The 72089-nt window shown below is 35.1% G+C and overlaps 1 protein-coding gene and 2 pseudogenes across 3 annotated transcripts; all 3 read left to right on the top strand.

Annotated features, from left to right (window-relative positions):
• The first annotated feature begins 860 nt into the window (after window positions 1–860).
• LOC149552021 (3-oxo-Delta(4,5)-steroid 5-beta-reductase-like) lies at window positions 861–4590 on the top strand. Of its 2 annotated transcripts, XM_089787503.1 has the most exons (3): window positions 1017–1129; window positions 1335–1414; window positions 3172–4590. In XM_089787503.1, exons 2-3 carry the CDS (start codon window positions 1370–1372, stop codon window positions 4318–4320), a joined length of 1194 nt encoding a protein of 397 aa, XP_089643629.1. In that variant the 5' UTR covers window positions 1017–1129; window positions 1335–1369; the 3' UTR covers window positions 4321–4590. The 2 variants fall into 2 exon arrangements, with proteins under 2 accessions (XP_089643628.1, XP_089643629.1); XM_089787502.1 differs by lacking the exon at window positions 1335–1414 and having other exon boundaries at window positions 861–1129.
• Window positions 4591–28036: 23446 nt separating this feature from the next.
• On the top strand, window positions 28037–32219 carry LOC149552022 ((S)-8-oxocitronellyl enol synthase CYC2 pseudogene; annotated as a pseudogene). Its single transcript, XR_016352850.1, has 2 exons — window positions 28037–28159; window positions 30800–32219. The product of XR_016352850.1 is annotated as a (S)-8-oxocitronellyl enol synthase CYC2 pseudogene (transcript).
• Window positions 32220–60340: 28121 nt separating this feature from the next.
• On the top strand, window positions 60341–61535 carry LOC149552023 ((S)-8-oxocitronellyl enol synthase CYC2 pseudogene; annotated as a pseudogene).
• Window positions 61536–72089: the final 10554 nt, after the last annotated feature.

Raw genomic sequence — 72089 nt, forward strand, 5'->3', positions numbered from 1 at the left:
CATTTTACAATTGTCAAAAATAAACATCAACGTAAAACTAACAATAAATATATATAAAATAAGAAATAAAAAACATTTAACTTTATATTTGACGTGGTAAGATAGCTATTAAAATATAGTGTAAACTTAAAGAAATAACATTTTACAAATTACAAAAATAAGCATCAATGTAAAACTAATAATAAATATATTTAAAATAAGAAATATAAAACATTTAACTCTATATTTGATTAAAATATCTAAATTATACAACTTAAAAAATATTTAACTCTATAAATTCATATGACTTCTTCTTCATAAACTATCTTAGATTAGACATTCATTTGTGAGGTGGAAGATAAAAATGATTGTTTTAAAAAAAAAGTTAATCCACTTGTCACAAATGTGAAAAAGATAAAATTGTAATTAATGCATTCATTAATAGAGTTAGAAAAACATGCAAATTAATATAGTTTTAGATTTATGTAACTAATATGGACTCTAATGATTCCATTAGTTTCCTACCAAAGGCATGATACCTAAATATAGTTAAAAAATTCATCATAATTATTAGAGATTGTATTATCTGCGTGCATGGACATTTAAGGCATTCTCTATATGATTGCCTATTGCCTTCAATCTCTAGAAATTTTAATCAAAGAAGATCCATTCATTTTTCACACCCCCAAAATTTATAATATGAACTTATTTATATAAAAAAATTTAAATCATTCTTTAAAAAAAAAATGAAATCTTCTTTAAAAAAATCCTCCATCCCTTATATTGTATTCAACGTGATAATTTCCCATCGTACAATTCCTTTTTTTTTCGCATAACTTCACAACATAACAATTTCCCATCCGACAGTTCCTACCCTTCTAAAAGTCTTGCACATATCTTTCTTTTGCAGAGTTCTAAATCGCATTTTCTTCCTCAATTTCTAACCTTCTAGGATTTTTATCAACATTGACCAACTTGTATGCCATTGGAGTAGAAGTTAGAAGTTATGATATTGAATCTTACTTCTTCAATACACCAATGTTTGAATTCCCCTCAAAGAAGAAGACATCAAGCCGACTACAAATCAATCATCCCATTGTTTACCAGCTTGACATTCTTGATTGTTCAAGCTTTATGCTTTTTAGTTGAGGTAAGAATCCAGGATATCCTCGAAGAATTACATCGAGTCGATTTGTATTTTTCGGTCGTCTTTATTCATTGTTTTGCAAATTTCTTCCTACTCCTGCTGCTTGCAATCCCCTTTTTCTTTTGTTGGATGGAATACCGAATTAAAATATAGATTTTATGCCTGCTATGCATCTCCATCCTGTGTTTTGGTTTTTGTGTTACGACAGGTTAGCATTCGGTTTTTTTTTTTGGATCCCTCACAATGAGTTGGTACTCATGGTGGACAGGCGCTCTTGGTTCTGGAGCTGTAAGTATTTTAATTGTCCGTATGTTTCATTCATAATCTTGCGTTATGTTAGAAAGACTGAAGGTTTTAACTGTGAGATAATCGAAGACAACGAAGTAATTAACAACCCTACTGGTTACGTTGCTCTGCAATCGAACAAACTCGTTAATCGAAGTCCTTCGTAGGAAATAAATGTTAATTTTATCAGTAGTCTCGAAGAGAAAAATAAATGTTAAATTAGGGTTTTAATTTCTAGGAAAGATAAAACTCTAGCTGTAATAAATGTTAATTAGGGTTTTAATTTCTAGGAAAGATTAAACTTTAGCTGTAATAGGCTCCAGGTACTTCAAATATTTAACACGAAAAATCACTCTTGAAGATAATCAATTTTAAAAGCATAAAGTGCAGGGTCGATTTGTAAAATACCAATTTCCATAAATCATTCAGTTGGAACCATTTGTGGGAGGGGAAATAGATCTGTGTGATTTGAAAGGTTTGCAATCTTTTAGCTTCGTATAAATGGTTGTGAAAACAAAAGGATTTATTCTAGCTCTTGAAAAATGAGTCATCTCTGAATCAAAGATAGTGCTAAAGAGGGAAAGTGATTGACAGACCTCCTAACAGAAAACAGCCCTAGGTGCTGTTAAGGTGTTCTGCTATTGAGCCATTCATTCCTTTTCCGACTCATTCCTTTTCCGACCCTTTTATCTTTGATTTAGTGATGAAGTTCTAGATTTGACTCCTGACTCCTAAGCGATCCATGAAAAATTTAACACCAAAATTGATGTTTGATTTTTGTCACTCTTTGCTCATTCCATCCATAATCTGAAGCAAACAATAGAAACTTAGAACCATTCATCCATAATATAGAGAAGAGAAGCCTGGAAAATCTGTTTAAAAGTAGAATTAAGAATACTTAATGTGGAATTAACAGAAAGCCAAATCCATTGTGCCATATTTTATCTGGTAAATTTCATGTATTAAAAATTCAGGACAGTGAATTTTTTTAATAAATATATAGATGAATCCTATTCAACTGTTCAAGTGTGTTAATAATCGTAGTCACATCGAAAGCAAATTTTCCATATGCCTGAATGATACAAAGATAAACATAGATTCGAAATTGGAAAAAAAATCTCAAAATTACAACCAATTTTTTTTTTTTGGGAAATATCATATTAAAAAATTGTTATCTCTGCCAATTGTGTCTTCCTAACCATTGAGATGAAATCTATAAGACAACATTCAAGTTCCAAACATCAAATTCCTTAGTTAGAATCCATTCTGAATTTGTTATTATGACTTCACATGCTATGTCCGTAATGCTCTTGAATGCCTTAATTCTGTTCGAACGATCCCTGCTGAACTTAAAGAACTGGGATTATGGAGGATGAATGAGGCCCCAAGATGAATTATCCCAGATGAACAATAGAAGCCCATTATGCTCATTTTTGCTTCCTCACAGCTGTGTGCTGCATCCATTATTTGCCACCAACAGATTATATTATATAAAAGGTCTTGTATCAAAATTTGGACATTAATCTATTTGCATGTCCAGCTTGCAGTAAAGTTTAGGGAAATGTTGGTTATATGGAGATGAGATAAGAAGCTGATATTTCCTCCTGTACTAAAACTCAATTGTCCATTTCTTATCAATAGAAGTGAATACTCCATCATCACTCAAATAGGAAACAACGAGTGTTGCAATATTTGGGCTAGCTTATTCTTGTCTTTTATTATCTAGCAAAGTTTTGTATGTGACTTTTATCTACACGCAGGGGAGAATCCAGCAAAACGTTGAAAGCTCAGAAATAAAATCTGACAAGCAAAAGGTCGCCCTGATCATTGGAGTCACTGGAATTGTGGGCAACAGCTTGGCTGAAATCTTGCCTTTGTCAGACACTCCTGGTGGACCCTGGAAAGTTTACGGTGTTGCAAGGAGGCCCAAGCCTGACTGGTCTCCAGATAATCCAGTTGAATACATTCAATGTGATGTGCTGAACAGGGGAGAAACTCTCGAAAGGATTTCTACTTTGAAGGATGTGACTCATCTTTTTTGGGTTTGTTGGGTTAGTAGAGAGACAGAGGACCAGAACTGTGAAGCCAATGGAAGAATGTTTAATAATGTCTTAGATGCACTACTGCCTAATGCTGAAAATCTTGAACATATCTGCCTGCAGACTGGCGCAAAACACTATGTGGGTTCATTTGATAGTTTGACCAGTGGAGATATTCAGCAACATGAGCCACCCTTTCATGAAGGGCTTCCTAGGTTACCTGGGCCTAATTTCTACTACACACTTGAAGATATACTATTTGAGGCTGCCAAGAAGAAAAGGGGATTAACTTGGTCAATTCACCGCCCTACAAACATTTTTGGCTTCTCTCCATGGAGCTTAATGAACATCATTGGCACTCTCTGTGTCTATGCTTCCATTTGCAAATATGAGGGGCTTCCTTTCAAATACCCGGGCAATAAAATCACCTGGGAACAATTTATGGATGCATCTGATGCTGGATTGATTGCAGAACAAGAAATATGGGCTGCTGTGGAGCCCAATGCTAATAACCAGGACTTCAATTGTTCTAATGGAGATGTGTTCAAATGGAAAAAACTATGGAAACACATTGCAGAGAAATTTGAGCTGGAAATGTTACTATATGAAGGGGAAGGATTTAGTCTGGCTGAAGCAATGAAAGACAAAGGACCTGTGTGGGAGGCAATTGTGAAAGAGCATAAGTTATGCCCCACTAAAATTGAGGAAGTTGGAACTTGGTGGTTTGCAGACCTTGTACTAAATATTCCATTTGAGGGTGTCATTAGCATGAACAAAAGTAAGGAGTATGGTTTCTTTGGGTTTCGTAACACAGAATCTTCATTGCTATCATGGATTGACAAAATGAAGTTATCTAAGATTATTCCATAACTAACATCAGCATGAATGAAACCTGTTATCAGAAACATTTTACCAGTCAGTGGGAAGATTGAGTAGCCTGGAGTGAGCTACTAGCTATGTCTTATAGCCAGCTGTAGAAAAGTAGATAAGAGTTTTCTGTTTTTTAATCTAAAATGTAAAGTAAATAAGAGCTCTCATCAGCTATGACCACTTGAATTTATCTTCACTGCAACAAAGCCCGATATACATATACATATATATATATATATAATGATGATGAATTTTAGTGCGTTGGATTCATACTCTCTTAAAAGAAAGTGTTAAACTGTATTTTTTTTAATGACTAGCATTCAGGCCTCTACCTGTGATATGATTTTTTTATTCATTTTAATGTCTTTTATTTTATGTTTTTAGAAAAATATTAATTATCAATTTTTTTTACTAATTATTTTGAAATTAAATATTTTATTAGTATAATTACTAATACATATATTAAACATAATAAATATAGATTTTTAAAAATGCTATAATTAGAAAATAAATATAAATTAGTAATATTTGTAAAACTCTCGTTAAATTTTTTGTTTGTGTTAAAAAGAATATAAAATTAAAAAATAATTATAAAGTAGTAATTGCACCTCAACAAGGTGCAATTCTTACATCCATAGGAATAGAACAAAGAAAGATGGGGAGAAATTTTTAAGTAAATCTACATCATTTAGTCTTATTTCATACAAACTAGTTATATGTGTCTTATTTTGAGTTCATACTATTTATTACTTCCAAAATTGGTGTCTATTCATTGTGTTACATAGTCAAAGTATACTTACATATTCAAAGCATACCATGAATAGATGGAAGCCAATAAAAAATAAATTGGTGTCTATTCATTGTGTTACATAGTCAAAGTATACTTACATATTCAAAGCATACCATGAATAGATGGAAGTCAATAAAAAATAAATTGTGATTTAACTTCTACATATTGTCAAATGACAATTTTTGTTAATTATCTAGATATGTTATGTGTTGGAGTCAACTATCTTGTTGGAATTGATATAGTTCACCAACTAGAAAAAAATCCCACAAAGCCATCATCAATGCAACAAACAAATATTAACCATATCCAACCGATCCCACATTGAATTGAATTTTTATGTTTAATTATTACCGGTGGAGTCTAAGCCTATCCCTCATCAATGCAACAAATAAATATTAACCATATCCAACCAACCCTACATCGAATTGAATTTTATTTTATTTTTAATTATTAGTAGTGGAGTCTAAGCCTATCTGTAAGCCTATCCATAATGTCAATGGAAAGTTATAGGGGTGGAATGAAAAAGTAATTGACAACATTTAAATTCAATTTGCAATTGGATGGTAGTCAAGGGCTAGAATTAATAGAAATGCCAACAAGTTCGTTTGGAGTTTAGATTAAATTAATAAGAATAGTTTTATTAATGTCCATCAAATTGGAATGTCTATTGAACAATGAATAAGCAACATAATGTAATGCATTTTTCCAAGGGTGTAGTAGGTACAAAGATATTTTTAATAACAATCAAATTTTTTAATTTTGGGGGCTTAAACATTACTTGGATATTTCATGGTCATGTGAAAATATGAGCTCTTTTGGATTTGGTTATGTTGCCCTATATTTAAAAATTACACACTAGTTTTTATTCATTTTAGACCTAATTAACTAAATATTTTTTTTTAAATTTTAAATATACATATATTTTCATAGCTTTGTTCTTCCAAATGTGTTGCAATGTCACTTGTAATGATCTGCTTGCACTTCTTCAGTAGAATCAAGGATCCCATCTCATCCATAAATTACATACTCATATCATTATGTAATACAACTTACAATTTTCTACTAAGGCTATGTATTTGGGAATACAACTGATGTAGGTACGCTCTGATACCACTATCAAAGGGCCTCACCACCCTACCAACTCATAACCAAGAATGCAACAATATGAAGACAAAGAGAGATAAAATGCTTCCTAAGAAATCTTATTAAACTTGAAAATCCTTAGCAATTACAATAACCTTTCTGCAAGATCTCTCAAGATCCAATCCCAGCCCAAGCTAGTCCAGATCCACACTCTGGTAGAAACCTCCAAGATCTCAACTTGTGCTCGCAAGCCACCAAGCAATCTCCTTGTTTCTAAACCGCAGCCACTAGCTCTTCTCCAAACTTATCCAAGATCCAAGCGTAAACTGCCTCACATTCGACGCTCTGTCTACACTCACAACTCCACCATAATCCTACAGTAAACTACCTCACATTCGCGCTCTGTGCACAGACTCAGGAAAACTCACTCTTCACTTCCTCCTTCTCTTTCACACTTTCCAACTTTCTCAAGCTTCTCCTTGAGCTTCCACTTCTCAAGCTTCTACTCCTCGAGCTTCTCCTTGCGCTTGATTAGAAATACTCATATGCCTTGCTTAAATAGGCACTTACCACCCCATGCATGACTTATCCACAACCTTCTAGAATTCCTCCACAACCTTCTACAACTTCCATAACCTTCTACAATATTCATAACTTTCTAGAATTCTACCCACACCTCGATAAATGGAATGACAACCATTTATTTTTTTATTTTTTTCTATTATGCCACCTATGCACCTCGAAAATAGAAATCCCCCTTTTTCCTTTCTTTTTTCTTTTTTTCCCCTTTTTATTTTTTTTATTATTTCTCCTCTAATTTTCGTCACTTTCTCTCTCGTCCACAAATTTTATTTTTTTTTCAAAAATTTTCCCATGCAAGATGCTCCTGCATCAACAACCTATCATTGGGAAAATCATATCTCAAGAACAATGTGGATTTTTCCTCGGTCGAGAGACAATGGATGGTGCACTCATAGCTCATGAAGTCTTTCATTTCATCAATTCTAGCGAGTCTATTGCATTTGTAGCTAAGTTAGACATGATGAAGGCATATGATATACTTAGTTGGTTTGTTCTACTTAAGGTTCTTCAAACATTTGGATTTACAGATAAATGGTGCAAATTGATTCAAGCATGTATCTTTGATGCCTTTTTTCAATCAATAGAAAAGGTTCTCTAATATTTTTTTCCATCTACACAAGGAATTAGGCAAGGTGATACTTTGCATCTCGTTGTTTCTAGAATCAATCGAGTAAAAGTTTTTGTATCGACATTTTAGATCTCACTTTGTGATCCATCATCAGGATGGACATGAAATAGAGCATGAGTAGTGATCTTTCATGGTCATCTTGATAACAGATCACATAGTTTGATCCAAAACGTTGATGCTAAAACTTTTACATAATCGAATCTAAAAACAACAAGCTGCAAATCTCATGGATTGTGGAAATCTACTTGTTCTTAAGGAGATCCTTTGTCTCGATATTTATTTCTAATTATGGCTGAAGCCTTTAGTAGGATCATCACTTACAAGCATAATTGTGATCGTTGGTCTGGAGTCCACATTCAAGGTACTTCTATTTCTATCGCACACTCTTTATTTGTAGTTGAGACTCTCTTGTTTGGCCTATCAAACATAAAAGAGGCTAAAGAAAGTAAGTGTAGATTAGACCTAGATACATTGGTATCAAGCCAAAGGTTAATTCTCAGAAATCAAAGTTCTTCATCTTCAATACCAATGCTGTCATATAAAAGAAGATAGTTTCTATTATGAGATTCTTTCAAGAAGAACTACCGTCCACTTATCTTGGTATTCTATTTTGTGTGGGATCTAATAAGATGACCTACTAGAAGAACATTAAGCAAATAATCATGGGTAGAATCTCTGCATGTAAAGCTCATTGGTTGTCTCTTTCAGGGAGAATCCTACTTGTTAAATCTATTTTATTTGACATCCCAATCTATTACATGTCAGTCCTCAAAGTTCCAAATAGGACAATTCATGCAATTGAAAGATCGATTTGAGATTTTATACGAGAATGCAATTTATCAGAGGATAAAAAGATACCATTAGTTTTCTTAAATGATATGGAAATATCTAAAGAGGTTGGGGTAGTTGGGCTACATGATTTGACAAAAAGAAATAGAGCTTTTGGTGGAAAGTTGATATGGAAAATGTATTGTAAACCAAAATAATAAATGGTGTCAAATAATGCAAGAAAAATACTTGAATTGCTTTGATCCTATACAGAGTATTTCCACTTCTAATACTCCAAAAGGTTCAGTTGTTTGGGATTTCGTGATTTCTTCATGAGAGGTAATCACAAACTATGTGTCTTGGGAGGTTAATAATGGTTAGAAGATCAGGATGATTCTTGGAATGGTATGCCTTCTCTCATAACTTGTGATACATTGAGGGACATTGCCTTCATTTATAAAGATTTTTGGGGTACTTTCCTAGTTGACTATATTGTTGCAATTGAACTTTTCTCTAATAGGGCCATTTGGAAGGATCCTTCAGATGTTCCCATTATTAATGCACAACGTGCTTACTTCACTATGGTGATGAAAAACATAAATATATTTATTTCCAACAAACCAGATAGGCTATTTTGGGCTTCTTCAAAAAGTGGTGAATACACAATGAAAGAGGGACACTTGGCTATTAAATAGTCCAACTTGCAACTAACCAAAAAATGAGCATATAACTTATGTTGGAACAATGTCATCTTACCCAAAGAAGGATGCTTCGCATGGCTCACTCTTAGAAATAGAGAGGATCCTTACTAGTGACACAAAAATTCAAATTTTCTCTTCCCTTTAAATGTGTTACTTGTGATGAGGACTATTGAGTTAGTGGATCATTTGTTTCTTTTTTGTTCCTTTGCTCATGAATGTTGGTTGTATGTTGTCAACAAACTAGGTATCTCCTTCCTATTTCCAAATTCTTTATGGGATATGTTTCAATCTTGGCCCCTGCTCTTTTACAACTCTTTTTTTGCATGTATATGGAAGTGTATCTTGACAACTATTATATGAGCCATTTGGTGGGAATGGAATAAGAGTATCTCTTGACAAATTGTTTCATCATTGAACCAAGTGACTAAGGGAATGGAGAAGTCCATATTAGAAATGGTGAATAATTTCGTCAAAAACACATGTGTTAAAGTCAAATATTTCTACTTCAAATTATGTAACCTCTTAAACAATTCTAGTTCATAATCCTTTTATATTCACTTAGCCTTATGTCTAGAAGTTATAACCCTCCATCTAGTGATCTTAGGTTCACCATTATCTTCCTTATGTTTCTACAATTCTTTCCACTGCAAGGCAACATGACCCTTTAACTTAATTTGTGCTAGCCTAACTCTCTATTGATCTTTGAAATCTTCAAGCTCAAAGTAATTCTCTAGTTCATTAATCCAATCTATCAATTCTCCTATATGTAAAGACCTATAAAATATAATGTAACATCAATTCTACGGATCTTACCTATTTATGTCATAGCTCTCAACAATATTTCCTCTTCAACAAGAATATCAACTTCATCAGTATCAAGACCTTCAAAAGCTTCTTGAAATTCATCTTTAGTCTTAGGGTTTCTCCTATCCCTAGTAAAAGCATTTTGGATCTCAGTTCTTATCTCATTTATAAAATTCTCCATTATTTTCTGTAGCCTTCTATGATTCATTCTTATAGTCATCATGCTTACTGAGATACCAATTTCTCTGGTTCAATAATTTGGTCACAAGTATTGATTGCTTTGATTTGATCTGACACTCTACCAACAGCAATAATCTTTCTCAAGAAACTAAGTTTGTTCAATAACTAGAAAACTTAGCAACTAATCAATCCTCCTTGTGCAACTTCCACGACATCAAGATAGATTCGATCTTTTGCCACCTCACAACCATGTTCACAAGTGTGATTTTAATCTTTCAATAACCAATCGTTCTTGCCATCTTGAACTAGTCTTCAGTTGATATAGATCATAAATTTAGCTTTTGTCACTCCACAATTACAAGATATGCAATTTAAGGCATCAGACTCCAAGTGCTTCTTATGCTCTAATGTACAACCAACAACCAACTTTGAAACCACTTGACATATTCAAGGACAAAGAATTCCTAAAAGACATGTCTAATCTTGCAAAAAGAATATGCAATAGCATGAATTCCACATAAAACTAATAATCATTGAACAAACTTGGAAGAAATACCACTAGATTATCATCAAGTTGGCTTGCAAATGCATATATTATATAGACATTGTTAATATACAATTACTATAGGTTTATAACTGATCATTCCCCAAAACTACGGAACTACAAACATACTAGAGTTATCTCAATTGCTTCTCTGAATCTATTCTATTTCCTAACCATGGAGCATACTTTCCACACTTCTCCCTTCCTAAAGTAGAAACACTACCCTACTTATATACAAGATCAACAACCATAGGTTGGCTTATCTAATCATTAATTTCAAAGACAAAGGAAACGTATTACAAATAGATAGGTCAAGACCCAAATCATAATCTGAACAACCCCACATGAATGCATTGTGTTTTGAGAACATACAAGATGGTTGATTAAATGTGTTAAAACATAGAATAATGTGCCAGTTGTCTTTTCATGTTGTGAATCTTCATCACAAGTTACAACTTGCCACGTTGACTGTTAGAATAGGAAAGTCAATATAGGGTTGGACCAATCTTAAGATAACTTCATCTAGAAACATTTAAATAATATGCAAAGATAGCTATAAGACCTTCATAATGCCTAGACCATGTCATCAGAATCACAAAGGAAAAATAACGCACTGGTTCCATTGCAAGCCAAAAAAATAGGGAAACTATCTAAATAAACAATAAACAAATAAATTGAAAGAAGACAAATATGAGTGATGCAAGATTTTCAATGACCCAAGGACGCTCTTACATAAAATTATCCCTTCATGTATTTAAGATATGGTTCACACTTTCAAATTGCGAAAAAAGAAGTAACAACTATCCCAAGATTTGCACCTATCCTTACAACTACAAGACCTGTCATTGTGGTATTTTCCCTTGGTTATGGAAAGTCACACATGACACTCAAAAGGTTGGGCAACAAGAGAATGAATTTATGGAAAGGAAATGATTTTTATATTATAAACTATAAAATTCCATTAGTCATCATGTATTTCCTTAGATTCTTGAGGATTGACCAAAGAAGAATCAACATTAGCATAACAAACTCTCCAAATATATTCCTAAACGACACTATTTAGCTAAAGTAAATAATTAGAATTCATGATCTAGAAGGAAAAAATATAAACATTCAGTATAGAACATATTCATATATCAAAAGTTAGAGTAAAAAACTTAGACTAGATTTGTTGTTGCATATTAGATTCATTTTTACAATTAAAAAATGGACCACTATAATAAATTAAACTATGATATTTAAACTCCAAACAATCATTTGATAATTACTAATTTTTTGATAGATTCATGAATCATATGCAAACCTATATCTTAATATATCTACATCAAAATTTTTACTAAATTTTACTTTATTTTATTTCAACATTCATTTTTATAAGGTCTAATATATTATCTTCTTAATACTGCATTAATGTATCCTTAAAATAACTAAAAATAAATATTGAGTATAGTGCTAAATTAGTTTAGATGAAAAAAGTATAAGCAAAGCACAATTTATATATTTAACATTATGAAAATAAAAAATGACTTGTTTTATTGTTTCTGTATGGCCTAATAGAATACCAAAAAAAAATATGTAGAAGGTTTTTTTTTGGTTGGAGTGGGTGAACAAAGATCATTTGGTGGTGAATGCGGGGGGCTTGGGAGCAAAGACATTTTGGTAGATGCATGGCCGTCAAGTTTGGTGGTGATCGATGAGCTTGCTTAAAACTCAAAGCAAGGAAGCTTAAATAGATTTTGATAGATACAAATGTTAGAATCCATCTCGAGACATTTGTATGCCTTGAGCAATAACACCAACATGGTTTGAAGTTGATTTCCAAATTTCTTTGTAAAGTGGAAGAAAATAATAATACCATTATAATCATAATAGATGTCTCTTGTAACAATATTTTTGAGGTTGTCTTCAAAAATTGTCAATATTCATTTTAGTCAAGCCTATAAAGGGACTTTAAGAGAAAGTAATATTGTATTTTTGAAGATTAATTAGAATACGAGGGACATCCTATTTATTGAGTACTACAAGTTTAGTAAAACTTGCCTAAGTATGATGAATCCAAATGAGTGTTTTTTTTATGTTGGTCATAGTTTAACTTTGTTGATTTAAATAAGATCCTTTGATATTCTTGTAGTTTTCAGGCTTGACTAGTATGCATGTCTCATTGAAGATTCTTTAATTTATTTTCTAGTAGATGTTTTACCATATCAAACTACATTAAATAACACTTAATATAATTGATAAAATTAAGCTTGGAAGGGGTCATCACCTATTAACACATGGAAATGGATGGTTATCATGAACAATGCAATATTAGAATTTAATTGCAACATCCAAGTTTGGTAGCATGATTTTTCATAACTCTAATTTGGACCAATTCTTAATCATAATGCTAAATTTAATCTTAATGAAACTTCAATCCTAATTTGAGCTTTAACCACAACATGACACTAATCCAAACCCTAATTTTTGAATAAGTCTTACATTTATAAAGAAGATAAATCAACAATCAAGATCAAATGTATTCATTCTACTAGCTTGTACATGACTTATAGGATCTCACTTGTTATTTATGTTTATTATGACATATTGAGTTATTATGACTATTTTGTAATGTCCCAAAATTTTAATAAAATATCTTAATCAGGTTAATTAATTAAATGGTCCTAAAATTAAATAATAATATCACAAGGACTTATTTAATTAATTGATTTAATTAATAAAGAGGCCCAATTTTTTTAATTATCCTAAGTGTTTGTTGTGTAGGGATTCTCTTGTAAACCCTTAGGATTTATCTGTGAAGGGGTATTTAAGTGTGACATGTAGGTAGTTGTTAGTATGTGATTTGGGTTATTTTCTTCGTTCAATGTATTTTAGTTGGAGTTCTCTGGTGTTTTCCATTACTAGGGTGAGATATCTTCCCTACTTGGCTCTCATTGTTTTGGTGGGATTCAACCCTCACCTTATTCTGACCTTTGTACTACCTTGCTTGGATTTGGAAAATCAAGGTGTCATTGTTGTTTAGGGATATAATATTGTGCTACCGTGATAATTTGTAAGTCTTTGTATTTAGTAAACTTTTGGAATTCAATCATCTATTTTAGTTTTCACATTCTTGAATTTTACATCAACATTTCTCCTAGACTATCCAACCTTCCACTCGTACAACTTCACACTACTTTCCCCTCAGCACAACTTCTCCCTTCGTACTGACCATCACCACTGTAAGAATTTGCCTTAGGGAAAAATAACACCAAGATCAAGAAGCTTAAACACTGGCACAATATGGACCAATAATTGATGATCAGAATAACAATAATAAGGATATCATATGTACATACACGTTAGAAGTTCCTGTATATAAAGGCATCTAGAATGACTAAGAGTTAGCAAAGTGATAAGCCTCACAACTAAGCACATGTCCACCAAGAGTGGATTATCCTCCATTGAGCATATGAGTTTGTGTGATGATGAGAGGATAATCTTACATAGGTGTATCTCGTAAAGAGATGTTGTAGACACCATGTGCTTAATTAGAGTGTGAACAATTGTGTTGTCTACATGGCAACTCAAATGTATATGCAAACTCTTTTGTTGTCACCAAGACAACTTATATGACTATGCATACTCCTAGGTGTCTATATGATAAATAATAAAATAATGCATTTAACCTAAGTAAACTTAAGTAAAGTGTAATAATAATTAATTATTTACACTAACACCCCCCTTGAGTGCAACTTAGGGGAATGCACTTAAGCTCACAAAACTTATGATGAAAATGCATGATGGGTCCCAACTACTAGGCCATGTTAGGTACCCATGTACAAATGAAATGCTCTACATACAATGCTATGCAATCTCTCTGAAAATAGAGAAAGAGGTAAAACCACATGGGAAAAATCCTCCCCCAAAAAGAGAGATAAGTACAATAAAAAAGATGAGAGAGAAGACCTTATAAAAGGAAAAAATCCCTCCCATAAAAAAGAAGAGAGAAGTCAAGGAACTCCCCTTTCTAAAATATCTCGCACCCCCAAGAGATCTCGTAAATGGATATACTTGTACTCAGTGAAGGGTTTGGTGAAGATATTTGCAACCTGCTCTGTTGTAGGATAATACTGCAATGCAATGACCTGCTCATGTATAAGCTCTCTGATGTAGTGCATATGAACCTCAATATGTTTGGTTTGTTGATGTTGAACTTGTTTTTTTGAGATCTCAATAGCACTCTGATTGTCACAATGAATGACTGCGGGTTTAGGTATGTGAAATCCAAACTCCTTCAGAATATGCTATAACCAAACAACTTCTGTAGCCGCAGTGACAGCTCCTCGATACTCAATCTCAGTTGAAGAAAGAGTAATAGTGTTTTGCTTCTTACTCTGCCAACAAATGGGCTACAACCAAGATGAAACATGTAACCTAAAGTAGACTTATGAGAATCAAGATCCCCTGCATAGTCTGAGTCTGTATAACTAACCAACTGAAGTCTAGTATCTACAGCATAGTGTATCCCATGTGTATGGTTACCCTGTATGTACTGCAAGATGCGTTTGGCAATCTTTCAATGAAGCTCATGTGGCTCTTGCATGAAGCAAGAAACCATGCCAACTACAAAAGCTATGTCAAGGCATGTATGTGTCAAGTAGATGAGACTCCCAACCAATTGTCTGTACAATGTAGCATCTACAAGTGGAGTGGAACACTTGGCCTCTAACTTAACACTTGAAAGAAAGGGAATAGGTGCAGGTTTACAGTCGCTCATATAAAAGCGAGAAAGTAAATTGAGAGCATACTTGGGTCGAGAAAGTATGATCCCAACTAAAGACTGTGTGATCTCAATACCAAGGAAATAATGAAGTAAACCCAAATTTGTCATAGCAAATGCATCCTACAAAGAAGTCTTGACACTGGCAATGATGGATGAAGTACTTCTTATAATGATCAAGTCATCTACATAAAGCAAGAGTATCAAGTGTGAGTCATCCCTTTGAAGAATGTAGACATTTGAATCTGAATGACACTTGGTGAATCTTGTTGAGAGAAGAAAGGAATCCATCTTGGCATACCAAGCCCGAGGAGCTTGCTTGAGGCCATAGATAAACTTTTTCAACCTGCAAACCAAAGTAGTATCTTGAATGAAACCTTGTGGCTGCTCCATATAAATCTCTTCAAGAAGATCACCATTCAAGAATGCACTCTGACATCCATTTGATGAACAACCCAACCATGAGTTGCAACAATAGCTAGTGTCAAACAAATGGAGTTCATCTTAGCTACAGGTGCAAATGGAGTATAGTCAATACCAAGAACCTGTGAGAAGCCTTTGGCAACAAGTCTAGCCTTATGCTTATCCAAACTTCCATCCACTGCAAACTTGGTATGATAGATCCACTTACACCGAACCAACTTTCTTCCCTTAGGAAGAGGAACTAAGTCCCAAGTGTTGTTTTTCATTAAAGAGTTGTATTCTTCCTCCATGGCCTTGTCCCATTTAGGAACCCCTGATGCTTCCTTAAATGACTAAGGATTAGAAGCAATGGCAATATAAGCATGTGGAAATTATTTGTGTTGTGACCTTGTCCTCCTGGTATCTGAAGGATTCCCCACCAATGAAACTGTTGAATCAAATTTTTGTTGTGCCCAATGAGGTCTAGTAGTAGAAGAAGAAGGAATATCCTCAACTATTTGTGGACCCTGTGAAGGTGGTGTCCTACGAGTCAAAGTTGAAGAAATATCATCTTCCAAGTCACTATCATCACTTTCATCATTTTACATGACAGAGGAAGGAGGAGTTGAAGGAGCCAAACTTGGACAAGTTTCTTTAAAATGAACACTTCCCTCAAAGAAGATTTCAAATGTCTTTGGATCCATGAGTTTGTATGCCTTAATGTGGTCAAGATATCCAACAAATATACAAGGTTTTCTTTGAGGTTCCAATGCCTTTCATTTTTGTGGAGGTATCCTTGCCCATGCTGATCAACCAAAATCTTGTGTTTTACACTTGGTTTTCTTCCACACCAAGCCTCAAAAGGTGTAATTCCATCTAAGTCCTTATAGGGACTTTTGTTTTGGATTTAATTGGCACAACACATGGCTTCTGCCCAAAAAATTTGATCTAGAGACTTATGTTGTAGCATATAAGTGGTCATCTCCTTAAGGGTTATATTCTTCCATTCAGTAAAACCATTTTGTTGTGGAGTGTATGCAATTGAATGTTGAAGATTGATACCCTCATGAGTACAAAAGTCTATAAGCCTTGAGTTCACATATTCCCTTCCATTATCTATTCGTAGAATCTTGATGGCTTTCCCTGATTGCTTCTCTACTTGAGCTGTGAACCTGTGATAAATTTATCAAACACTTCACTCTTATGAGCAAGAAAGAGGACCCAAGTGTAGTGTGAAAAGTCATCAATGAAGGTGAGAACAGAGTGAGCCTTTCCAAATGATGTACTAGAAATGGGCTAGCTACATCACTATGAACCAATTCAAGAACAATAGTAGCTCTCCAAGACTTCCTCTTGTCAAACTTCTCTTAGGGATGCTTGCCTAGTTCACAATCTAAACATACACCCTTTGAATACTTGAGGTAGACCAATGACCATATCCTTGTTGCTAAGTTGTTGAAGGTTAGTGATAATTGAGATTTCCAAACCTCTCATGCCATAGTTTACTTTGTGAATCTGAGTGGGTCAACAAGGCAAGGGAAGTGGACTTAGGCACAAAATGAGAGAAAGAATAAAATCTTGTCTCATGATTAGCCTTTCCAATTGCCACCATAGAATCATCTTTTATATTTTTCACCACAACTGAATCAAGAAGGAACTCCACTTTGTTGCCACATCCATAGTGAGTGATTTGGTAGATTGAAAGAAGATTGGTGCTAAGGTTAGGAACATGAAGAACATCCTTGAAAATTCCATTATCCAACTCAACATTCCCTTTTCCTTTAACTTCCACTTGAGTGTCATTTCCCACATAGATGTAGGGTACATGTGATGGTTTCAAAGAGGAAAAATGCTCCCTTCAGGCACCCATATGATGTGTAGCTCCTGAATCAAGAACTCATTCCTCATAATTATTTGTACTTGCTACCAAAGCTTGTACCTTACCTTTTGAAGTGGTTGAAGGTCCCTTATCCTTATAGGCATTTGGCACATCAATTTTATGTTTCCTCATTAAGTTTAGCAATTCATCAATTTACTTATCCTTAAACTCATATTCATCATGACCATTCTTCTTACAATAGGCACAAGTTTTCTTCTCCCTTTTGTTGATGTTCTTCCCCTTCTTATTATTTTTGGAAAAAGACTTGCCTTGTTGTATAGAGGAAGATTTTTGTGTGTCATCTTGTGGCTTAGCCTTCCATTGCTTTTGCTTCTTGTTGAAATTTTTACCACCTTGATTCCCTTGATTAACTACCAAGGCTTTGGTCTTGGAAGACTGGAGAATTCCCATACTCACTAACTTTTCATGTTCTAAGACCAACATTCCTAAAAATGACTCAAATGAAGGCTTAGTGAAGGCACTACCCATTGTTAACTTTTTTGTATTATAATTGGAAACAAAAGCTGCATATTCAGGAGGAAGATGAGTCATCACATGTTTGATCAACTTTCCCTCCTTGATGGGTTCACCATAATCCTTAAGTTGTGCCCTATACATGTCTACTTAGGTAAGATAATCTTTGATGGTGTCTAAATTCCTAGGATCCAATTTGAGAATATTGTCCTCAATGGTGTAGGCCATATCCTCATCTACTATCCCATACAATGCTTCAAGTTTATCCCATACTTCTATTGGATTGTTAAGATTCCTAATGTGATATTTGACAAGATCTGAGATATTCTTTAACAAGGTTCCTACGACCATTTCTTGTTTTGATGCCCAATCTTCTTTACGAGACTCATCAACATCATTATCAAGTTTCTTTGCTGCACTAGTTACATAACGCAGTAAACCTTTTTCAACTAATGGTTCATTTATATTTTCTTTCCAAGTAGCATAATCATGTGGTGTTAACTTAGAGAAAGAACCCATAATGCAAAAGAAAGAGTACAATATCAAGGAGACATAAGAACAAAAGACACCCCCCCCCACCCTCCCCAAATGAATGATTTAGGCACTTAATATGTAGTGTGTTTATAATAGGCCACTTGTCAAAATGGACAAAAGTGGACTTCTGATTTTGCTGTTAACAACCTCCTCTTGGAGTTCAAATTTGGTACTTAGCAATGTAGCTTAGATATACAAAAAAATTGAAGTTTAATCAAAGTAATACAATAAAAAAAAGGACCTATTTCTAAAAGTGGTATTTTTGTCCACACAAGCCTATAATTTGATTGCATATCTAGAAAATAGATGAAAAATTATACACTTTCAAAAAAATGGAACCTAAAAATGTGTCCTGATGAGCCCGAACTAAGCCTTTGAAGTTGCAAAAATTAGGATTTGTGATTTGTAGAAAAATTAATGAACAGAGATCTCAAACATCTTGCACCAATGTGTAGATCACGAAATTCTACCCCAAAACAAAAAAATTGCTCAGAAAAAGGAGTTTGTGTGAGGGAGAAATCATTGTTTGAAAATCACACCTGCAATTATTTTTCCTGAATTGTCATTGTTGCACCTCCAAAAATCAGTTACTCTAGATTTTACCTCAAATGTCCAATTTTGATGAAACAAAAGTCAATTTGGGGTTTTTTGACCTTCTGAATATGATGCCAATATCCGATTTGCACCAGCAAGCTCCAATCTTGTCCTGCAAAAAAAATGTCTCCTCTTGGCCTAAAAGGCCAATTTTTTTGTAGAATTTCAGAAATAAAATGCAAATCTGAAAAAATAAAATGTAGAGATGCAAAAATATTCAAATCTAAAAAACTAATTGCATAGATCTAAATAGATCATACCAATTTTGCAAATCAGGCCTTTGGGTTACGGTTTACAAAAAGATTTGCCTCAGATTTGACTATGGCCTAGGGTAGGCAAATTTATAGTCAAGATTCACCGAATCGATCCTTTGGATGCAATGGTGAGGTTTGCTTTGGCTCTAGATGTTCCCAATAACTACAGATACTTTAGATTTGAATTGTGGTCCTCCGAGAGGTGAAGCAAAAATGGTCTCCAATAGCTATGTGAAGAGAAGCTCCCTCAGCTCTGATACCATGTAAGAATTTTCCCTAGGGAAAAATAACACCAAGATCAAGAAGCTCAAACACTAGCACAATATGGACCAATAATGGATGATCAGAATAACAATAATAAGAATATCATATGTACATACACACTAGAAGTGCTTGTATATAAAGACATCTAGAATGACTAGGCGTTAGCAAAGTGATAAGCCTCACAACTAATCACATGTCCACCACGAGTGGATTATCCTCCATTGAGCACAGGAGTTTGTACGATGATGAGAGGATAATCTTACATAGGTGTATCTCGTAAAGAGATGTTGTAGACATCATGTGCTTAATGTAATGGACACCCCTGGATGTCCCAAAAAACTAAACCAAATTGCTGAAAGGAATTATGTCAAACAGTTTGCATTCAACTTCTTAAAAACCCTTATAACTCCGAAAATAAAATGTTTATTTGTTTGTTGTGTTTCGTGCATGGAATTGGTATCATACAACATAAACAAGAAAGAAACTACAATAATATGCAAAGTGGAAATGAACTGCTGCTAATAAAATGTTATTTTCAGAATTCATAAAACCAAGTACATGGCAGATTTATCAACTCACTAATTACTTCAGCAATATTGTCATAATACTCCAGCCCATGCTTATGAACTTGCTGCTACAATACTTTGTCCTCCAATTAGTCCACTACCTTCATAATACCATTCCCTCCAAGCGGCATAAGCGTCGGACAAGTAGTGAAGAAGATATGAGCAAAATATCAAATCTGCCTGTAGCCGGAAATGCAACTAAACTGCCTGATAATGAAGCCAATAAGAAAGAATTCCAAAGGCCAAACCGCAAGGGAATGACATCTAGAATGTTACAAGAGAGGATAGACGTCCTCAAATGCCAAGAACAAAGCTGCAACTCACACGCCAATTTCTTCTCATATTCAACCTGCCTAATGAAGCCACAAATGCTTCCTTTTATTCTATTTCCAAGGGTCCGCTCAACTCATATGGGCAATGTGGGATACAAGATGTGTAATATATAAAACATATATTAAAATACCCCTTATGTCTCCCTTGGGTACACATCACCATAAAATAAATATTAAAGTAACACTTTAATAATTTACAATTAAATTAGATGTTACTTTAATAAAACTTCAGGCATTAAAATGTATTAGCAATCAGACTCTGAATAATGCGAGTGATAGGTCATCAGAAAGCTCTCACTGAGGAGTATCGAATCCAATCACCAAAATTGACCTGCACTGTGTCCTGCCAACTTACTAAAAATAGTAAGTATGCCTGAAACTGAGTAAATCAACTTTGTTTTGGCCCAAACTGGAAATGACTAGGCCAAAACACTCCAGGATCCCATTAAACCCTTCGTTAGCCCTCGGGACCATGTAGAACAAGGCTAACACACACACACACTTGGTCAATTGCTAAAATGGGGACATTACAGTTCGCCCTTCCCAAAATTGCTTGTCCCCAAGCAATGGCCGAACAACAACCCAATCAATCCACCTGGATCCCAAATGTAGTCATGAACTATATTGCTGTCAGTCAACATAGGCTCCTGCAACAACCTGTGAAAATTAACCAAGAGGAATCCATAAATGAATCATGAATCACGGTGCAACTAAACTCCAAATCCACTACTGCCACAGTCAGGAACCCACAAGGCACAAAATCTCAAAATATTAGACCCCAAGTAGAGTAGATCACCCAAACTGTCAACATAATAAACACCATCCACACAACCCACCGTGTTATGCGGAATGCACACTCCAACTCTGCTACAATAGTGACCACTCCCACATGAAACTGCACCAAATACAGAGAATCCACACACTGTACATCTGCTGCAGTTAACACAACTCTGCAGATTATCAGCCACTGTCTCATAACCATAACACCCATCCACTACTGATGGTGAATAGTCATTACACGGTAGATAGCAAAAATGAGAGCCCAGTCCAAACCTGTCTGCCATCAACTCTTCAACACATGGATCAAAAGCAAACTGATGAACATATCCTTTAGTATAATGCCAATAAAAAGAACCAATCTCAGTCAAAGACTCATCCTGCAGACGTGATATAACCAACTGTGACTGATCATCAGCTAAGTCAGAGGATGATATAGCGAAGAGTGCAGAATCAACAACAACATCACTAGTCTCTGTTCCCTCCAAGTCAAACATATCACAATGCTCAGCTGCAACGCCCAACTTAGTTGAACCTGCCTCCAGTGGAAATGGACCAAATATGCCAATAGTAGTGTCGTGGACAGATATATCCTCATCTCCACTACCTCTATCAACCTCGACCATGGAAATCCACGGATCACCAGACACCACGGTCTGTGATTGTACAGAATCTGGTAAAGATTGAAGTCGCTCTAACTCCATGGTCACCTTAGCCAAATGAAATTGTGACTCCTCGAAAGCCAACCGTGTACTCTCAAGAATCTTAGAAGTCACCTCGAGCTGCTGAGTAAGCTCACTCACCTCATCTTCCTTGGCCAATAATGCATCATATGTTGTACTCCCCCACTCCATAAGATAATCTCTGTCGGCTACCAACTGCATATAATTTTGTCTCAGAATTCGGATAGCCTCCCATAAAGAGTGGATCTCTGTCAAGGAAGGATAATTGCCTCCCTTCTCATCACTAATAGGAGAACCCCATCCATAAATTGCTAACAACTGATGAGCAGCATCGAAATGCTCACAAGTGATAGAAATGTCTCGCTTGCCAACTCTCAGCTGACTAGACAGATGATTGTGCCGACTGGTCGAACTTCTATACTCTATCCCTGGTACACTGTCCAAAGGAGTAACCTCGGAATAGCTATCATCTATAATACTCAGATCCTGGGACTCTTCTGTAGACTCTATCATATCTGAGAGATCATCAACCCATTCCAACAAGAATGGTCGACTAGATATATGAACAATGCCCAACATAGGTGTATAAAAACTAAATCCAGCATCAAACAAGTTGCTGACATGGATGAGAACTACACCTAGCAAACTACTAATCAAGTCCATGATGGTGCAATAGATACTACTACCAAGGAATGATAGATATCTCTGGTCAAAACGATCCCAAGTACTAAGATAAGGATCCCAACATCTAATCCATGAACGGAAACCAGCTGGCAATTCAAGTAAACTTCTCACCTGAGTAATATGAACAATACCAACTGACTTCACGCACCTGTCTACAATCTTTGAATTTGGAGTGTGAATGCTAGACATACTCATATCATCATCGTGTGACTCCACTGTAAAAGAAAACTGAGTCCCTGCTATACGCGCTAACTCCCGAACTGAAATCACCTCAAGACAAAGCTCGTCCACGTGTCTCTCAGAATCTTGGAGAGCCAACCGAGTACACACCAAGGAATTTCGAGTATCCTCCAGCTCATGAAAAAGCCAGTCAACCTCCTTCTCCTCCTTCTTCACTGCATCTTCCTTGATCTGTTGTAAGTCGTCACAAGAACCTGTTGTGACTCCTTTCTGTCTCTCCTCTATCTCATGTGAAGAAGCATCCAACTGTGCTTGATACTCATTTTCTGCAAAGTCCTGAATGCTCACTTTTTGATCAACTGTACTATCCTCAAACATGATAGTATCCTCAAATATTGTAACTTCATCTAGCCCAACTGTACTGGAATCACTATCTATGTCAATCGAACAATCCGGTGTGCCTGTGATATCACCTTCTGGCTCAACTTGCACAATGTCTGTAACCCCTTCTACCTGTAAAGATGATGCAAATAAACCATTACCTAAAGATGTGCTAATGTCTCCCTGTATTGAATCAACATGTCTGTTAAACTCCTCATACAAATTTATGCCCGTCATAGGGAAGGTACGATCCTTAGGCCTATCAAAACGTTCAATCAGCCTCTCCTTAAACTCCATATAGGAGGTAATGTGTGCATGACCCATAGTGACCATACCATGATGCCACCACTTGTGTGCTAACCCATCCAGGTGAATTGCTGCATACTTAATAGCTTCTTCCTCAGGCATAGGGTTCATTTGAAAATATGTGTCAAGCTTTTGAACCCAAGCTCTTGCTGTAGACTTCCCCGAGCCATCATAATATGGTAACTGAAGTTTCCCTACTTTATTTCGTAGCTCATAGCTCTGGTTCTTGTCATGTCCACGTGGCATATGCTTCATCTGCACATCTATATATTCCCTAAAGGTAATTGTAGCAATAAAATTTGGACCTTCGGCTTCCCAATCTCTCCTCAGCTGGTCCTGTATATCAGTGATCTGGGGCTCTGGTACGAGCTGCTCTGGAGCTCTAGGAGGAAATATTGGAACCATGGGCCTCGAACTCACTATCCTAGTTTGCTGGGGTGCATGATCAAAATTGTTCCCAACTTGTTCGCCTTCATTATGTGCCCCATCCTGATTATTACCATTCTGATTATTTCATCCACCCACATTAGCATTCAACCCCATTTGACGAGCCATCACCTGCATCATAAGCTCAAATCTCTGACTCTGTTCCTGTGCTCTTTGCTCTACTGATCGCTGTCCCTGTGCTAAGGTGTCTAATAATTGTAAGAATCTTTCATTTCCCTGATCTGGACCGGCATTCATTTTGTCAAACATTTTTCTCTCTCTGGCTAATCCAAATTCCCTATAAGACCTCCACAGGATGGCAAGACTTATAGCTCTGATACCACTGTAATGGACACCCGTGGATGTCCCAAAAAACTAAACCAAATTGCTGAAAGGAATTATGTCAAACAATTTGCATTCAACTTCTTAAAACCCCTTATAACTCCGAAAATCAAACGTTTATTTGTTTGTTGTGTTTCGTGCATGGAATTGGTATCATACAACATAAACAAGAAAGAAACTACAATAATATGCAAAGTGGAAATGAACTGCTGCTAATAAAATGTTATTTTTAGAATTCATAAAACCAAGTACATGGCAGATTTATCAACTCACTAATTACTTCAGCAATATTGTCATAATACTCTAGCCCATGCTTACGAACTTGCTGCTACAATACTTTGTCCTCCAATCAGTCCACTACCTTCATAATACCATTCCCTCCAAGCGACATAAGCGTCGGACAAGTAGTGAAGAAGATATGAGCAAAATATCAAATCTGCCTGTAGCCGAAAATGCAACTAAACTGCCTGATAATGAAGCCAATAAGAAAGAATTCCAAGGGCAAACCCCAAGGGAGTGACGTCTAGAATGTTACAAGAGAGGATAGACGTCCTCAAATGCCAAGAACAAAGCTGCAACTCACACGCCAATTTCTTCTCATATTCAACCTGCCTAATGAAGCCACAAATGCTTCCTTTTATTCTATTTCCAAGGGTCCGCTCAACTCATATGAGCAATGTGGGATAAAAGATGTGTAATATATAAAACATATATTAAAATACCCCTTATGTCTCCCTTGGGTACACATCACCATAAAATAAATATTAAAGTAACACTTAAATATTTTACAATTAAATTAGACGTTACTTTAATAAAACTTCAGGCATTAAAATGTATTAGCAATCAGACTCTGAATAATGCGAGTGATATGTCATCGGAAAGCTCTCACTGAGGAGTATCGAATCCAATCACCAAAATTGACCTGCACTGTCCTACCAACTTACTAAAAATAGTAAGTATGCCTGAAACTGAGTAAATCAACTTCGTTTTGGCCCAAACTGGAAATGACTAGGCCAAAACACTCCAGGATCCCATTAAACCCTTCGTTAGCCCTCGGGACCATGTAGAACAGGGCTAACACACACACACTTGGTCAATTGCTAAATTGGGGACATTACACTTAATTAGAGTGTGAACAACTATGTTGTCTACATGACAACTCAGATGTATATGCAAACTCCTGTGTTGTCACCAAGACAACTCATATGACTACGCATACTCCTAGGTGTCTATATGATAAATAATAAAATAATGCATTTATCCTAAGTAAACTTAAGTAAAGTGTAATAATAATTAATTATTTACACTAACAACCACACTCCCTTCAAACTTCTCGTATGCATCTCACCTCCCCTCTTCTATCTGTACTGTCAATCACTTGGTACAAACTTTTCCCCTTCCCATACTCCCTCTTTCCCTACCACCATGCCCACATATTCATATGGTCCCCTCTTTGACCCTGTGCACTACTCCCTCATGGACCCCATACAATGTAGGGTCAATGACAGGAACATTATAGTGGTATTAGAGCTGGTGATTCTACCAGCTTGTTGGGGGAATTGAGAGTCTAGACTTGGATCACACTATGGCACCCAACAATGCCATATGGTCTCTCTTAGTTTCTAGCCGATTGGAAGGCACATCTGTTGGTCAAATACTCTAAGAACACTTTTACATGCAAATTGAAATATGACGATATTCAGGATGACTAATACAAGGTAATTGATGACATCATCTACTACAAGGACATAATCCATTTCGTACTCGAGTCCAAGATGAAGGAAAAGATTCTGGAAGAAGACACTTGTGCAAATAGCATTGAACCAAAACTTGATGATGAACCTAATGGAAATATGAGTTCTACCAATGACTCTCTAGATAAGAAGGCTCTACTGGTAGTTGTTCATCTTCCTGGTGATGCAGACTTGATTAAGGATTGTTTGTAGGAGCAATCTTTAGAATTGGTTGAACGTGGAGTTTACCCCTTGGCTGAGCTTGAGGCATACATAATTTCTACCTCTTTGTGTGAGGGACATCCTCATGGAAACTACAAGTTGTACCCAAGTTATGAGCATGAAGGTATGAAGGCTTTGGATATGATCATTAGAATGTATCAATAGGATCCTAAGGACTCTGGACTTGGCCATGTCTATTTCAGAGTGGCACAAAAAAAGCTTGATGGATATTTACTTTTCTCACCTACATCCAAGTATGTGTACATGATCAAGATGTGACATGAATACTTCAGTAAATACAACTATTTGTGCTTGGTTTGGGGTTCTAGAGTTGCAATGGTCAAACCGTTTGATGATGGATTGCTTGAGGGAAAACAATCTTTGCGTGATGAGGATTTGTAATGTCTCAAATTTTCAATAAAATATCTTCATTAGGTTATTTATTAAATGATCCTAAAATTAAATAATATCACAAGGACTTATTTAATCAATTGATACAATTAATAAAGGGGCCCAATTTTATTTAATTATCCTAGGTGTTTGCTGTGTCAACATTATTTTGTAAACCCTTAGGAGTTTTCTTCGAAGGGGTATTTAAGTGTGGCATGTAGGTGTCACCTTTGTTTAGGAATATAATATTGTGTTTGAGTGATAATTTGTTACATATATGCATTTGGTGTACATTTTGTATTTGTAAAACATTTGGAATTCAATCATCTATATTAGTTTTCACATTCTTGAATTTCACATCGGCATTTCCCCTAGACTGTGCAACCTTCCAGTCGTAAGGCTTTACACTACTTTCCCCTCGGTACAACTTCTCCATCTGTACTTGCCATCACCACACTCCCTCTACTCCCTTCAAACTTTCTATACGTATCTCACCTCCCTTCTTCCATCCGTACCATCAATCACTCTATACATATTTTTTCCCTTCCCATACTCCCACTTTCACTACCACCATACTCACATATCCATGTAGTCCCCTCTTTGACCTTGCATGCTACTTCACCGTGGATTAGTAGAGGGAAGATTACATATATTTTTATTTTATATTTTTCAATATAATATTTAACATATATATCTAACTGAATAAAATTGTAGTTATTGTTGATTTGAATACGAACAAGATCATGGTGTTGGACTTGGATGACCCTAAGGGTGTAGAAGAGTCTCCTAGTTTAAAAAGAACTAGGTGAACAACAAGGAAGTTGCAGGCCAAGAATGACGAGCTAGACAAAGGGGATGTCAAAGCAGTCATCGAAAAGATCAAGGAAATGCAAGAAGAGATGGTTCTTGTGCCAACCTAAAGTGTGATTAGTTGTTTGTCTAGCTTACTACTCTTTTTGTCTTTTTGAGTCCAATGGATAGGTTTGTAGTTTTGTTTTGTTGCAGGCCTCGGTCAGTATTGTGTTGGTTTCGCAGTGAGTTGCTGGTTGTGTGGGGGTGCACATTGTTTAAAGTGGTGAACTATTTTTAATATTTTGTAATAATTGTTGAAATTTCGAATTCCCTATAAAAAAAACCTATTTTGACCCTTAATAAAAAAATACACATATGTAACTATCACTTAATTAAGTTGTACCTAATACACTTTTTAACACTTTAATTCAAATACACTTATGTAAGTTGGCAAATTATAATGACCTCTCCTCTCCGCCAAAAAAAATCCACAATACTTCATCGTTGCTTTTGGGCCACTTCTAGGAGTTTCTTGCACATTCTTCTCTTTTTAAAATTCTAAAAATGATATTTACTTCTTCAATTTATTTCATTCTAGAAATTTTCTCACATCTACCGACATCGGCGCCATTAAAGGAGTTCTAAAATAATCGAATTTTATAGTCTTTCACAAAATGATGTTCGAATTTTGTTAAATTAAGCAGACGCTAAGCTCCAACCTACACACTGTTGACAAGCCCAAAAAATTCCAGATCGTCTAGCTCCATTCGTTTCATTTTCAGGTACAAGATAAGAAATCCTATGCAGTCATTAAATCTTGCCGATGTGTGTTTTTTTGTTTCATCCTTATTTATTGTTTTTCAATTTTTTTCTTAGTTCTGTGGCTTGCAGTTCCCTTAATTAATGCCCTTTTGTAGAAAATACATGTTAATTGGGGTTTTAATTAGCAGGAAAGATGAATTCTAGCTTTAATAGGCTCCAGATAGCTTCATATTTTTATATTTATTCTCTTAGTTAAGTACTCAGTTGGGCAATCTAGTTGTTATTGTCCGCAATCTGAAGTTTGGTGAGGCTTAGGGCTTTGGCAATCCTAACAAGTAAAGAATCATAGCCTAATGCAAAACAGTAGGACGATGTTCTGATTAACATCAATAAAAAGAATAAGCAGTTGTGAAGATAATCATTTTTAAAAGCATAAAGTGCAGGGTTGAGGTATGCACCCAATTTTCATAAAGAATCAACTTTAAAGATCGGTTTGATTTTGGTGAGTCTATATTCTTTCAGTTTCGTGGTAATGATTAGGGAAGATAGATCAGTCATAATGGGGCTGGTAATTTAGTGGAAAAACATTCCAACAACAAATGGGAGGTTCTAAACTTGACTCTAACCTTAAGTTCTTTATCCTTACCACCATGTTAAAGTTTGTATGGACCAATTAAGAGTTTAACTGAAGAACTTCTATTTACTGTTGGGATCTTCTGCTACTAAACTATCAACCCTCTTTATGATTGGTCCATTCTTAATTCAAATATGACTAGCACAAGCAAAGGCTTAAAGAATAGCATAAACCTTACACCACTTTATACATAATGAAAACTTAGTTTTTATACAAATCAAGTAGAAGTCTATGATCTCCCATTTACTTCTGAGGTGCTCTGATAATAAACTGCCAGTCCACTTTTGTACTGGTTCATCTTCATTTCAATTATGGCTCCATTTTCAATAATATTTCATCAGCCATATCAGAACTGAAGATGATCTGTTAACAAGAAGATATTGATGACTTAGTAGCAGAGCATCCCAACAGTAAATAAGAAGTCTTAAATTCAATTCCTACATCCATGAAAAAAAATCAAACTAACTTTTAATGTAGAAGATAACGTATGAATTGTATCATTCTTTTTAAGTCCTTGCTTCCTTGTTTTCCATTCATACTATGTTCCAAATGTTGGAGGCATAGAATTATTCATCCATATCTTTTAGAGAAGTCCAATAAATTTGTTTAAAAGAAGTGAATATATAATTTAATAGAGATTGTAGAATTAACCAAACACATGATTAATTGTGTCATATTGTCATATATTAGCAATTGAATGGGGCCATCAGTTCCCTCAAAAAAATTTGCACTTGCTACTAGACAAAATAAGCGTAGCAGCTTTGCTCTCGTACTGTCGCAATCCCTGCTGAACTAAAAGAACAAAGCTGATTCAAGGGAATCCTTTTAGTGATGATAGAGCACATGGGATTGTTATGGAGATCTTGGAGATTGGCTGATCATGGAAGATGAATGAATGTAGTCTTCTTGTTGGACCACTCTATATTTTGTTTTAATATTTACAAAAGCAGATTAAACAAAGTAATAATGTGGTTAGAGATATATTTCTTAGAAATAAGATGAGTTGGGCCCATTTTAACGCGCAATTTCAAGTTAGATAACATTACAGATGCAGTCCATGAAAGAATTCTAATTATTTAGAACAAGGAAATCATATATTCATCAATAAGTGGTAAATCTGATTTGTATGTTCTTTTCCATATAAGATATGCAATAAGGAGACATGGTAGGGTGCCTTGGCCATTCTCCGTCCATGCAATCTTTCTCTATTCTTACATCATTGGAGATCCTTGGATTTGTTAACATCCCCTCCTCTTTAGGCCATATCTTATATGACTGGGATTCACATGCCAGTCAGACATGCTGCTGATTAATATATAATTTTTGTGTTTTAATAATAGATTTATTTCATGAACTGCATTTGTAATGTTGCCTAACTTGATTGTGGGTTTCTTATCTCATTCTAAAATCAAGACTGCATCATTAACTATATTATATGCAATGCTTTGTTTAATCTGATTTTCTAAATTCAGGACAGAATATAGACTAGTCCAGCAGAAGGACATCGCAATGGAGTCACGAAGAAAATTATGCCAGATGAACGATAGAAGCCTATTATTCTCATCTTCGCTCACTCAGCATGAGTGATTTCCCTTCCTGACTTGGCATTGCCTTTGTTTCAAGCTTTGTAGTCTTTTTGGTCCACATGCTTTGTTATATTCAGGGTTTTGGGTTTGACCATGGAAAAGAGCCGGTGTCATTCGCAGCTCTGTGCTGCATCATAATCTGTCACCAATAGAATATATTACATATCGGTTTGAAGTCCAAACAAATGGACACTAACTTAATTTGCATGTCTAGCTTGTAGTAAACTGTAGGATGATTGTTGGTGGTAAGAAAATGAAATCAGAAATTGAATATTAAAATATTTCCTTCCTCTTGCTAAACTCTTGTCCATTTCTTAGCAATAGAATTATATTTTCACCCCCACCCAAATGGGAAATAATGAATGACCTCCAACATTTGGGTTAACTTACTGCTGTATTATCTAGCAAAGTTGTGTATGTGACATTTTGTTTACATGCAGGGCGGAGCCCAGCAAAACGTTGAAGGCTCAGAAATAAAATCTGACAAGCAAAGAGTAGCCCTCATTATTGGAGTCACAGGAATTGTGGGCAACAGCTTGGCTGAAATCTTGCCTTTGTCAGACACTCCTGGTGGACCCTGGAAAGTTTATGGTGTTGCAAGGAGGCCTAAGCCTGACTGGTCTCCAGATAATCCAGTTGAATACATTCAATGTGATGTGCTGAACAGGGGAGAAACCCTAGAAAGGATTTCCACTTTGAAGGATGTGACTCATCTTTTTTGGGTTTGTTGGGTCAATAGAGAGACAGAGGAAGAGAACTGTGAAGCCAATGGAAGGATGTTCAGTAATGTCTTAGACGCTCTATTGCCTAACGCTGAAAATCTTGAGCACATCTGTCTGCAGACTGGTGGGAAACACTACCTTGGCCCATTTGATAATATTACCAAAAATCGAAATATTCAGCCCCATGAACCACCCTTTCATGAAGAGCTTCCTAGGCTACCTGGGCCTAATTTCTACTACACGCTTGAAGACATACTGTTTGATGCTGCAAAGAAGAAAGAGGGACTAACTTGGTCCATTCACCGCCCTACAGGCATATTTGGCTTCTCTCCATGGAGCTTAATGAACATCATTGGTACTCTCTGTGTCTACGCTTCTATTTGCAAACATGAGGGGCTTCCTTTCAAATACCCAGGAAATAGAATTACTTGGGAACAGTTTACGGATATATCTGATGCTGAATTGATTGCAGAGCAAGAAATATGGGCTGCTGTGGAGCCTAATGCTAAGAACCAAGCCATCAATTGTTCTAATGGAGATGTGCTCAAATGGAAAAGACTGTGGAAGCTCCTAGCAGAGAAATTTGAGCTGGAAATGTTACCACATGAAGGTGAAGGATTTAGTCTGGCTGAAGCAATGAAAGACAGGGGACCTATCTGGGATGCAATTGTGAAAGAAAACAAATTATACCCTACCAAAATTGAGGAAGTTGGAAATTGGTGGTTTGCAGACATTTTACTAAATGCTCCATTTGAGAGCGCCCTTAGCATGAACAAGAGTAAGGAGCATGGTTTCTTTGGGTTTCGTAATACAGAATCATCTTTCCTATCATGGATTGATAAGATGAAGTCATCTAAGCTTTTTCCATAGATTTGATCTGTGTGCTTGAAACCTATTGCCAGAAAGTAGGAAGAGTAGCAGTTCTCGAGTAAGCTTTATTATATTGTATGCTTTTAGACTTTGAAAATACTACTTGTTATGAAGTTTAAGTGAAGTAGTTTAATCTTAAATGAGTACTGGTGTCCTCAATACAGTATGGTTGTAAATTAAAGTTCATCAGCTAAACCTGTGTATTTACCTTGACTGCATTAGAGCTGGTTATATATGATGAGTTTAAATATGAAGATCGTTTCACTCATGCCAAGGATTTAAATAAGTGGCATCTAGCAAGGCTGATGCTTGTGTGTCGACTGTGAAAAATATTTGATCAAAATCTGAAAGTTTTTGCTTTTTATTTTTACAATGATTGGAAGCATAAATATAACAAAATTAAGTAGTTGTTGCACAGCAACCGTTTACATGTATACATTGATAGTATTTTGGAGTTCTATAATGTTTTTTATGGTATAAATATTGATAAAACATTTGCACAGCAACCGTTAAAATGTAAATATATTGTTACTATAATGCTTTAGTATCATACTGATAATTAATTGTGGGGTGGGGGAGGTTAGGGTGGGTTTACAAAATTAAATAAATTTACTATTAAGTGATTATCTTAAAATATATAATTTTTTATTTTTAATATCTTTTTAAAAGTGTTAATGTTTAAAAATAATGGAATGGTATAATATAAAATAATTGTATTAATTAACTTGAAAATTTGTTTAAGTGACTAGTAAATATTTTTGTATATTCAATTATGGTATCTAGGAGAATACATTGATTGTTCAATGATACTTCTGAATTGAATCCTTCATGTCGATGAAAATACATTTATCCACAAGGAAAACCATGACTGATTGTGAATGAAGGCTATGTAGGAATGCATGCACTCCAAAGAAAGTGATTACAAAGGTGTAGATAGATCGTAGCCAAAAAATAAATCAGCAATACAAGAAAGTAATTTATGTAGTGTACATATCTTAAGCATTTTCTTAAAACGCCACATCTTGTGATGAGTATTTTAGTAGCTACAAACTATTTATGTTTACAACATAGGTGACTATGGATGAAGAAACCTTTATTGGTCGAGATTTTAAGTTTCCATGCTTTAAGGAAAAAGAGGGTTACAAATTTATTAAAACAGAAAGGATTACAACAAGGAGAACTCGACAAAGAGCTCTATCCTGAGCAACAAGTTCATCAAATTCTTGCACCATCTCAAAGGGAAGTTGCCCCCTATCCATAATATTGTAGGCCGAAGCATGACCAGAAGCCCATTTGGCCAAATAATCAGCAGTTCTGTTCCATTCATGAGGAATGTAAGTAGGCCTAACAAACTCAAGATAGGTACAAAAGAGAAGAGTCTAATTAACAACAGTGGCCAGCTACCAACTATCATCCTCAAGCTTCTGTGAGGAAAGCAAGTTCATCACCATTGGGAGTTAGACTCACAGATAATCTTGTGCCATCCTCACAAACAACATTGTACTTCCATGAGATTGATAGTTTAGTCAACCTTATGCACTGAGAAAAAGAATTTAGTGTCACCAAAACTACAACGAGCCACTCCCCCAATACCAACAGGGCCTGGATTCCCTTGGGAAGAGCCATTAGTGTTAATTTTCAGAACTCCATGGGGAGGAGGATTTCGATGCCCATCTCGATTCACTCGTCCTTTCCTCTATTTTCGAGGTTGTGTGGGCACTTTTTGATATCATTGAGCTGCAACCCCATTCTAAAGATGAAAATTGAGGCAATTGCATATAGCAAGATCAACCGGATCCATACCCCCATCTAGCGCACACTTCACTTGAATAGTTTCTTGAAGAGAATGTAAGATCTTCCACCAAAGATGCATAACACCAATCTGAGCATCTTGGAGGTAATTAAGGAATTCTATTCTAGCAACTAGATGCTTCGGGCATTGAATTCTACTTTCCTAACTCTTATTCCAAAAAGAGAGGGGGCTAATCAATTGCAGTTTAGACCAATTGCCTTATGTAATGTGGTTTACAAAGTCATTACTAAGTTGATTGGTAAGAGAATTAAAAAGTGGCTTCCCATTATTATCTCAGAGGAACAAGGTAGTTTTGTTGTTGGAAGACAAATTTTGGATGGGGTGATTATTGCTACTGAGGCTATTCATTCTATGGCTAGTTTAAGGGAGAGATCAATATTTGTTAAGCTAGATATGGCTAAGGCCTACGGTAGAGTTAAATGGAGTTTCCTAAGGAATATTTTTCTTACCTTTGGCTTTAGCTCTAATTGGGTTAGTTGGACTATGAGTTGTGTTACTTCTGCCTCTTTTTCAGTTCTTCTTAAAGGTCAACCTTCCCAGCTATTTGATGCCTCTAGAGGTCTCTGCCAGGGTGATCCTCTCTCCCCCTATCTTTTCATCATCATGGCTGAGGGCTTGGGTAGATTCATTAAGTATCAGGTGTCCCAAAATACTATTTAGGGGTGGCAGTGAGGTAATGGTTTACCTACTCTTTCTCACCTTCAATTTGTTGATGATTCTGCTCTTGTGGGTCTTGCTTGGATCAAGCAAGCTGAAGCCTTTCAACATACTTTGGATATTTATTTGGCAGCTTTAGGCCAGAAAGTTAATGAGCACAGATCATTCATTTACTTTTTTAACACTCCTGATTCTATTTAGTAAAGGATTGTTGATATCCTACGGTTTTAGATTGGGTTGCTTCCTTTTACTTATTTTGGCATCCTTATTGTTGTTTCTAGGCAGCCACGACTCTTTTGGCAAAATTTGATTACCAAGCTTCAGGATAAAGTAAATCATTGGACTCATAGATGGCTTTCTACTACTGCTTGGGTTACCCTTCTTCAATCTATTATTCAAGCTCTTCCTATTTATAGAAATATGGTTTAGGTTGCTCCTGTTTACTTTCTCAAGGAGTTTGATGCTCTTTCTCATAAATTCCTTTGGAGTGGTAATTTGTATAGTATTAAATGAAATTTGATTAGCTGGGAGACTATTTGTAGGCCTAAAAAGGAGGGTGGTCTTGGTCTTCGATCAACTCCCTTGAGTAGTCGAGCATTGGCTGCTAAGCTTTATTAGCGATGGTGCTCTGGAGAACATCAAATTTGGGCTCATATTATCACCCATAAATATTTTCATGGTGCTGATCCTTGTTCTATTTTTGCACTTCCTCTTGAAGGTCGTGGCTCTATGGTCTGGCATACTCTGAAGACTGGTGTTGTGTTAGTCAAGAGAGGTCTGTTCTGGATATGTAAGGGAGGCTTTGAGGCTTTTTTTTTGTCTGATGCTTGGGATGGATTCCCACCCATATTATCCATGTACTCTCATCTTTAGACTCTCTATGATTCTTTTCATGCTACTAGATGGGATAAAGTGGCCCATTATAAGACTCATTAATTGGGACTTGTTGGTTACAGATGGAAGTTTCCATGCTTTAAATATATAAATATACATTACATTATTTAGATGTTATCTCCCACTTTGTAAGACATATTTTGTAGCATTTTCCCCTTCATTACTATATTGATGATAAATTTCATGATTATGATGCTTACATTATGAGTGCTCATATTTTTTTTACCCATAATTATTATATCTTATGCTTATGCCTAATGATGACCATTCTATTTCCTAACAATACTAACATCACTAATAGATAATACTTACATGTGCTTGTAAGATCTTGTCTACTTTAATCTATGGTCCTATTTGGGAGCAACATCGGGGACACCTTGGTACCTAGCATTCTTTCATCATGAGAATCTCATTTTCAAATGATAACACATTGCCCTTGTTGACCAAAATGATACCCAATGATATCATTGGCCTTATATCATATATTTGTTGAACATAGTTGAAATCGGCATCGGCTATGCTCCAGATAGAATGCACCAAAAGTCCATTTTCTTTAGATCTCCAAAAACACGATGATTCAAAGATGCATTTTATCTAGAGCATAGCTGCATCTGTTGAAAACTCTCTCTCTCTCTCTCTCTCTCTCTCTCTCTCTCTAACCTCACATTATTCTTTTAAATCTATATAACACTACTTTCTAAAATCTTTTTTTATGTTATAGACTTCTAAGATGAACCCCCTCTCTCACACACATCCCATTATTCTTTTAAATCTATATAGCACTACTTTCTAAAATCTTTTTTATGTTATAGGCCACTCATTCCAAAGAAGCATGCAAGAAGAAAAACCATTCATATCTACATACATATCCTTTTGACGAGTTCTTAAATTTACTTTTACTTCAACGTGCATTGTTATGGTAATTTGTGTGGTGTTGAAAAATATATTGATAATAAATACATTGTACTTTTTTATTTCATTTTCAATTGGTTAATAAAACCCATTAAACAATAAGAGTACAAGTGGTGTGATTATTTTTCAAGACTTGATATATAGCCTTGATTCTATATATGCTCATTCCCAAGGATTGGTATTTATTATTAGTTTTTCTATTCCTCTACTATGTTAGATTCATACTTATAATTGGTGATGATTGTGCAATTGAAAAAAAATGAACCCACAACACACATTTGGAATCAAATTTTGAGGGTTAATCTAATCCTTTCTACTAGTAGTTATATGATAGCTTGAAGTATAAAATATCACATGTGCATCTTTAGAGTTGCATTTAAGGTCATGATTTGTCATAGTTCCTGCCTAATGCACTGTGAAAAATTAACCTAAATTAAATTAGATAATGTTATTAGTATACAAAATTATATAACTGTCATGTATAGTATATTAAATAATTTTTTAAATATAAATTTAAGATAAAGTTAGAAATTTTATATTTGATTGAAACAAATATAGTCATATTTTTAGTTATAATTTTTATATTAAATATTACATGTAACTTTACTAACATAATAGTTTTGTTTAGGCAAGAGCCTACAACACAATGGTAAATTGTGAGACTCTTATCGAAGAGGTCTTGGGTTTGAATCTACCCATGCTTAATAAAATAATAATTAATAATAATACATAATAATTAATCTTGGGTTCGGCCTCTTATCAATAAAAAAAAAAGACATAATAGTTTTGTTAGAATGATTAGTTCTTATATATTCTTTCACAAATTTAATATAATCTTAATTTTAGAATATTTTGAATTAGAATAAGGTAAATTAAATTTGATTCTATTGATCATTTAAAAAACTAAGCAATTAACATTTTTATGAAATTTTTTGTTATTCCATACTTAAATCTTAATGTTAATTTCAAACTAGAAAGGAATAAAATATTTTTTTAAACCTAAATCTACACACAAAATCTATAAATGTACTAGTTGGCTAGTCATATGGAGATGTAAAAATGGATGATAATTTATTTGACAATGTTTTAGTCAACTTCAATGCTTTTAATGTACTTGGTAGAAAAATGTGACCATTTCTATCTAAATTGAGAGTGGAAATACAATTTTCATGGATGAAAAAATGTTGCTAGACAAGTACTATGACTATCATTTTGTAATTGCATGGCTATGACCCATTCATGCTAGATCTCTAAGTAGTATGGCATTATAGGTTAGAGAAGCGAAGAAGAAGCTTATTCACCCCCTCATTTATAGTTAATTTAAAAGATTTATTTTAATTACTAATTACTAATTTGTAAGAAGCAGCTTATTCACCTCCTCAGTTATAGTTAATTTAAAAGATTTATTCTAATTACTAATTACTAATCTGTATATATATTAAAAAATATAAATTATGGATTATTTGTTTATTACTGACAAATTTCTTTTTAGCTATTAACAATAAAGTTAAAAAGTATAATTACTTTCAATTATTAAAATATTTCAAAAAATTAATAATATTTTTTCCAAATATATAATTTTGGTCAATAGAAATTGATAATATAATAAGAATTTTAGCTTTCCCTTCGTTAGATCTATAGGAGGATTAGGAAGAAAGAAAATGCATCTACTATAGTAAGGATGTGTTGAAACAGAATGTGTTGGTTGAGTAGAGGCACACGGAAATTAAAACACAAAAATACAATGTGCTGCTGCACAATAAAAATATATTGTATTTCATTCACCATGATATGAAATGAATACATAATGCCTTTTTATAGGCAAGTGCATAATATTCTAAAGAAATCTAGCATTAATCGATAAGACAAAATTTCTACAAACTTCTGGAAAATATTACAGCTAACACAAACTTTTGAAAAATACTTTAGCCGACACAACCTAAACTTAATAATCTAGAAACATCTAATGATGGACAATTAATTCTAAGTAGAAATTAATATTTCTAACTCCCCTTCCCCTAATTTCTACTATCTACATCATTAATATTTACAATTCCCAATGCTTCTCTCAAAATCTCAAATTGTTCTTGTGCTAAAGCCTTGGTGAAGATATCTACAAGTTGCTCCTCTGATCTGCAATGCTGTAGATTAATTTCTCTATTATTAACCACCTCTCTAATGAAGTGATACCTTGTGTCAATATGCTTTGTCCTCTTGTGAAACACATGGTTCTTTGAAAGTCCAATAGCTAACTTGTTATCACAATAAATTGTAGTAGGTCCATCTTGAGCTTGCATTAAGTCTTTCAAAATTCTTTTCATCCATACTGCTTGACATGCTATTATTGTTCCCACTACATACTTTGCTTCGACTGATGAGAGAGTTACTATAGGTTGCTTCTTTGATGTCCAGGCTACAATGCCTATCCCAAGATCAAATGCATATCCAAATGTGCTCCTTCTATCTTCAACATTCCCTTCAAAATCACTATCTATATATCCAACTAATTAAAAATCATTTGAAGTAGAATACAATATGCCATGGTTCATATATCCTATAATATATCTTAATATTCTTTTTCCTGCCTACCAATGTGAGTTCTTGGGTGAGTCCATGAATCTAGAGATTAAACTCACTCCATGCATAATATTTGGTCTAGTAGTAGTGAGATGCATCGAACTACCAACCAATCTTCTGAATATACTTGAGTCAAAACCTTTCTCAGTATCTCTATTTAGTTTGGTGCCTACTAGCACGGGTGTAGAAATTGGACTACAATTTATTAATTTAAATCTTTTCAAAACATCTTTTGCATATTTACTTTGATAGATAAAAATTCCTTTATCATTTTTGTTAGTGTAAGGGTATGTGCATGATCATGGTCAACCAAACTATGGCCTTAAGTGGCAGTGAAAAACTAACAAATCAAGGTTATGTCAACTTGACACATAATTTTAAAGTGGTTTTAGACTTTAAATCAAAAAGTTGTAAGAAAATAATTTGTAGGAAATTGAATGTAGTTTCTAAATTACTAGGCCTTATCTGGAGAAAAAAAATTTGATTGGTCAAAAGTTTGGATTGTAATGAAGTACTACAAAATTTTTAGGAAAAAAATAAAAAGTAGGTATATGTTTGACCACCTTAATCAAAATCAAATGATAATATTTTTTAATATAATTATAGATATAAAAAGTAGAGTCATGCCTAGATGGGATGCATATTGTTGGGTATTTTTATTTCAAATAAATAATTAAATACAAATTTTCTACTTAAACTTTTTTTAGAAAAAATAAAATTCCGTGTCTTACCACCTTAACTAATTGAAAACTTTACCAATCCCCCCCCCCCCCCCCCCTTATACTAGGTGAAGCATAGAATGTGATGCAACTTTTGAATTTAAAAATTGTTATACCATTTGAAAGTTATAGTTATTTTTCAATCAGTATGTTAATCAACACTTTACAATCATCTTCATTGAAAATTAACTAATAAAACTTATTGAACTTAGAACTTGATAGCAATTATATCGATGGAATCTCGAGTGTTATAAAAAAATCCTTTTCGTTTCATTCAATTTCGATAAGAATAACATTGTCAGATGGCTACCTGAAGTCTGAGTGTCAGTGAAACCCTTCTCAAACACTTTTTTTGGGGTGACCAAATAGGCTTGGTAAATACCGAGCCTAATTGGATACCCAAAATAAAATTAGGTATCCGATCTGTAATTAGATGATATGAAATTGGGTATTTGATCATTGCGAGTTTTGCAATTGCAATTTTGGAGGGAAATTTGAGAGAAAAGATTTTCCAATTGCAATTTTGGAGGGAGGGAAATTTGAGACAAAAGAAATTTTCCAATTGCAATTTTGGAGAGAAATTTGAGAGGGAAACTTTAGAGGGTTTTAGAGGGAAATTTATTTGGGGCAAGTGTGGACATTAATATTATTATTACATATGATTATGATTATTATTAACTATTATTATTATATATGATTATAATTATTATTACATATAGTAATATGTATAATAATAATTATTAAATATAATATAGTTATAAATATAAATATTATTATTATAACTAAATATAATATAGATATATATATGATAAATACTATTATAATTAAATATATATAGTAATATTATATGACTATTATTATATATAACAATATATATGGTTATTATTCTTATTAAAACTATAATCTAGTAAGATATGTGATTATTATTGTTATATAATCTAATAATATATTATTATTATTATATGAAAATATAAAACATTATATTATTATTAAATATAATATTGTGATGAAATGCGTCGAAAGGGGTCACAGGTTAACCTATGACCCCTTTCGATGCATTTCATGACAACACATGTCCCTAGGGCCCCTAGTGACCGCTTTCGATGCATTCCCAATGGGTCCCTAGGGGTCCTAGGGCCCCTAGGGATATACATTGTCATGAAATGCATCGAGAGGGGTCATAGGTTAACCTATGACCCCTCTTGATGCATTGGAACCAACCAAATACATCCCTGAGGGCCTTAGGACCCCTAGGGACATAGGTTGTCATGAAATGTGTCGAGAGTCAACACATTGGAACCAACCAAATGCATCCCTAGGAGTCCTAGGGCCCCTAAAGACATACATTATCGTGAACTGCATCGAGAGAGGTCATAGGTTAACCTATGACCCCTCTTAACACATCCCTCTTGATGCATTAGAACCAACCAAATGTGTCCCTAGGGATTCTAGGGCCCTTAGGGACATATGTTGTTAACCTATGACCCCTCTCGATGCATTGAAACCAATCACATGCGTGTCATGAAATATGTTGAGAGGGGTCATAGGTTAACCTATAACCCCTCTTGATGCATTGGAACCAACCAAATATGTCCCTAGTGGTCCTAGGGCCCCTAGGGACATACGTAGTTGTGAAATGTGTGCATTGGAACCAACCAAATGCATCCCTAGGGGTCCTAGGGCCCTTAGGGACATACGTTGTCATGAGATGCATCAAGAGGGGTCATAGGTTAACCTATGATGTCTCTCGACACATTGGAACCAACCAAATGCATCTAGGCCCCTAGGGACATAGGTTGTCATGAAATGCATCGAGAGGGGTCATAGGCTTGATGTATTAGAACCAACCACATGCGTCCTTAGGGGTCTTAGGGCCCTTAGGGACATACGTTGTCATGAAATGCGTCACCCCTCTCGACGCAATAGAACCAACCAAATGTGTCCCTAGGGGTTCTAGGGCCCCTAGGGACACATGGTGTCATGAAATGCATCGAGAGGGGTCATAAGTTAACCTATGACCCCTCTTGATGCATTAGAACCAACCACATGCATCCCTAGGGGCCCTAGGGCTCATAGGGACATAATTTATCATGAAAAACGTTGAGAGGGGTCATCCTATGACCCCTCTTGATGCATTAGAACCAACCACATGCATCCCTAGGGTTTCTAGGGCCCCTAGGGACATACATTGTCATGAAATGCGTCGAGAGGGGCCATAGGTTAACCTATGACCTATCTCAACATATTCAAACCAACCAAATGCATTCCTAGGGGTCCTAGGGCCTCTAGGGACATACGTTTTCGTGAAATGCATCGAGAGGGGTCATAGGTTAACCTATGACCCCTCTCGACGTATTAGAACTAACCACATGTGTCCCTAGGGGTCCTAGGGCCCCTAGGGACATACATTGTTGTGAAATGCATTGAGAGGGGTCATAGGTTAACCTATGACCTCTCTCGACACATTGGAACCAACCAAACGCATCCCTAGGAGTCCTAGGGCCCCTAGGGACATATGTTGTCATGAAATATATCAAGAGGGATCAGGTTAACTTATGACCCCTCTGGACGCATTAGAACCATCCACATGTGTCCTTAAGGGTTTTAGGGCCTCTAGGGACATACATTGTCATGAAATGCGTCGAGAGGGGTCATAGGTTAACCTATGACACAACCTATGACCCCTCTTGATGCATTGGAACCAACCAAATGTGTCCCTAGGGGTCCTAAGGCCCCTAGAGACATATGTTGTCGTAAAATGCATCAAGAGTCTCAACTTATTAAAACCAACCACATGTGTCCCTAGGGGTCCTAGGGTCCCTAGGGACATACGTTGTCGTGAAATACATTGAGCCTATGACCCCTCTTGATGTATTAGAACCAACCACATGTGTCCCTAGGGGTTCTAGGGCCCCTAGAGACATACGTTGTCATGAAATGCATCGAGAGGGGTCATAGGTTAACCTATGAACCCTCTTGATGCATTAGAACCAACCACATACATCCCTAGGGGTCCTAGGGCCCCTAGGGACATACACTATCCTAAAATGTGTCATTAACCTATGACCCCTCTCGACGCATTTTAGAACCAACCAAATGGATCATAGGTCATAATAATAATAACAACAACAATAATAATATATGTTGTTTTATTTAATAATAATAATGATAACATATATTAATAACACATATAATATATTACGTTATTATGTTTAATAATAATATAATATTAATATATATATTATATTTATATATTATAAGAATAATATATATTATTATAATATAATTATAATATATACATTATTATTATATTTGTAGATTATAATAATAACATATATTATTATATTTAATAATAATATAATATAATAATCACATATATTAATAATAATAAGAGGTCATACTAATATATAATACATAAAAAATAATCTTAAATAATATTACTCGTCATACATTCCCCTTAATTCCCTCCAAAATTTTGGCATCGATATCGGATATCCGGCCTGAAATCAGATATTTGATTTATTATTGGGTATCTGATCTTAGATCGGATACTTGATTAAACTAGCATGATTTTTCCAAAATATTCCTTGTCACTGTAGACCCTTGTTCCAACCACGGAGACCATCCATTGTCCATGGCCACCCCATACTAAGGAGTCTCCAAGGTGCTCTAAGTACGTTTCAAGGTTGATCTTCTGAGGGTCGTAACTCGAAGCTCGTGAGGGCTATCGATGAAATATTGAATGCTACAAGACGATGATGCCAAGGCCTAAAATAACCTATCTCATTTTTGAGAGATCACATTCTATTTGGATTCGGCATAGCAATCTCCCTTGATGCCAAAACTTGCAGTGTGCCTCAGTTCATAGGTGCACCACATCGTAACTTTGAAACCACTGATCTTGGCATCAAATTGTTAGTGCCATTAGCTCCAAATGGGTGGGTGAACTCTAGTGACGCACTTGTTCTGGTTGCGGAGACCATCCATCGTCTGTGGCCACCCTGTACTAAGGAGACTCCAAGGTGCTCTAAGTGCGTTTCGAGGTCAATCTTTCGAGGGTCGTAACTCGAAGCTTGTGTGGGCTATTGATGAAATGTTGAATGCTACAGGATAGTGATGCCGAGGCATAAAATAATCTCTCATTTTTGAGAGATCACATTTTATTTGGATTTGGCACAATGATCTCGCTTGATGCCAAAACTCGTAGTGTGCCTCAGTTCATAGGTGCACCACAGTGTAACTTTGAAACCACTAATCTTGGCATTGAATCCTCAACACCATTAGCTCCAAATGGGTGAGTGAACCCTAGTGACACCCTTGTTTTGGCCATGGAGACCATCCATTGTCCACAACCACCCGGTACCAAGGAGACTCCAAGGTGCTCTAAGTGCATTTTGAGGTTAATCTTTCGAGGGTCGTAACTCGAAGCTTGTGTGGGTTATCGATGAAATATCAAATGCTATAGGATGGTGATGCTAAGGCCTAAAATAACCTATCTCATTTTTGAGAGATCACGTTCCATCTAGATTCGACACAATGATATCGCTCGATGCCAAAGCTCACAGTGTGCCTCAGTTCATAGGTGCACTACAACATAACTTTGAAACCACTGATCTTGGCATCAAATTGTCAGCGCCATTAGCTTCAGATAGGTGGGTGAACCCTAGTGACACCCTTGTTCTAACCGCGGAGACCATCCATCGTTCATGGCCACCTCGTACAAAGGAGACTCCAAGGTGCTCTAAGTGCATTTCAAGGTCAATCTTCTGAGGGTCGCAACTTGAAGCTCATGCAGGCTATCGATAACCCCTTACCAAGCTTGGTGAACTTGTCTAATTAAGAATTTAAAGTTATACCAAAAATTGCTAAAAAATGCAAATACTTTTGCAACTTTTGCAACTTTTTCTTGTAAAGTGAAAAATGAATGCAAAGAGTCAGTTAGGGGTTTGAGCACGACCATACAAAGCTGGAAACACCTATATAAGGTGTGAAATGATAGTATGCATTAATGAAGCCAGTTCGTTAAGTGGATCAATATGTGCAATTTGATCAATGTGAGAAATGTATAGATGTTATTCATATGGATATGGTATTAGGGAACTGAGTTAAAAAGGTTTGATCCAATCAAGTCTCTTATGTTGAGATATTTTGAGGTTATGTTGAAATTGAAAAAGTTGTACTATGAGGATAGTAACAAAGTGAAGGGCTAGTTATCAAAGATTATGAGTCTAGGAATGAGTTCATGGTTGGGAATAGAATCCATGGTTGAGGAGTGGAGTCCTTAAGCGTGTTGAGATTAGATTTGAAGCCAAGAGTTGGTTTCAAGGTTGAAGCTGGAGTTTAAAATTAGATTTTGGGTTATGTGAACCTTGTGTAGGAGGTTAACAAGTGTGTTTATGTCATGATAGCACTTCAAATCAGATATTGCATCCAAATTTGATAATAAAGGTTGTTAAAATGTTATTCACAAACTATTGCATTTGAATCAAATATAAAAACCATAATCAAAATTAATGATATTCCATAAACATGAACAATACACATGATCCACGATAAATTGGAGAATACTAGATACTAAATTAATATGTATATCATTGTGAATATAAGTGACAAACATATATATCAAAATGCATGTATCCATAGACAAATTACACAAATATATATCAAAGGTCATGTATCCATAGACAAATTACACAAATATATATCAAAATACATAGATCCATATACAAAATGTGGTTGATCATGCCATCAGAATGTGTATAATATCAATGTTTCTGTAAACAATGTGACATATGCCATCTCAAAATGTCTCATGATGCATCCTATGACAACTATACTATCCTAAGTTGCTGGTGAATGATCAAAATACAACCTCTTCGCTACACTAGGTGGATCGGATGCCTCCTACATAAATAAAAAAGGAAAACCCAAAGTTAGACTACTAAATTTATATGAGTCTTTGTATCTAACATTAAATTGCTCAAATGCATAATGATATATATTTTTAATGATATTTTATACTATTAAACTTTCATAATAAATACCACTCTCATCGACCTCCTGTGCCGATGTATGTTCAAATATGTTTGTCAGATGAATCTACAACTTAAACTACAACATTATAATTCATAGCATGTTAAATTTATAACATATTTAATCAAGAATTCAAACTGCAACTTACTAGTGTAGGCTCCTCCTTAGGATATGGTGGCTGCATCATCAAAGATTAAAGACTCTCCCATCCAACCTCGTGTGTACTAGGAGTTTCATATTAGATACAAAATAGTAGTTGTTAATATCACATAAATCAGTTTTGAATTTATTTATGAAGATAAGAAAAATAAAAAATAAATGGTACTTATACATACAATGGGGCTCTCAGTGCGAATGGAAATGCCTGAGCATCTACGGCGCAAAATTTGCATGGGCTCATCGCCAGTAGTCACGCCCTATACAATAAAGAATGTAATTAAATTTCATTACCACAAAAATTTTACAAGAATGCATTGATATTTAATCAAATATAAAGCACCTAATTACCTTTGCTTTGTCAATGGGTCCTAGCTCATCCCCCGCACTTTGTCCCCCAGGGATAGGTGGTACCTACAAGATAAAAGAAAGATTAGAAACCATATATGCTACAATATCAAATAGAAAAAAATAATGAGAACAAAACATAATGTATCATAGATGTCTCAATGCCAAATGAAATAGCTGAGAATGTGGCATCATCAACCTGTCTCAGCTCCTCCTCAGTCATCAACTAAAGATGAATGAAGATGACATACACGTATAAGTTAGTATGGCTTAAAAATTAAAATGACTCTATTATAATAATTAACTTTAAATTGCATATTTCATAACAAAAAAATGTATACATGTACTGACACAGAAGGAGTCCATGCCTCTACATGCCCCTCCTCTCTCACATTAGGGTCCGTAGCCTCTACACATGTGTTTAGTGTATCCTCATCTAATACAAACTGATACTCAAGAAGATCACCTATGGGACCCAGAAAAATATTCTTGCATGTAATGCAAGTATGAGGCACACAAACATGTGATGAGCTAGCTGATGATGAACTTATGCTAGCATCATCAACATGGGGAGGCAAGAATGACCTAGCTTGAGATATCAATAGGCTACTCAGTCTATGGATGGCTCTAATGGTCTAAGAGCTAGTCTCTACAATAATATCACGATGCTACACTCGAGGAGTGGGGGAGACATCAACAGGGGGGACAAAAGTGCTAGCTTTCTTCTGCTAGGAAGAGGGTCTATCCTGAGGAGCTCTTAGACCTACACCCATGTTGGGCTTCATGCTCCAATAGTTACCTTGACTTTCAACACAAATTTTGCATATAATTTTCTAAGGAAATAAAATGGTACCTCTAAATTTCTATGTGGAGGGATGTCAAAAGCCATCCACCAACGATCCCAAAAGTTTGCACGTATGGCATCATTTGTGCACCATTTAATTGATAGTTTAGGCTTTTTGCGGTTGACCGGTAAACTAGTTTTTGGGTTCGCAAAAAGGGCAACCAAATCATCTTTACTTATATTAAGGGCCACAACTTCATCATAGTCCAACCCATCATCAAACATCTCATGCATTTTGTCATGCCAACGAAAAGTGGCATTTTTTTCCTTGGTAAGTGTTTTAATGTTATCCACTATCGTGTTTAATGTGGATAACATAGGAGCTAATGTAGGTACAATATTATATGTTGTCTCCAAAGCCCTCAATTCAGTGAGATTTTCAAATATCAAATCCTCGATTTGAGGAGGGTTTTGAGGGGGTAAAGGATCATTTGGTGGACGATTTTGTGGGGGCACTGGATCATTTGGTGGGAGATTACAAAGAATAGTATTCTTTGCCTCAGTATCATCATTTTGGTCAGCCATACCTATTAATTCACAAACCATAATTTATATTAAAAAAAACTTAAATTTTAATAATTTCTATCAAAAAAACCTAAATTCTAACAAATTCAACTAAAACTAACAAATATATAATAAAATTTGATAAATTTATACTAAAATTGATTAAAAATATTAAAAAAAACCTATTATCATGTATCCAATTACAAAACAGATATCCGAGCTTGAAAAATGCTATATCACTGTCAAAATAGCAACCCTCAAGTTGTGTTTTTTTAAAAACTAACAGTACGGTTATCAGGTATCTGATTTGATATCAGATACCCAATATTATCAGATATCCAATAATATCAGGTATCAGATATCAAATTAGATACTCGATAAGGGTTGGGGGCCTACTTTCTAGGTTTGGTATCAGGATGGGTTGAAAAAAGTTAGAGTAGATTTTGAAACACTTTTAGACATTTTCAAACTCTACTTTTTTCACAATGCCACTTTTTGGCACACCATGATCCTACACATACCCATAAATAATTAGTTATTATTACACTTTACTTAAGTTTACTTCGGTTAAATGCATTATTTTATTATTTATCATATAGACACCTAGGAGTTTGCGTAGTTATATGAGTTGTCTTGTTGACAACACAAGAGTTTGCATAATCATCTGAGTTGTCATATAGATAGCACAATTGTTTGCACTCTAATTAAGCACATGGTGTTCACAACATCTCTTTATGATATACACCTATGTAAGCTTATCCTCTCATCATCAAACTAACTTCTATGCTCAATGGAGGATAATCCACTCTTGGTGGACATGTGCTTAGTTGTGAGGCTTATCACTTTGCTAACTCCTAGTCATTCTAGATGCCTTTATATACAAGAACTTCTAATGTGTATTAAACATATGATATTCTCACTATTTTTATTCTAATCATCTATTATTGGTCCATATTGTGCTAGTGCTTGAGCTTCTTGATCTTAGTGTTATTTTTCCCTAAGGAAAAATCTTACATGGTATTTGACTAGAGGGAGCTTCTCTTCACATAGCCATTGGAGACCATTTTTGTTTCACCTTTTGGAAGACCATGATTTAGATCTAGAGTATTTTTAGTTATTGGGAGTTCTTAGAGCCAAAGTGGACCTTACCATTGTGTCCAAAGGATTGATTCGGTGAATTTTGATTATAAATTTTCCTACCCTAGGCCATAGTGGGAAAATTCTTTTTGCAAATCAGAACTCAAAGGCCCAATTTGTGAAATTGGTATGATCTCCTTAGATCTATGCAATTAATTTTTTAAATCTAAATTTTTTTGTGTCTCTGCATTTTTACTTTTTGGATTTGCATTTTATTTCTGAAATTCTGCAAAAAAATTGGCCTTTTAGGCCAGTAGGAGAGATTTTTTTGCAGGACAAGATTGTTGCTTGCTAGTCCAAATCAAATATTGGCATCATATTTAGAAGGTAAAAAAACCCCCAAATCGACTTTTATTTCATCAAAATTAGACATCTAAGGTGAAATCTAGAGTCAATTGATTTTTGGAGGTGCGATGGTAGCAATTTAGGAAAAATAATTGCAGAGGTGATTTTCAAACAATGATATCTCCCTCATATAGACTCCTTTTTCCAAGAATTTTTTTTTTTGTTTTGGGGTAGAATTTCATGATCTACACATTGGTGTAGGATGTTTGAGATCTTTGTTCCTGAATTTTTCTACAAATCGTAAATTCTGATTTTTGGAACTTCAAAGGCTTAGTTCGAGCTCATCTGGACACATATTTAGGTTCTATTTTTTTGAAAGTGCATAATTTTTCATCTACTTTATAGGTATTTAATTAGATTATAGGCTTGTGTGGACATAAATACCACTTTCAAAAATAGTTCCTTTTTTGCATTTTATTACTTTGATCAAACTTCAAAATTGTTGTACATCTGAGCTACATTGCAAAGTACCATATTTGAACTCCAAGAGGAGGTTGTAAACAGTAAATTATGAAGTCCACTTTTGTCCATTTTGACAAGTGGCTTGTTGTAAATGCACTACATATAAAGTGCCAAAAGCATTCATTTTGTGGGGGGGGGGGGGGATTATTTGATATAGTGAAAAGCGGTGTGTGTCTTGTGTACTTGTGTCTCCTTGATATTGTGCTCTTTCTTTTGCATTATGGGTTCTTTCAAAAAGTTAACACCACATAATTATGCTACTTGGAAAGAAAAGATAAAGGAACCATTAGTTGAAAAAGGTTTATTGTGTTATGTAATTGGTGTAGCAAAGAAACTTGATGATGATGGTAATGAGTCTCATAAAGAAGACTAGGCATCGAAACAAGAAATGGCCCTAGGAACCTTGGTAAAGGATATCTCAGATCTTGTCAAATATCACATCAGGAACCTTAATAATCCAATAGAAGTCTGGGATAAACTTGAAGCATTGTATGGGGTAGTAGATGAAGATATGGCCTACACCATTGAGGACAATCTTCTCAAATTGGATCCTAGGAATTTTGACACCATCAAAGATTATCTTGCCCAAGTAGATATGTATAGGGAAAAACTTAAGGATTGCGGTGAACCCATCAAGGATGGAAAGTTGATCAAACATGTGATGACTCATCTTCCTCTTGAATATGCAGCTTTTGTTTCCAGTTATAATACTCACAAGTTAACAATGGGTAGTGCCTTCACTAAGCCTTCATTTGAGTCATTTTCAGGAATGCTGGTCTTAGAACATGTAAAGTTAGTGAGTTTGGGAATTCTCCAATCTTCCAAGACCAAAGCCTTGGTAGCTAGTCAAGGGAATCAAGGTGGTAAAAATTCCAAGAAGAAGCAAAAGTAGTGGAAGGCTAAGCCACAAGATGATACACAACAATCTTCCTCTATGCATCAATCTTCCACACAATAGTCTTCCTCACAACAAGGCAAGCCTTTTTCCAAAAGCAATTAGAAGAGGAACAACTTCAACAAAAGGGAGAAGAAAACTTGTGCCTATTGTAAGAAGAATGGTCATGATGAATATGAGTGTAAGGATAAGCAAATTGAAGAGTTGCTAAACTTAATGAGGAAACATAAAATTGATGTACCAAATGCCTATATGGATAAGGGATCTTCAACCACTTAAAAAGGTAAGGGACAATCTTTGGTAGCAAGTACAAACAATTCTGAGGAATGGGTAATTGATTTAGGAGTTACACATCATATGGGTACTTCAAGGGAGCATTTTTCCCTTTTGAAACCATCACATGTACCTACATCGATGTAGAAAATGGCACTCAAGTGGAAGTTGAAAGAAAAGGAAATGTTGAGTTGGACAATGGAGTCTTCAAGGATGTTCTTCATGTTCCCAACCTCGGGTAAGTGCGAGAAGTTGGGTCTCACTTTTGGGCAAAAAGTGGAAGTGTTTTTCCTATTTTTGAAAATTTTTGTCAATTGATGTCAAAATTTGAGGCATTTAGAGATTGAATATAAATAAATTTCAGAAATAATTTTTTTAGTGTTTGGAATCTAGTTTTTGAATATGTAATTTATTTGTGTACCCATAAGATAGATTTTTTTTTTTGGTATGGATCTGTAAAAACCACTTTTTCAAAATATCCGTGTCAGGACCATACCACACTCATGTATGGACACCATAATTTGACACAGAAAATGAATTTTTGTAAATCCTTTTGAAGGGAGTTGTTACCTAATACACCTAAGATTAATCATGAGAATATTTTTCCTTAACTTTTTATTGAATAATTTATTATTATTAATTATTAATTGGCTATAAAGGTAAATTTTAAAACTTCTTGTGTACAAACACCATAATTTGATCAAAATTTCACTTTTTTCAAAAATTCTTTTTTTTTTTTTTTTCCCTCAAAAGGATTGTATGTAGATTGATTACATATAAGTTAATTTAAGAAAAATTATAAAATCAAAAAGTTATTAAAATTTTAGTGAACTTCACTATTTTACATTTAGGTGCCACCTTTCGTTAAAAAATAATACAAAAATAGTAAATAAAATCATAGCACTATAAAATTTATATTTATGAAACTAGGACAATGGGAGCTATAATGGGTTTTTGTTTCATAAAAAGATTTGATTGGGAAGACCCTCTAAAAATTATGGTAAGGCATGAATTTGTTAGTTCAATGCCTTAGCCAAATCTTGAGAGGTCAATGCATAGGCTTGGTCTCACCAAGCCTATCATGAATAAAATCCAAGGTAAGAGAAAAAAATCCCACCTAATGTTGTAAGAAAAAGGCACCCATTATTTAAAATTCAAAAAATGAATACCCATTTTGAAAAATTCAAATCGGCATATAAAATCCTCCCAAAAAATAAAATTTAAATTTTTAGAAATGGGTACCCATTTTTTACTTTTCAAAAATGGGTACCTGTTTCTAAAAAATACAATTTTTGATGTTTTCAAAAAGGGGTACTTATTTTTTGAAAATAAAAAATGGGTACCTGATTTTTAAAAAAATGGGTGCCCATTTTTTAAATTTCTGATTGGGTGCCCAAGCTTAAAATGGCTACTCATTTCTAAAAGAGCATGATCTCAATCCATGAACTTCTGTGGAATTGAGACCCAACTCCTTGCTTCTATCCCCTTAGCACCAACCTTCTTTCAATCTACCAAATAACTCACTGTGGATGTGGCAACAAAGTGGAATTCCTTCCTGATTTGGTTGTGGTGAAAAATCTCAAGGATGATTCTATGGTGTTAATTAGAAAGGCTAATCATGAGACAAGACTTTATTCTTTCATGAGACAAGACTTTATTCTTTTTCTTATTTTGTGCCTAAATCCACTTCCCTTGACTTGTTGACCCACTGAAATTCACAAAGTAAACTATGGCATGAGAGGTTTCGACATCACAATTACTGCTACCTTCAACAACTTAGCAACAAGGATAAGGTCATAGGTCTACCTCAAGTCAAGTATTTAGAGGGTGTATGTACAAGTTGTGGAGCAAGCAAGCATGTTGAAGAGAAATTTGACAAGGGGAAGTCTTGGAGAGCTACTATTGTTCTTGAATTGGTTCATAGTGATGTAGCTAGCCCATTTCCAATACCATCATTCGAAAAGGCTAGCTATGTTCTCACCTTCATTGATGACTTTTCATGCTACACTTGGGTCTTCTTTCTAGCTCATCAGAGTGAAGTGTTTGATAAGTTTATCACCTTCAGAGCTCAAGTTGAGAAGCAATCAGGGAAAGCCATCAAAATTCTTCAAATAGATAATGGGAGGGAATATGAACTCTAGGCTTATAGACTTTTGTACTCATGAGGGTATTGATCTTCAACATTTAGTTGCATTCACTCCACAACAAAATCGTGTTACTAAATGGAAGAATAGAACCCTTAAAGAGATGACCACTTGTATGCTACAACATAATTCTCTAGATCAAGTTTTTTGGGCAGAAGCCATGTGTTGTGCCAATCACATCCAAAACAGAAGTACCCATAAGGCCTTAGATGGAATTACACCTTTTGAGGCTTGGTATGGTAGAAAACCAAGTGCAAAACACTTTAAAATTTTTGGTTGTCTAGCATGGGCAAGGATACCCCTACAAAGACGGAAGGCATTAGAACCTCGAAGAAAACCTTATACAATTGTTGGATATCATAACCACATTAAGGCATACAAACTCATGGATCTAGAGACATATGAAATCTTCTTTGAAAGGAGTGTTCACTTTGAAGAAACTTGTCCAAGTTTGGCTCCTTGACCTACTTCTTCCTCCTTCATGGAAAGTGATGATAGTGACTTGGAATATGATATTCCTTCAACTTTGACTCATGGGACACCACCTTCATAGGGTCCACAAATAGTTGAGGATATTCATTCTTATTCTTCCACTAGACCTCGTTGGGCACAAAAAAACTTGATTTAGCAGGTTCGTTGTTGGGGAATCCTTCAGATACTAGGAGGACAAGGTCACAACACAAATCTTTTCCACATGCTTATATTGTCATTGCTTCTGATCCACAATCATTTAAGGAAGCATCAAGGGTTCCTGAATGGGACAAGGCCATAGATGAAGAATATAACTCTTGACTGAAAAACAACACTTAGGACTTAGTTCCTCTTCCTAAGGGAAGAAAGTTGGTTCGGTGTAAGTGGATCTATCAGACCAAATTTGTAGTGGATGGAAGTGTGGATAAGTATAAGGCTAGAATTGTTGCCAAAGGTTTCTCATAGGTTCTTGGTATTGACTATACTGAGACCTTTGCATCGGTAGCTAAGATGAACTCCATTCATTTGACACTAGCTTTTGTTATAGCTCATGGTTGGGTTGTTCATCAAATGGATGTGAAGAGTGCCTTCTTGAACGGTGATATTCTTGAGGAGATTTATATGGAGCAGCCACAGGGGTTCATACAGGATTCTACTTCAGTTTGCAGATTGAAAAAGTCTATCTATGGTCTTAACTAGGCTCCTCGGGCTTGGTACGCCAAGATGGATTCCTTCCTACTCTCAGTAGGATTCACTAGGTGTCATTCAAATTTGAATGTCTACATTCTTTAGAGGGATGACTCACACTTGATACTCATGCTTTTTGAGGATGATTTGATCATTACAAGAAGTACTTCATCCATCATTGCCAATGTCAAGACTTCTTTACAGGAAAAAATTGCTATGAAAAACTTGGGTTTACTTCATTATTTCCTTGGCATTGAGATCACACAATCTTCAACAGGGATCACACTTTCTCAACCCAAGTATGCTCTTGATTTACTTTCTCATTTTCACATGAGTGATTGTAACCCTACACCTACTCCCTTTCTTTTAGGTGTCAAGTTACAGCCAAAGTGTTCCTCTCCACTTGTTGATGCTACATTGTACATACATTTGGTTGGGAGTATCATCTACTTCACACATACACACCCTGACATAGCTTTTGCAGTTGGCATGGTTTCTTGCTTCATGCAAGAGCCACATGAGCTTCATTGGAAGGCTACCAAATGCATCTTGCACTACATACAAGGTACACATACACATGGGATATACTATGTAGTAGGTACTAGACTACAGTTGGTTGGATATACAGACTCAGACTATGTAGGGGATCTTGATTCTCACAAGTCTACTTTAGGTTACATGTTTCACCTTGGTTGTGGCACCATTTGTTGGAAAAATAAGAAGAAAAATACAATTTCTCTTTCTTTGACTAAGGTTGAGTATCGAGGAGCTATCGTTGTGGCTACAGAAGCCTTTTGGTTACAACATATTTTGAAGGAGTTTGGATTTGACTTATCTAAACCCATAGTCATTTATTGTGATAATCAGAGTGCTATTGAGATCACAAAACATCCAGTTCAACATTAGCAGACCAAACATATTGAGTTTCATATGCACTACACCAGAGAGTTGATTCATGAGCAGGTCATTGCATTGCAGTATTGTCCTACAACAGAGAAAGTTGCAGATATCTTCACCAAACCCTTCACTGAGGTCAAGTATCTTTGTTTGTGAGATCTCTTGGGGGTGTAGGATATTTCAGAAAGGGGAATCCCTTGAATTCTCTCTTCTTTCTTATGGGAGGGATTTTTTCCTTTCATAAGGTCTTCTTCTCTCTCATCTTCTTTATTATACTTATATATCTTTTTGGGGGAGGGTTTTTCCGATGTGGTTTTCCCTCTTTCTCCATTTTTAGAGAGATTTCATTGTATTGCATAGCATTTTACGTAGAGCATTGCATTTGTACATGGGTACCTAACATGGCCTAGTAGTTGGGACCCATCATGCATTTTCATCATAGCTTTTGTGAGCTTAAGTGCATTCCCCTAAGTTTCACTTAAGGGGGTGTGTTATTTTAAATAATTAATTATTATTACACTTTACTTAAGTTTACTTAGTTAAATGCATTATTTTATTATTTATCATATAGACACCTAGGAGTATGTGTAGTTATATGAGTTGTCTTGTTGACAACATAGGAGTTTCCATAATCATCTGAGTCATCATGTAGACAAAAAAATTGTTTTCACTCTAATTAAGCACATGGTGTCTACATCTCTTTATGAGATACACCTATGTAAGCTTATCCTCTCATTATCACACTAACTTCTGTGCTCAATGGAGGATAATCTACTCTTGGTGGATATTTGCTTAATTGTGAGGCTTATCACTTTGCTAACTCCTAGTCATTCTAGATGCCTTTATATATAGAAACTTTTAGTGTGTATTGAACATATGATATTCTCATTATTGCTATTCTGATCATCCATTATTGGTCCATATTGTGCTAGTGCTTGAGCTTCTTAATATTGGTGTTATTTTTACCTAAGGCAAGTTCTTACAATTTTGAGTAACTTCACTGCCAAGAAAATAACTCATCAATCCTAGATCTATCATTTCAAATTCCATTTTCATTTCTAATTTAAACATGTCAATAGATAGATTGCCTATGAAACATATAAACAAACAATCAAAATCTGACCTTGTTTATTGATCTTGGTATATAATGTAGGTTTACTAGTGCTTCTCTTGAATTCATTCTGTCATACCAGGCTCTTGGATCTTACTTCAATCCATGGAGAGCCTTCTTCAACTTATAAACTTTGTCCTCATATCCTCTTATTTCATATCCTGGTGGTTGCTGCACATAGACTTCTTCTTTCAAATATTGTCTCAAAAATGCTGATTTGACATCCATTTGATGAACCATCTCTTTGTTTTTAGCTACAATAGCTAATACTATTTTGACAGTATCAAGTCTTGCTACATGTGAAAATGTCTCATTATAGTCAACCCTATATTCTTGTGAAAATCCTTTAGCAACTAACCTTGCCTTATATTTGTCTACATCTCCATTAGCTTTAAACTTAGTCTTATAAACCCATTTTACACCAATGCAATCTTTGTTCTTAGGAAAATCAACTAATTCCTATGGATCATTTCTCTCAATTGATTCTATTCCATTATTCATTGCATTAATCCAATGTTCTTCCTTAAGTGCATCTTCAAAATATATAGGATCTTGAGCAAATAAAGAAAAATTTGATTGCAAATCTTGTTTACTCCCTTGATCATAAATCTCATTTAAGCTTCTAGTTTTCTTGCTTGTAATCCTTGATCTCAATTGTGCAAGTATAGGTTTTGAATCATTACTTAGTTGTGAATTTGAAGATTCTCCATGTTCAACTTTATTTTCTAAGTGATCTCCTTGTGGACTTCATGGTGAAGTTCCTCCTTGGTCACTTGGTTGATCCTCTTGATCTTCATGATCCTTTTTATCCTTCTCATCTTATGGTAATGCTGCAACACCTATAACCTTTGTATCTACATTTCCATTCCAAGATTCATCCTCTTTAAATACAACATTGCTATGTGCAATGAATTTTTTTGGTGATAAGATTAAACAACCTACATGCCTTAGATTGCTCATCATAGCCAACAAAAATACATTTCTCACTCTTATCATCTAATTTACTTCTAGCTTCTTTTGGAACATGTACATATGCAATACAACCAAATACTTTGCTCTGAGAAACACTATAAATCTTACCACTCCATGCTTGTAGTGGAACCATGTCGCTCACAATATTTTTTGGAATCCTATTCAAAATATAAACATCACAAGAAACTATCTTAGCCCAATACTTATTAGGAAGATTCTTACCTTTCAACATGCTCCTTGCCATCTCCATTATTGTCCTATTTTTCTCTCTACTACACTATTTTGTTGTGGTGTGTAACTAGTAGTAAATTTCTTTTTGATTCCATGATCCTTGCAATAATCTAAAAACTCATTTGACTTATACTCTCCTCCTCTATCAGATCTCAATACCTTGATAAGTAAAGCATTTTATTTCTTAACAAAAGCCCTAAATTCTTTAAATTTGCCAAAAGTTTTAGATTTGTATTTAAGAAAGTAAACCCATGTCTTTCTACTAAAGTCATCAATAAATGTTAAGAAATAAATGCTCCCCCCTAATGATGTCATTTTCATTGGACCACATATATTTGAATGCACAATTTCTAAAGGTACCCTTTCTCTATATGACATCCCTTTTGGAAAACTCTCTCTATGATGTTTGGCCATACAACTTTCACATGGACTTAATGATGCTTCAATTGGGGGTAAGCCTCTTACCATTTCCTTTCTTTGCAATAAAGATAATCCTTTGAGATTTGGATGACCATACCTCAAGTGCTATATCCATGTCTGATCTTGACTTGTTGCCTTGAAACTTGCTACAATTTCATCAATCATATTGATCTTCATCCGAAGTGGAAACATTCTATTATTTGTCATTTCGACCCTTACAATCACTAAGTTACTAGGAGGCATATCAAATATAGTGCACACATTTTTCTCAAAAATAACTCTATAACCTTTTTGACTAAGTTGCCCCACACTTATAAGATTATGTCTCAAACCAAGTACAAAATATACATAAAAAATATATTTCTTACCATGTTTTGTTATGACATTGATTGTACATTTTCCACTTACTTCCACTATCTCATTATTTCCCAACTTCACTTTTGATTTAATTGATCTATCCAAGCTTTTAAAAAAATCTTTGTTTCATGTCATATAATTGTTTCAACCACTATCTAGAAACCAAAAATCATTTGAACTCTCTTGGGCTACATTGCAAGTAATGAACAAAGACTCAGAACCACTCTCAGAAAAATTTGCATTTTTCTTACTCATATCAGCTTGTTTCTTTTTCCACTCTTTTGCAAAATGTCCAAACTTCTTGCAATAATTACATTGAACATTTGTTTGATCACACCTCTGTGATTTCTGGCTATTATTACATCCCCTTGAATTGAAGTATTGATTTCTCATTCCTCCTAGATCTGGACTCTTTCTTTCTTCTTTTTGAAAATTATACATGCCTCTTCCTCTTCCTCTTCCTCTAAATCCAGAATTTTCTCTTCCTCTGCCTCTACCAAATGTCATTTGTGTTTTGAATGCATTCTCTAGTGAATTACAATTATTCTTGTTCAACTTGTCTTCATGATTATACAAGGATCCAAACACCTCATTTATGGATAATGTTGTTAAATCCTTAGATTCTTTGATTGCAACCACAATATTATCAAATTTAGGAGGAAAACTTCTTAAAATCTTCTCTACAAATTTTTGATCAATAAGCTCATCACCATGCATCCTTACTTGATTAACCACATTCATAACATGATTTGAAAATTGGTCTACAGAATTAGAATCCTTCATTTGTAAATTTTCAAATTCTCTTCTAAGTGCTTGTAATTTAACAATCTTTACCTTCCTTGTACCCTGATATGCAGTCTCAAGAATGTCCTAGCCTTGCTTGGCTATAATAGTTGGCTTAATTTTTCCAAGAACTGAGTCATCCATAGCCTATCTAATAATTTGCAAAGCTTTTTTTCTCTTCTGCCTATTTTCATCAAGCTTTTTCTTTTGATTGGCATTTAAAGTAGACTCATTTATAGGTTCATCATAACTAGTTAAGATTATATCTAATAACTCATAGGAATCAAATATAAGATTCATTCTAAAAGTCCAATCGTCATAGTTCTTTCTAGAAATTATTGGAATTGAAGCCTGAAAATTCCCTGAAGCCATGCCTGATAGAAACTCATAAACAAAATTCACAGATATAACAAACCCTAAATAGGGCAACAAGAAAATTACATATCTCACAATAAATTTCTATCCCATTTCTTTGCTGTAGTCCTCCTTATGCACAATCCTTCAAACTCCTCTTCTTAACCTTGCTTTGATACCAATCTATTAGTTGGGCAGAGGCACACACAAATCAAAACACAAAAACACAATGTGTTGTGGCACAAAAAAAAAATTGCATTCATCATGATATCAAATGAATACATAGTGCATTTTTATAGGCAAGTGTATAATATTCTAGAGAAATCTAGCATTAGACAATAAGACAAAATATCTACAAACTTCTAGAAAATACTATAGCTAACACAAACTTCTGGAAAATACTTTAGCCAACACAACCTAAACCTAATAATCTAGGTATACCTACTGACGGACAATTAATTCCAAGTAGAAATTAATATTTGTAACAAAATGACACTTCATCTTTGAAGGTGTGGCATACTAAGATATTTGGGAGCAGTTCGAGGACAATTTGAAGGAGGGCCAATTACACTATTTAACAAGTACAAAAATGAATCCTATTTAACTGTTTCTACATGTTAATAATAGTAGTCACATGAAAAGAAAATTTTACATATGCTTGAAGGATACAAAGATAAACATGGATTTGAAACTGAAAAAATAAGTTCCCCAAATAACAACCAATTATGCTTTTTTGGAAATATCATATTTTAAATTTTTTATCCAATCTCTACTAATTGACGACCTTCTAACTATTGAGATGAAATCTATAAGACATTATCCAAGTTCCAACACAATAAAATCTTTATTTTGAATCCATTTTGAATTTCATATTATAGCTTCACATGCTATGACTATGATGCTCTTAAATTCTTGAATTCTATTCGAATGATCCCTGCTAAACTCTAAAAACTGGGATTATGGAGGATGAATTAGGGCTGAGGACAACTTATCCTAGATGAGCAATAGAAGCCCATTATGCTAATTTTTTCTTCCTCATAATTGTGTGTTGTATTTTTATTTTTTTGTGTGTTGTGTTTTTTTGTATATTAATTTTATTTAACCTCTCATTTTGGGAATAAAATGCAAGATCTTGTTGTTACAAAGAGAAGCAACAACTAATACACTATAGGTCATGCCTTGCTGCATCCATAATTTACCACCAATAGATTATATTATATAAATGTATTGTATGAATTTTTGGACATTAACGTAATTTTCATGTCTAGCTTGGAGTAACTTTGGGGAAATGATGGTTATATGGAAATTAGATATATCCTTCCTCTAATAAAAGTAAATTGTCCATTTCTTATCAATAGAAGTGAATATTCCATCATCACTCAAATAGGAAATAATGAGTGTTGCAATATTTGAGCTTTCTTGTCTTGTATTATCTAGAAAAGTTTTGTATGTGACTTTTATCTACACGCAAGGGAGAATCCAACAAAATATTGAAGGCTCAAAAATAAGATCTAACAAGTAAAGAGTCACTTTGATCATTAGAGTCACAAGAATTGTGGGCAATGGCTTGGCTGAAATCTTGCCTTCATCTAACACCCCTGGTGGACCTTGGAAAGTTTACGGTATTGCAAGGAAGCCTAAGCCTAATTGGTCTCTAAATAATCCCATTGAATACATTCGATGTGATGTGCTGAATAAGGGAGAAACCCTAGAATGGATTTCTACTTTGAAGAATGTGACTCATCTTTTTTGGGTTTTTTGGGTAGTAGAGAGACAGAGCACTAGAACTGTGAAGCTAATGGAAGAATGTTCAATAATGTCTTAGATGCACTACTGCCTAATGCTGAAAATCTTGAACATATTTGTCTACAAACTAGTGCAAAACATGATTTGGGTTCATTTGATAGTTTGACCAGTGGAAACATTCAGTGACATTAGCCACCCTTTCATGAAGGGCTTCCTAGGTTATCTGGGCCTAATTTCTACTACACACTCGAAGATATACTGTTTGATGCTGCCAAGAAGAAAAGGGGACTAACTTGGTCCATTCATTGCCCTACAAACATTTTTGGCTTCTCTCCATGGATTTTAATGAACATCATTTTACTCTATGTGTCTATGCTTCCATTTGCAAACATGAGGGGCTTTCTTCTAAATATCTGGGCAATAAAATCACTCGGGAACAATTTATGGATGCATTTAATGCTAAATTGATTGTAGAATAAGAAATATGGGCTGCTATAGAGTGCAATGCTAAGAACCACACCTTCAATTGTTCTAATGGAGATGTGTTCAAATGGAAAAAACTATGGAGACACATTGCAGATAAATTTGAACTTGAAATGTTACCATATGAAGGTGAAGGATTTGGTCTGGTTGAAGCAATGAAGGACAAAGGACCTGTCTGGGAGGCAATTGTAAAAGAAGTTGGAACTTGGTGGTTTGCAGACCTTGTACTAAATATTCTATTTGAGTGTGTCATCAGCATTAACAAAAGTAAGGGGTATGGCTTTTTTGGGTTTCATAACACAGAATCTTCATTGTTATCATGGATTGAAAAAATGAAGTTATCTAAGATTATTCCATAACTAACATAAGCATGAATGAAACTTGTTATCAGAAACATATTATTAGTCAGCGGTGTTGAGTTGTCATTTTGCATGATGCTTAACGATAGGAATCCTTTCAAATTCCTCTCTTGAAAAGCTAATTCGAGGATCAACTCTAAGGTTCCAGGCGATCTTGTGACCTACTAGAATCTACTTAATTGAAGATAAATGTGAATGTTCACGAGGAGGCCTTTGCTGGTTTTGAAATGATTTGGATAAGATGTATGATCTACTTGCTACTTCAAAAGAATAACCACACAAAAAGGAATATATTTTTCTATATTCTATTTTTAAGATGAATGCAGTCTAACAATGCAACTATATGAATTCATAATTTAACCAAGGGGTTAGCAAAGAAAATAACAAATAGAAGGTGACAAGAAATTTAAGTAAAGAAAATGACAAAGAGAAGGTGACCAGAAATAACGCAATAAACTTTTGGCTCAATTACATTCTATGAACATACATTCACAAAATCTAACACACTTAGGCAAGAATCACTACACTCCAAATGCGAGCACCAAAAGTATATATTATTTCAAAATAATATTGGCCTTCAATACATATTAGATTCTCGTATTTATAAGAAATCTTCTCCTCAATTTGTGTTGATAGTGAGAGATATCTTTATGCAATCATATGCTTCTAAACTAATAAAATAAATCTATTTATGTATACACTAACTATCTAATTGGTGCTAAGTAGGACTCCATCCATTTTATATCATTAATTGGATGCATGTTCCTTTACATGTCATAAAAAAAAGAAATCATGTGAGAATAAGAAAGAGAAAGCTTTCAGATGATGTAGAAGTGTCTGGAAGTGGACAAAATAAAAATTCCATCTTCACTAGGTGTCTATAGGAGTTAAATTACCGTCAGAATGCATTTTCGATGCATGTAAAGCTTTAAATTTAGAACCAAAAGTTGACTGTCATGCACCTCTAAATTCCTCAAAATCTTTCATGACACTACTAAAAAAGCACACCTGCGCACTTGCACACCTTGGAAGTAGGCTCCAAAAAATGCAAAATTTCACTAAGTGTCAAAATCAAAAATTTGGCTTTTGAGTTTTGTTCCCCTTCATACCAGAGCTATGTTGGGGTATTTGCCCTTGAATTTATTGATTATCTTAGTGACTTGAGCTACATCTAGAAAATCTAAGGCTTCATATTTGTCTTTCACTTTCTGCCTATAGTTGTCCACTTCGATACAAGTTTCTACAAAATCTCTAAGTTTTACATCTAGCTCCAATAAGACTTCTTCCATTCTGAATGCTTGTCTAATATCATCATCATTAGAAACTTCTTCAAAAGTCTTCTAAAATTTATCAACTATTACTTCTACTAGAATTAACTTATCCTTTGCATCATCCTTTAAAATATCTAAACATGCATTAGTATAATGTTTCTCAGCTTCCAAAATTTTCTCTTGGGCTTGATCCTTGAGCTTGTGAATCTCCGCGTGTAATGTTTCCATTACTTTATTACCATCCACAATATTTTCTATCCAATCATTGATTTTGTCTAATTCCTCAGCTATATATACATCAATCAACATCTAATACCTTTGTCATTTGATAGACTACAATGCTTGCAAATCCTAGCCCTAGGTATGTATCTTGTCCATTAGACCAAAATCTTGATTCAAAATGGCTACTAGCTTGTCTGCATCCTCCTCAATAACATGTAATAACTTTAGATTTCCTTGAATAATTAATACACCTTTCCCCTCAAAACTTTCTCACCATTGCTGACAAGCTCTAAAAAATGGGTCCAACTGTATCGCACCCCTATCTCTTCTCTTAATTGTTGCTTTCAAAGTTTCCTTGGGGTTCATGGGATTTAAAGGACCAACAACTTCTCTTAGATATCCCTTTAGGATTTCATTTTGTCACCAAAGGGTTATCAATTATGCCCCATGCTACTCCAAGCTCTTGACTACCTCCTTCATTCCTATTGTGACCATTAACTTAGTGGTATCCAAGGTAGGCTTCCCAAGCATGACCTCCCTGATTTGATAGTATCGTGGCATCAATTCTTCAACATTTGAATGTGAAGGAGGGATAACTAGATGAGAAAATGAGTCCAAGCTCTGATCACTCATAATGAAGGCTAATGCTTGTGCATCCTTTGGAGGTGATTCAAGTTTTGTCAACACTTCAATCAATTCCATTCTATCCTCCTGTTCATTGGTGAATTGTTGACTCTTATTTCTTATCACTTCCTTTCTCAACCAGCTTGGGATATGCTCCAACAAAGATTTTCCTTTCGAGGATGAAGGAGTCTGTTCTGTTATCCCTTTTCCCTTATCTCCCCTTTCTGGATTCCTCTCCTTTTTTGCAAGATCTATAACAGGAGTCTCCATGTCTGTAGAGTCCACGATCCTTACCTTGGTATCTTGAGAATTTTGTTGAGGTTGTTCACTAATCTACCCTTTTCCTAATACTTCCTTAGTAGGTGTTTGTTGTGGCTCATCCTCCTATTCTGATTGGACCTGTTATGCTTCTATTCCTTGAGGAAGATGGGTAGCCAATCCCTTATCTACACAAAAAGTGATTTTTCATGGGGATGGCACTACCTTTATTCCTTGTGGTTTGGGTGGCTACTGACTCCAATCCTCTTATTGAGGCTAATTTGTTGGAGTATCTCTTATTTTATCCTTGATCAATTCAGTACCCATGGGCATGAAATCAATATTTGACATCTGAAAGACATCAATGCCCTCCACATATTTCTCATCTATCCATTGTTGCATTTCATCTTGCGATGTGGTGGTTTGAATGGGTCCATCAGAGATAGATGGCAGTGTGATTGTGGAGCTTCTCCTCCTCTCCAACTCTATGGCTCTGGTGAGTCAAGTGCTCCAGTTCAAAGGTAGATTATCCTCTTCATCCTCTTCTTCTGCCTCTTCATGGATTGGTTCAATAACTAATGGGAAAGGGATCACTTTCCTAATAACCTTTTGCCTTCTCTTTACCAAAGTCTTGAGCTTTCTTTTTTAGGGATAGAGGGGAGGCTTGCTCTACTTGTTGAGGTGGGGAAACCTCTTGTACTTTAGTTTCTACTTCCCCTTGGCCTTCTTTACTTGATGGTACTTGGGGATCACCTTGATCTTGTGTGGTTTCAACATTCTCCAACCCTTGTATATTTTCTTCTCCCTGCTATGGAGGTTCTTGAGTTGTTTTCTCTTCTGGCTCAACTTGCTAAGGAGAAGTCCTCTTCTTCTTTCCTTTACCTTTACCTTTCTAAGCCTAATAATAACCAACTAGCCTATCAAGACAGTGCATTGTTGCAAGTCTCACTAGTGACTGGGCTATGAATGTAGGCATCGTGACCTTAGTTCCTTGACCTTTGGCTGGGTGAGCTTGAGCATGGAAGATCACTATCTCAAGAATTGGATCAAGTTTGAAAGGTTTCTTGATCCAATCATTTGTCAATTTAATGACATGCCTCACCCTGTGATTGATATCTGTATTTTCTTCTTTATCAACCTTAGGATTCATGATAGGTCGGTCACCAATCTTATCCCTATTAAACAATGGATTAAGCAGCTCCTCTGTATCTTGTTGCATAATCTTTAATGTGATCTTTATCTTTGAATCCCTTTCGACCAGATGTAGAGTCATCCTACAATAATCCCTTATACAAATATCGTAGTCGTTTGTTGCATTCATCCACTGATCAATCACATCCTCATGCTGGAATATCTTGCCTACTAGATGTTGTACCCTTCCAATGTTATCAAAATAAGGTCATGGGGAATTATACTCTTCCAAGGATATTGATCCCATTCACACTCAAAAGATAGAATGTCTTGTATTTGATCCACCTTGAATGGTCCTATTGCAATAGGCCATATCCAACATATTTTTTGCTATTTTCCAACTTTGTCATATGCAAACAAGAGTTGTTGAGAAATATCCAGTAAAATTATTATGTCACTAGGATATCTAGGGAGCTTCTTAGGGTTTAGAGTTGTACCTGCTACTCTCAAATATGTGAACATGCAAAATTGGATGTAATAGGCCCCAACTTTTGATATCTTGGTAGCTACCTCTTGTGACATTCTTTTCACATAATCCCCTTCTATGAATCAAATTATTGTGAATATGAGAGCATCATTCACAATCCTATATTCCTTTCTTTGCTCTGAAATCTTCTTCTTTGCCAGTTGAGGATACACAATGTAAGGCCATGTGTTTACATCCTACATGCTACCCTTCTTATAGAGCCCAAGGTAATTTGTTTCCCTTGTGGCTAACAAGTATACGAAGTATGATGTCATGTAGAATTTCATATTGTTCTTTACTGCCATTAGCTTCTCACCCAAGTTTTGACTAAGAATGGAGGCCCAGTCAAGTGGCATTTTTGATGTCTTGATGGTCTTGATAAAATACACCATCCATACATTTAAAATGTCTAGAAGCAAGCAAACCCATGACTCTACTCAAAAGTATGATCAAGTATCTAATATCCTCCTTCATGTACCCTCATGTCATATCCACTTTTCTTGCCTTCCACCCTAGAGGAGTCTTCTCAATAAGGTATGAAGACTGTATGATTTCAGAGGCTTCCTCCACATGTTTCTTATACCATCTTTCTGCTTGGTGTTAGTCTAATATGATAAATTGATCCACCCTTGGTAGATGGAACACCTTCTGCATGTTGTTAGGTTGGAGATCCAAGACGATCTCTCTAGTTATGCTTATCACAATCCTATCTTCAGGAATATATTCTGTGAGTTTCATAATTAGCTCTGAGGATTGCATTGACACTGGATGTGAAGTTGCATTGACAAGTCCTGATCTGATTAATGTTTAAACCATCTGAGATCTTTTGGTAGGTTTTTTGCATAGTTTTAGGAATGCACACAAATTTGTATGGCCTAACTCAGTATCCCAAATCTCTGAGTACTCATCCTAAAATCGTGATTTGGGAACACCTTGAAACTTTAACATGGTAGGCGTTGGAACCATCTTCTTAGCAAGCGAGGATGATGAAGACACCATTGAATCTACACAAAAAGATGTCCATTAGTCTAGAATTGAAGAAAAATCAATAAATTTAGACCCTAAAATTGACATGAACAAAATCTTAAAACTAAGTTGTTCAAAATCACTAGAAACCTATTAATGACCTTAGAGTGAAAAATATGGTGCACCTTTTATCAGAAAATTTTATCATATGGGCTGCACATTAGTGCACCTCATGGGGTGTGCTAAAGCACATCTCATATTTAGACTTAAGCATAAAAAGAAATACTAGGTGTGCAATAATGCACCTAATTAGGTGCACCACTACACACCTTAATTCATATGTTTTTCTTTGTGCCTTAAATTTTTTTTTAGTTTTATTTTTTTTGGTTTAAGTTTTTAAAGCAAAAGGAGGTACACATTGATGCACCTAGGTAGGTGCACTAATGCACACCCCCTTTGATGTTTAATGTCTTATTTTTTGGTTTTGCAAGTGGTGGAGGAAATGAGCAACTCTGGTGCTATGGAGCTATGGTGATGGAGCTCTGATGGAGGGAGGATGAAATGAAGTATAGAGAGAAGGCGGGGGGGGGGGGGGGGGGGGGAGAGGGGGGGTGCTTATATAGACCCCTAGATCTTTGGTGTTGCACATCTATGCATTACTAAAGGTAAAATGCCTTGCTCTCTCTCTCTCTCTCTCTCTCTCTCTCACCTCTTTGGCACACTAGTGAACCTCATTAGGTGCACTAGTGTGCCTTTTTTTCTTCATAAAAAGGTCTTATCTCCTCTGAAATAAAATCAAGATTCTAAGCTTTCAAACGAGGACTCAAATCTGACCTAAAACACTAAAAGAAACCCTAAAAAAGACTCAAACCTTGGACTAAGGTTCTGAAAAGCTGAAAAGATAAAGAAAAGGGGTCCCCATTTCTAGTCAAAATGGGGCGTGTGTTGTGAAGCCACAAAAAATAGCCCCAAACAAGAAACAAATGACAAAGCCATTTCTTCATCAACAAAAAATAATCTGACATGTGTCAAAAACTAACTCAATCCTAAACATTCTAAGTGTATTTCGAGTCACTTTGTAGTCAAAACTTCAAAATCTCGAACCTCCAAGTTCACTATGTGCTTAGTGTATCCATTTCCTTCAACATCTTAGGATGTAGTCTATCAAAATTCTTTGACAACTTGGAAACAATCTTCCACCCCCTCCTAGTCCATTCATCCAAAATCTTTACGAAAGCTGTTTGTCAATCCTTTGTCTGACTAGATGAGAGAATCAGTTTTGAGGGCTCTTGGAAAATTATCACTTTTTTTCATTTGAAGTACTAGGTAATCTTTTTGAATAATTTCTTCATGTAGCTCACAATGTCACCATTTTATTCTTTAATGAAGCAATACTTTTGATACTGGATAGCTTATTTAGAGAGCATATCCGTATAATTGGATTACCTTTCTTCGACTTTGTAGAATCCTTCATTCTTAACACCTTTCTTCTTTCTTATTTTATTTTTGTATCATGACCATGCTTAGACTATGTGGCCAAGACATTGGTGTCATTTCTTGGATTCGATCTTTTGTGAACATCCCTTGTGTTCCTCTTTCAAGAACTTTTAGAAACCCTCATGCCAAACAATGATCTTAGCTATTCCTTTAAGAAGAGCCTTCTATTTGAACTAGTGGGGTTTGGACTATCTCTTTTTGTCTTCAACTTTGGTTCGAAAACACCTAAGACAATTGATCTTTAAATTTTCAAAGTGTTGAGAACTTGTTGATCTTCAATTCTGAATCCAAGACTGAAAGTCCCCTATTATTGCAAGTAAAATCCATTCCTTAGTTGGTATAAAAAAAAAAATTTTAAGAATTTTTTGACAAAGAAATACCTCTTCCTAAAAGTCAAAACCAATAGAATGGTTAGCAAGATATGTCAAGATAAAATCTTGAGTGCACCTACCCCTTGGACTGACACAACCTTGAAAACAAATACACAATTGAAAGAAAACATGCAACTAAAAAGAAACACACTTGTAAAAATAAACACACTTACAGAAATGAAATCCTTTATTTTTTCAATGATCTCTTAGGCCTCAAAGTAATGCTTCAAAATTGCCCATTAACTGGCAACAAAACTAATTCCCCTTGTAAAGAACTCAACCTAAAAATGTTTTCTCCCAAGATTTTTAGGATCTGATAAGGACTGATGCACAAGTGTTGAAAATTTGTGTGGTTGCCCAGCTTTTCTTTCACCTTGTCCTAGAGTAGAATAAGGTCAGATATCCTGAAAGACTTTATTGTGGCCCTCTTATCAAACCACCTCTTAATAACTGCTTGATGTTTTTCCATATGCTCCAAAGTAGCTATCCATTTTTCGTCCATCTCCAAAAGATTCATCAATGTAATTTGTACTTTGTCAGCATCTTTGGCATACCCACTCATGAATTTCAAAATAGTAATTTTGAAGTTAAGTGGGAAAACTAGCTCTTATCTGTAGACAAGCAGATATGGATATTTCCCCAAAGCATTTTTAACCCTGACTCAGTCTATCCATAGCACATATTTGAGTTGTGTATGCTAATCTTTTGGATTCTCCTTCAACAAACATCTTATTACTGTGATCAAGTTCTTGTTCATAGATTCAACTACACCATTTACTTGTGGATAATAATTTGAAGAGAAATTGATAATAACCTAATTTTCCAGTGCCCATTGAGTTAAAAAAATTGATGCAAAAGCTGATCCGTTATCACACACTAGGGAGAATGACATCCCAAATCTAGTAACAATGTGTTCTTCCAAGAATTTCATAACTACCTTAGCTGTGCAATTTTTGAATGTCTTTGCTTCTGTTTAGCATGTATAGTAATGAGTGATTGTGAGAATAAAAGTGTTCCCTATTGATGATGGTGGATTCACTGGGCCAATAAAATCTAGCCCCCACTTTGTGAAGGGGTGTATCTCAAACACTAGTTGTAATGACATCACATAATGTCTTTCTCTATTAGCACTAGTCTGACAAATATGACAAGTATGCACATGCTCAAAAGTATCTTTGAATATCGTTGGCTAGAAATAGCTTGATCTTAAAATCATATGAGCAGTTGCTTCTGTCGAACTATGCCCCTGAAATTGTTCAAAAACTTCCTTTACTTCCTCTTGCCCCAAGAATTTTAGGTAAATCCCTTCATAGTTACTTTTGTATAATTTTCTATCATGCAACATGTAGGATTCACACTTCATTTTGAGTCCCTTATGCTATGAACTATTCATCCAACTTAGATACAGATTTTGTAAAAGATAGTAGACAATATCTTGGTACCAGACATCAGTTATTACACCTTGACCATTATCAACTTGGGATACTACAATCTCCTTTTGATCATCCACATTTGTTTCACTTTCAAACCAATTTTTTTTTCATCTTCTATTTGGCTATTTGCTATCATTTTTGACAATCCTTGGCCTCTTACCAACTTCATGGGTTGGATTTCCAAATCAAGTTCTTGAAGGATTGCCATTCATTTCCCTCATCTTTCACCAAGTTCATTTTGCATCAACAATGTCCTAACTACTGGATTAGGCACAATTGTATACACCTTGCTCCTTTGTATATAGTGATAGAACTTCTTTACCACTTTGATTAAAGAAAAAGACTCTTAGTTGAGGTTGGAGTAGTTTAACTCAGCATTTTTCAGAGGGAAACTCATAAAGGCAATGGGGCTTTCATCTTCTTTTTCCTTATTCTGAGTAAGAATCCTAGCACATGAATGTTCTGAAGAAAAAGAGTATACTTTGAAAGCTAGTACATAGTCAGGACTTACCAGTACTAGGGCCATGGAAATGAGCACCATGATATCCTCAAATGATTTCTTAATCTCTAGAACCCACTCTATCTTAGCTCCTTTTTTGAGTAAATCATTAAGGGGACACACTATCTCAGCAAACCCACTTATGAATTTTTGCACAAAATTTATATTCCCAAAGAAAGACTTCAATTCTTTTTGATTGTGGGGAGACAATTACTGTAGAACAACCTCAACTTAGTTAGGATCAATTGAGATTCTAGCTTTAGAGATGATATGTCCTAGGAGCTTTCCTTTGGTAACCCTTAACAAACATTTCTTGGGATTGAGGGATAAGCCATATCTATTACATCTATTGAATACTTGTTTTAGATTAGTGATGTGAGTGCTTTGGTCCTTTGAAAAGATAGTTAGATCATCCATGTAGATGACTATACACTTATTTATCAATCCCTTAAAAGCTTCATCCATGGCTCGTTGAAATAGCTCCTACATTGATTAGTTTGAAAGGCATTCTTCTATAGGAAAAAGTACCCCATTTAGTTGTGAAGGTCATCTTTAGCCTATCTTCTTCATTGACCATGATTTGATTATATCCCGAATTTCCATCCAATAAAGACATCATCTTCGAACCATTAACAATTTGTAGAACTTTATCTAGTGAAGGTAAAGGGTAATTGTCCTTTTGAGATGCAAGGTTCAAATTATGAAAATCTATGCAAAGATGAATCTCCCTAGTCTTTTTCCATACAGGAACCAAATTAGTCAATCATGTAGATTGGAAAATGGGGAAGATGATCTTGACATCAAGAAACTTCTCAACTTCCTTCATTATCAGTGGTTCAATGATAGGATTAATAGGCCTTTGTCTTTGCCAAAAAGGCTTGGCATTAGGTTTTAATGGAATGTAATGCGTAATAATCTCAAGATCATACATTTTTAGCTCCTCATAACTCCAAGGAATGACATCTCTATACTCTATGAGTAATTTGATCATATCCTCCTTTTCTTGTGTATTTCACACCTTTCCAATCCTTACCATTCTAGGATCTTCGTCTGTACCCAAAGTGTACAAATCAAATTCTTCAGTCCCTTTTTCTTTGATTGTTCTTCTGTTAAGTGCCCATTCATCATGAAAAAAAATGCATTCCAAATAAACCATTCCCTTAGGAATAGTGTTTTTTTTCAAATTCAAGACCCTGTCTTTGTCCTCAAGTTAATCATCTTCAGGTTTATTGTCAGGAGCATCATCAATTTCTTGCCCTTTAAAGTGGCCATTGCACATGATAAATTCAAGTATTTATTGATCATCCTAGAAAACTTGGAAGTTCGTAATGTTATTAGGGATAGATGGAGCAGGAACCAATTCGACTGAAATCCTCTTTAATTTCATTCTTTTAACAGGTTGTAATGTGCTAGCTGAAATAGAGAGGGCATCCACTACAATGTTTTTCTTCCTTGGAATAGATTTTATATTCAAAGCTTCAAAGTCATCCATTAAATCCCATACTCTCTTCCTGTATGCAAGTAATGTCTTATCATTGCAAGAATGGATCGACTTCACTTGCCTTATAACCAACTGAGAATTTCCCTCAACTATGAGGGATGTGATTCCTTTCTCCAATGTGAATAGGAGTCCTCAGACGAATGCGTCATATTTTGCAACATTATTAGTACATCTAAACTGTAATCGATATGTTGTGTAGAAAGTCTTGCCTTTTGGGCTGATCAACTCAATACCTATACTGGCTCCTAATTTACA

The sequence above is a fragment of the Cupressus sempervirens genome, chromosome 6 (genome assembly GCF_028749045.1).
Source record: "Cupressus sempervirens isolate cs-2001-9-10 chromosome 6, ASM2874904v1, whole genome shotgun sequence".
Lineage (NCBI taxonomy): Eukaryota > Viridiplantae > Streptophyta > Pinopsida > Cupressales > Cupressaceae > Cupressus > Cupressus sempervirens.

Coding starts and splice junctions, on each gene's coding strand:
- LOC149552021 (XM_089787502.1), top strand. CDS start 986: ATGATATTGAATCTTACTTCTTCAATACACCAATGTTTGAATTCCCCT. Junction 1,130..3,171: donor CTTTATGCTTTTTAGTTGAG/GTAAGAATCCAG, acceptor ATCTACACGCAG/GGGAGAATCCAGCAAAACGT.